The sequence below is a fragment of the Neltuma alba genome, unplaced genomic scaffold (assembly GCF_004799145.2).
Source record: "Neltuma alba isolate B1F8T4 unplaced genomic scaffold, ASM479914v2 tig00005830_pilon, whole genome shotgun sequence".
Taxonomy (NCBI): domain Eukaryota; kingdom Viridiplantae; phylum Streptophyta; class Magnoliopsida; order Fabales; family Fabaceae; genus Neltuma; species Neltuma alba.
The window spans coordinates 2037-70594 of NW_021634247.1; the positions used below are offsets into that span (position 1 = coordinate 2037).

Sequence of the window (68558 nt, forward strand, 5' to 3'; positions counted from 1 at the left end):
GGGTGGAATTAAAATTATGTAGAATGTGCAGGTCTCGCTACTGCCATAAAAGGAACAACTTCTGAGGTGCATGAATTGGAAACTTGGGACGGATCAGGGGGAAACATTGAGCGATGTTTAATTTGGGGCTCGCGAAGCGAAGAAAGCTAAGAAAAATAACTAGGCCGCGATTTGAGATTTTACTACACGTTGTACTTAATATAGAAACTTGTTTGATTTTTATCTGGTTCTAAATATAAGACTTTAATTCATTTTATCTCTTATATTTATATATTTTTTGTTTAAGACAATCCTTCTAACAATGATGATTCTAGCCAATACACTTTATTAGTAAGGATATTTTAGAAAAGACAATATCTATTTATTACAAATAATTAACTTAATTTATTTCTTTAATTTTTTTAAATTAGTTAACTTATTTTTATAATTAGAATCGGAAGTAGTAGTGTTTTACATTATTTTTTTGGTGGGAGGTTCAGCAACAGGGCAAAGTCGTTTTCTGCTTTCCAGTCACTCTGTCATTTGGACACGTAACTTTATTTGGTATTTGTTGTTTTCACCCACTTCCCAGTTCCCACCTTGTGTTTAAATTTTTGCTTGTTTTGGACGTGTTTGCGCCCATAACTGTACGCTATCAATAATTGTTTCTCCAATCTACATGCAATATCTGTATTTGTAGATATCATATTATATTGAATTTTAGTGCAATGAATAAAAATAATATTAATTTGGCGACAAAAATAAAAATAATATTAAATATTACTAAAATTTTATAATGAATTTAATATTTTTAGCTATTTCTATTCATACGTTGAATTAGTTAAAAATAATTGATAGAGTATATAAATTATTTATTTGTTCTAAGAAGAGTTTAATACATAAAGGTCGAAGAAAAGTGTTTAATATAATATATTACTCCAGTTTTAAATATAAGATCTAATTAACTAATTTGAGTAGATTAATAATATTAGTTAAGTTAGTTAACATGATTTTTTTTAAACATCCTAAGCACTTTTTTAATTTCTTTCTTTTCTTTTCTATTTGATTATTGTTAGAAGAATATCAATAAGTTAATTTTTAAAAAAATTATAAACATATAAAATAAGTATTATATATAGGATTAATATTAATTTTTTAATTAGTTTTTATATTAAGGCGTGGAGGAGTAACATCGGGGGAGGGTAAAGGGGGGTAAACTGGGAAAACAAAGCAATGATTGAACGGATGGGGAGGAAGCGGAGAAAGAAGATGCGTTGGGTTGAAGCGGAAGAGGGGGTAAAAGGATAAAAAAGGACAAAGAAAGAGAAATGGCTCGTGAACGAAGAATAAAGCTCCCCGAAGCCTTGTGTGTAGTGTGAGAAAGGGAGAGCGCGCATAATGCCATGATAACCTTAAATCTCTCGCCTTCCTTTTTGTTTGAACTCCGAAAAGTAATCATGATGACCTCCAGCCTGCGTCGCCTTCTCCGCCGCCATCACTGCTTCTCCCCGTCAACCAAAACGACATGGCTTTTGCCTTCCCGGGCAGCTTGGACATGTCACCTGCACATCAAGCAGCGCCCCCACCCATCGCCTCCTCCTCTCACCACCTTCCTCACTCCTCAACCCTAGCTAGCTCCCATCTTCTCTTCCATCCATGTCCTCCTGGGGAATCAAGCGTCCTGGTCCGATCATATAATACATTCTTCTTCTAGCTACTTTCTGTTTTCTTCCTTTTGTAAGCCAGCTTGTCCGTTACTGATGCTATATCTCCAATGAAATCTGGGTGTCTTAATTTCTTTCTTGTGTGATTCTGTCTCTGTCTACTAGCTATCAGAGAGAGCCTCCTTTGAGCCACTCGACTGTTGTGTTTTTTTCACCAGCTTGTCTGTATCTGAACTTTTAATATGGATATTTCTGTGCTGCTCATGTACACATCTCATCCAAGTTTTGTGCCTTTTTACATATGTATCGAAATATATAGTTGATTTGTGAGAATTCAGAAGCTAATATATATATATATATATATATATATGTGTGGCTAGTTCTACTTCTGCCTTAATTACTTACGCTGTTTTGCTTCGACTTGAAATGATTCTCCGGAAATTAATTACTTCTCAGGAGAGATAACAAGGAGTGAGTATGTATGGGTATCATCTATTTGTGTGTGTGTAGCCACAGCAAACTTTGCTTTTATTAATTCCCTTGGCTCTTCAATTCTACACACACTGGATCAATATGAATAATATCTCATTAGAAGGATATGTGTTTTGAAAACCCAGACCCCAGCGGAGTTCGAATTTCTTATTTTGATTATATGCACTGATCTCCTTTTTTTAACTGGGGCTTATTAGGCGCACATATATATTAGTTACTAAGATGAGCATCTAAACTGGTCCTGCATGCCAAATTATGACCATCAATTTACTATCACTCGTAATATTCTCTCTGGTTTTTTTTTTTTTGTTAAGCGTTGGAGCTGAATAATGAATGTGCAGAAATTAAAAATATTGTTGTCCAAATACATCCTCAGAGCGTTAGGACGATTAGGTGCAGCTTTTTCCGCATGGCGCGAAGACCAAAAGGTTGTCATCATCGATATATTGAAAGGACAGTTACGTGATTAACTTCCCCTCTTATATTTGTCAATGTTCAAATTTGGAACAGTTCTATGAAGCCCTAATACCGACTATTTACATAAATATGCAACCGGGGCATTCCCTTTCTTCATATTTTTCCAACAACCATTGATTTCGTAAATAGTGCACCTAATATTTTGAACTTATCATGAAACACAGCACCCTGTTTGACTGACATTAGTATAAAAGCTTGTTTGGCAATTCGGTGGCAGTGCATTTTGTTTGAGTAACATAAAATAGTTGAATATTATTTGTAGTCGTATCACGTTATATTATTAAATATTAATAATTACCGAAGCCCTTGTAAATAAACTTTGATTTTTGACTAAATGGTAAGTAATTAGTATGTCTTTTGGATAAAAAATAGAAAAAAGGGGGGGAAAAAAACTACAAAATCCCAAATCAGAAATTCTCACAAAAAATATGTTGTTATTTGTTAACTGTTGTCAGGACTTATTAAAATATTAGAATTGTTAAAGACAAAAGTCAATCTCAGTCCAATATTTTTGGCCATATGTTAGAATGGGCACAATGTACGCAAGGATCCTTAAGGTCTCTTTTAATATGAAGTATTAAAAATGAAAGGTAAGGATTAAGATTGAGATTAGAAAAAAAAAACCATCAAAAAGCATTTAATATGAGTAATTTCTTGTTATGCTGGATTAGGCATTGCATGCAAGTGGGATTGGGAAATACCACCTCCCTTTATAGTATTCTCGAATCCTACATATATGAGTTTGACTAATCCTAAATAATAAGTAATTTTTCATATTAAACACTATTTAACATATTTTTCTAATTGCAACTATAATATTTATTTTTTATTTTTAGTGCTTCGTACTAAACAGGACCTAAGTATTTTGATTTGAACGTATCAAATAAACCACAGCACTGGGGCAACCGGAGAGAAGGACACTAAAGACTTGGGCTTATGGCTTACCAATGGCATAACCATTTATTTTATGGCCCGTTGCCTCTTTCTCCCATTTGTAAGTCAGTCAGTTTAGTTTATGCGGCCTGGCCTGCCAATTTAAAGCTGGTTTATCAGGGAGTTCACGGACGTAATTTCGCAACAGACCTGTTCTCTAATTTATTGTCAAAAATTTGATGCCGAAACCTTTCGCAAAATTGAGAACACAGTTTCTGGCAGTTGAATTGCTGCAAAATGAACAGAATCTACCAAGTCGATCGAAGCACGGTTAAACTACAGGAAATGATTGGTGCCACAGAACTGTAAACTTCAAAATTTCCTTAAACTTGCTCTGTAAGCCTGGAAAACACTTACTGCCATATATATATATACTCGTCTAATCCTAAATATAAGACTCTTATAGTAATGTGTATAAAGGTCTTATATTTAGGACCAGAGGAGTATATTAAAACAAAACCGAAGGCAAAGAAGAATTCAATATATATTGAGTTCTATGAACGTAATTATTAGCATTCCAAACATATGTTGAATGCATTTTGAAAAGGAATTGTTATTCCCTGCCATCAAATTGTACAATAATGACTAAGCACCTATGGTAGACATCACATCCGATAAGCACATACAATACAAGTATGATCTTACTGCGTCCTCAGAAGATTTTAACAAACGGAGTACTAGAAGATGAGGTGCTTTGTGCCCTGCCTTGGGAACATTGCTGTCCATTAGTTCTCCAAGGCAGAGCAGCCAAGAATCGATCCTTCCAACTCCCATTTGAAGGAGCTTCAGGTGATGACAAAGAAGAAGAGGTTCCTCCTTTACATGCGTGGTCCGCAGGAAAGCGATGCCTGAGGCACACCTTCAGGTGGCAATTTTTACAAGTGCAGGTATTAGAAAACGTCAAAACCTCCTTGCATCTTCTTACAGAACAAGTGGGCTTCTTCTTCTTGCTGGGGTCACACATTCCAGATCTGTCATGCTTCTGCAATATAGCCTTCTCGTCGTCTTCATTATAACCAGTGGTCTCAATTGACATGGAACATGTTGGACAAACCACAACCTTCCTGCTCCGATGGTGTGATTTAGGGCAATTGTGGGACTTGTAAGATCTATGTTCCAAACAGAAAACCTGCGATTAAAAAAGGGAGGAAAATGTGAGGACGCCGAGAATTGAAGGGATGGAAATTAAGGGAGGGATTTTTCTTGGAGGGAAACCTGAGAGCAAGCGTCGCATGTGAAAGGGAGAAAATCGAGTTGATTGCAATCAACGTGATGGCAGTGTGATCCCAAATCCGGGAAGGCTTCGGTTCCACCTGCCATGGCAGGTTGATTGCTTCGAGGACGAATGAGTTATGAGAGGGGGGATGAAAGGAAGGCGTTCGTATCATTTATATGTTTGGGGAAGGGCTTGGGGCCTAAGGCATGTCCAGGCTGGCCAAGGCGCGTCAATGCAACCTTCAATCCTCCATGAATTTCTCTGTTTGGTTGAGACTTCAGAGATCAGTTTATCATTTTATCCATTCTCTTCCATCTTTTATATTTTTTCTAAATTTTTTGCCAACATATTTTTTCAGATTAAAACAATAAAACATGATAAATAAACATTTTTTAAATAATAAAGTGATTGATATATTTTTTAAAAATTTACAATAAAAAATTGATTAATTTTATGTTAATGCTTCCATTAACATGGGCCTTCTAGATTCCCCATACTTTTTATGTTTTCTTTTAAGTATCACTAGTTTTTTTGGGCTAATTATTAATTTCTTAATTAAAATATTAATTTAGATTAAGTTCCTTTAAATGCGGGCGTGCAAGTATGCAGGAGGCATAAAGTAAGGGATAGACGTTAAAAAAAATAGCAAGAGAAGAAAAGTGATCTGTCGATAAATTGAAAGAATATAAAAGTGAGAAAGACATAAATTTTTAAAAAAAAAAAAACTGGAGATAATGAATTATTTCTATTAAAGTAAATTACAATGACACATACCTGTGCATTAGAGGTAATTGATTGTTTGGATTTTGGGAGGCAAACAGAGATGCTTTTATTTTCGGGTCACAGGGAAGGCTGGGTCTTCAACCTCATTTGGGCAACCATAAGGAATCTTCTTTCCCGCCCTCACTTTAACCGGCTTCTTTGCCCTGTGAATTAAGGAGAAATGAAGGCCGCATCGTTGGGAAGTCCAAATGATTGATAAAAAGTTGCATATAATGATATAGGAGGTGTTTGAGAAGCTGTAAAAATACTTCTCAAAAGTATTTTTTTACAAGTCAAGATAAAATTACTTCTAAAACCATAATTTTATTTTCGTCCAAACACCCCCATAATCCAACTTGCTTGTTGCAGTTTAAAGAATCACAAATAGATATCAATAACAGAGGGTCCTATTAAATATTGTTCCCTCGACAAGCACAGGACAGCTGATGCTTTATTTTTGGGTTAAACTATTTTTAAAAGGAGCATCCAATGTCAGCGTCTCTTTTAAGCAGGGCAGTGTTGTCCTTATCGTTAAAATATATTTTTTTAAACTGTTTTATTTTTTATATTTAATTTGGATACCGCCCATTTGGGAACTTGAGATTATAAATTTACTTAAAGCAATGAGACGAGAAGACAACTGAAAAATGAATCGTGGGGCATCAAGACTCATAAAAGAAAAAGAAGCATCACCCTGACATGGGCGCTTGCCCTGGGGATTATCAAAAGGGTCTCAAGATTCCTAACCCGCCATCACAAAATTCCACTCTAACTCACCATTCTGACCTTCAACAAAACTCATCACGGATCATGCACCAATTAGTATTACACCTACATTGCTCTTACCGGCAAACAAGACAGGAAAAAGAAGCGATTAATTAACATCATGCGTAATGACTACACAGACCTTCGTTTGATTCATGCGTGAGCTTTGAAAACCAGCTCTTTACAAACACCAATTCTCAGACGCCCAAAGCGGTGAAGTTCAACCTACTCGCAATCGCACAGGCAGTATATTCTCAAACCAAAATTCGGATTACTAAATTTTCTCCATCGTCTTGTTCCCATCATTTAGGCGCAGTTACTCGTCTCAGTATGAAGATTTAATATATACGGTGGTTTGCATCAATCACGCAGAATCATTGACAGTCAACCCAAATCCCAACTTTTAGGATCCACACGAGCAGGGAAAAGAGGGCTTTATTGGACTTCATGACAGTTGGAGATGATCGAAAAGCATTTAAAGACCAACAGCTTAAACCGGCTCACACTAAGTAACTACGTATGTGGATGTATAATTGATCCTTCTAGAAATATCAACTTCACAGATAGATATATGAATGAGAACATAATTATCACCGTCTGACGCTCGCAACCAAGAATTAATTTCGAAACTAACAATATTACTCTCCCCGCATACCCATGGCTTCAACTCAAACATCAGTTCACTTGATCGCATCTTCGCCTGATCTCTCCTTTCCGTCCGGTCTTCACTCCCAAGAGACTCAGTTTCTGCATTGCCTGTCCAAACGCCTGAAGGAACTTGTTCTCGTCCGCTGCGAACTGTTCCACAAACGGCCGCGTTCTCGGGTCGTTGTACAGCCCGTGATCCGATTTCAAAACCCCCAGGCCCTTTGGGAGGTTCTGGAAGTACATATTATCGAACTTATTGGGGGTCATTATGTCATTGAACACAGATAACGTGGGATTCTTCTTGTAATCTGAGCATGCCTGCTGCAACCCCTGCGCGAATCGAGGGTTGTAGTTAGGATCGTAAAGGGAAGAGGTGCTGTAGTTGTAGATATCTCTGCTGATTTCGCTGCAATGGGAGAATCCAATGGTGTGGGCTCCGCTCAGGGCCACCATTTCTTGGACGGAGAATCCTCTGGAGGAGAAGATCTCGATGATCTGCGACATTGGCATGGTTGGTCTGGGGAGATTGCCCTCGATAGTGGAAGCCATGGAAACGCGGCCGTCCCTGCGACCAAGGTAGACATTGTAGTAGGGGCCGCCGAGCATGGTAACGAGGTCGCGAGTGGCGACGGCGAGGATGTCGGCGCAGGAGACAGTGTTGGGGCAAGCGAGCTCGAGAGCGGTCTTGGCGCGGACAATGACATCGAAGCCGTCGCCGGGGAGGGAGAGGTTGATGTCGGCGTCGCGCTCAGCCCTGTTGAAGGGAGTGGAGGAGATGAGGACGGAGGCGTCACAGCCGTTGGGGAGGCAGTCGTGAAGGAAGAGGCGGAGGGTGGCGCCGGCGGTGGTGGGGCTGGTGATCTGCTTGTTGGTAATGGTATCCTGGATGATGTGAGGGAACTGGGGGCAGGATTTGCTGTAATAGTCCAAGGAGAGTTTGGAGTGGGAGGGAAGAAGAAGTAAAGAGAGAGAAGCGAGGAATAAAAAGAGAATGGAGGCGGCCATAGGGGGAGGTAACAGGAGTGACAGAAGAGGAAGCTCCCAAGAAGTAATGGGGGAAGGAGGGTGGAGAGGAGGAAAATAATTAGCTGGGGCAGGGGAGGGGGAAACGCGCTCTCTGGCCTCTGCAAAGCATTCTCAATGCTCATTAGCTGGATATCGGCGCATTTTTCCAAAATCAATCAATGTCATCCATGTAAATAAACAATATGGCAGCTGGTCACCCCAAAAAAAAAAAAAAACAATAGGGCAACTCCAAAGAGTACCAAAGTTCGGCCCCTGCATATCTCTGCCCACATTTTAGGCTTTTACTCTGAACCAACGCCCCTTGACACCGCCTTTGCGGCAAAAAAAAAAAAAAAAAAGGTCGCTCAATGCTAGTACGCCCGGCATACTTTTTATATGACCTAAGAAATTGTAAATAAATATTTGGCCTGAAGAACTTTAAAATAAATTATCATATTCATGATTACATCTCAAGACCCATATATATGTGGTGTCAAAACTGAACTAAGTGCCGGGTTGCATTGATTTTAAAAGAAATATTTTCGTTGTAAAATATTTATAAGATGAGTTTTATCTTATGAGGCGCAAAAATACTTTTCTAATAGATCCCATTATTATAGTTTTTATAATAAGATGTAATTTTCCTTTTTCTTTTTTTCTTTTTTAAATCAATTTACATTGATTTATTTTTTCAGTGGTTTTATAGAAAATTCGTTCGAGTTATTGATCATGAAACTATGAGCCCATTTTTTACTGTATCCATGACAAGGTTGACGTTTCCATGTTGCCATTGAGCATTACATTAACGCCTGTGAGATTAATGTATAAGCTGCTTAGTTACTTTTATATTTCCATATATCAATTTCTATTTGAAAAATAAAAATACTGAAAAAATAAAAGTTGTTTGGATTTGCCCAAGAAGTTACTAAGAAAGTGTAAGGTTCGGGCTTCCGAAAGCTAAGTATCATTTTCCTACGGATTAAAAATGCCCTTCACTATTTTATAAGAAGTTCAATTTTTTGTCTTTTACCCTGGATTATCCAACATGAAAATTAAACAAGGAAAGTAAGATATGAAGTCATATTAAGAAATATACATGTTTAAGACATTAAAATTGTTTTGCATAAATTAGGGAATTTATGGATCCGTGATTTTGAAATTTTCAAATATTTTTTTTTTTCAAAAAATAGAGAGAGAGAATGAGGCAGAGGGGGCACAGGACAGCACATGGATTTACAATCACTGTACAGAAAAGAAAAGGGAATGAAGGATGAATTCGTAGGGGGGAGCACTGATCACGGGGGACGCGGTTTTCGGTGCTGGAGTTCCGCGGGCGGTGGGTCTCTCCTCTGTACCCATTCTTGCCCACTTCACACCAATATGATTCATGCCTAATGCCTAAATTAAATTACATCCTATTTTTAATTTAATTCACTTTTACTATATTTAATATCTCCCATTTGACGCGCCCTTTTTATTTTACATCTAATCGCACAACAAAAATAATTACATCTTAATTTTTTTTAATAAAACATGATTGAAAACTCTTTTTACCAGAAGTGTGACCAATGTAATAAGTGCAAGGTATGATCCGAGAAAATTTTGGACCTGTTTATTCATGGGAGATGGGATGTCGGAGTGGAAAAGCATAGCTTTTGTAAAAACCATGACAAAATGTACAAAATTTAAAAGAGGATGATAATTTTTTTCACACACACATATATAGGCGTACGATGAATGTGACGGAATTAAGAGGGTGACATGAATCATGATGAGAGTGGGTTCCATTATGGTTCTGCTGGGCTTATTATGTTTCAGTTATCACCAACGTTAGTGAATAGCAATAACTAAGGTACGTGTTTTTTTAATAATAATAATAATACATCTGTCAAAAAGCTATTGAAGAGAGTTGCTTCTGCCAAAATTAGAGGGGTTTTATTTTTGACAAACGTGATCCTAAATACATCCTACCCCTCTCTGCATGCATCAATAATTTCTTGAATAGCCAATCCTCAAATCATTCTCCTTCCAGCATCCTAACTGCCATTCTTCCTTTGATCACTTCATATCATATATCACATTCTATAATAATAACACTTTGTTATAGATAAACTTGAATATATTAAATTACAAGGTCCACATATAAAACGATTCTACATTTTTTTTTTGGGCCTTGGGCTTTCTGGATCCATGATTCACAGCAGACAACCCCCCCCCCCCCCCAAAAAATGAAGAGCATAGGGTTTTCTCCTGCCCTCGGACTGTCACTGATGTTCTTAGCTTCTATGCTGTCACAATTGCCATTAACCGTGGAGCCCATGAACACATCTTTTTGCACCGTCTTCGCATTCTCTACTATTAATCACTGACTCCTTGCTTTAACCTTCAACAAAGACGCCGCCCTCCTATACTTTCTTCTCTATATAGCATACCAAAATAATTTTGGTCGGGGTATGGAATTATTCAATCAAAGCAGACAATGACACACATCCACACACAGGAAGATCCCTCAGTCTAACATACCATAAATATCACCTTAAAACCACCGGAAGAAATAAGGAATACGACATAAGTTCAAAGTGGAATGAGGTGAGCGATCCCAGTTGATTTTGAAGCCGGTTACTCAAGGGAGAAATCGTATTCACCCTTCTCATACGCAGCATGTTTCTTCATGAAGTTGGCCAGTCGGGAGTCATATGAAGCTCCCTTGAATGTTTTGTAATCTTTCCACCAGCGCATATAGCTGCTATCCTCCAAGAAAATCTCCGGCGACACTGTATAATTCTTCAGCAACCCATACACATACTCCTCAAACTCCTCCAACCTCTTCATCGCCTCTTCCTTCTCTGCCACACTGGACCCTGCAGCCTTGCATTTTCGCAGCGAAATGAGAGCTTCTTCCACGTGTGCCCAGAAGCACGAATCCATCGTCAATATAGATTGCACATTCTTTCTATTTATCGACTCTGCTTTCTTATCTTCTTCCTTCCACTTCTGTAGCTGTTTGTAATGCTCTGATCTTCCTTTGTTTATGTAGTCTTCTCCTCCCTCCTTGTAGTACTTGGCTATGTCCAATGGTTCCACCATTCTCCTGTAATTAGTCCCAGCATAGAGCCATCGGGTACGAAAAACTCCAACTTCTTTCTGGGGCTTCTTCTCTACCTCTTCAACCATATCTTTCCAGTAATTGTTGAGGATCTTGACGAACATGAGAACGTCCTGGTCCCTTGGAAACCAATCGTTCTTGTAACTGTCATAGTACCCTGTTCTCCGATTCTTGGAAATTTTCTTGTACCACTCCAGTTGGGCCATATACGTTTTCATTTCATCCAGCCTCTTGTCAGGGATAAACCGTTTCCTCTTATTCAGAGTCAGCAGCAGCTCGTGCCTCTCCAAATCTTTCACCAGATCGTTCTGACACATCCAATTTGACAAAGAAACACCCGGTTAGATTCAAACTGGATTTTTTTTTTTGAATGATAATTGGAAAACACGTAACAATTACAAGAGTACAACCCAAACTAACATGCCTTACTCTCCTTGATCACCATCCGCCTCAGAAACAGTGGGAGGAGGGCAATCAAAGAGGCAAAATTGCCATCAAAAACTGGATTTTCTTTACATCATTCTTTCATTCAGTTTATCTCACTTTTTAATATTCAAGTCCAGTATTTTTTCTCAAGAAAGAAAAGAGATAAGATCTTCTAAAAGTGCACGATACATTATATTTCCAGTACAGATTCGGGTTGCGATACCTGCGACAAATGTGAGTTTGAAAATCCCAAAGCCTGCAACTGCGAAGCGAGGCTCGCCTGTAGTAAATTTTGAGCCATGTTGGGAACATCAGAGTCCTTGCAAATCGCCTTACTACTGAGCCTCTCCACAATATTTCCATATCCTGGGATTTGCGGTCCTTGATTCTGGGTACTCATTTCCTTCAGAAGCCTCGAAATAGAATCGGGGTTCTCAGAACAAGTAGAACCGCAATCAGAACACAAGAGGAATGTTCCGAAGGGCCTGTACGAATCGTTGGAAATGAAGGAGGAATCCAGTGGGTCACGGTGAGAGGCTACATGCAGAAAGCAAGAGTTCCAACTGCTGCTTCGTGATATGGCTTCTTGCAGGTGTTTGTCTCCGATAAGTGGAGAACCAAAGGTGATGCAGAGTGGACGCTTGTCCGATAAACCCATCTTCTCTATCAGCCACAGAGTGAAAAGAGAAGCAACTGATCCTCCAACACCAAGCCCAGTGACAATCACCGGTTTCTCGAGATCGATCTGCATTCAGCAAAAACCCAGACACCTAACTATCAATCTCAGTAGTCACTTTTGCTCGAGTTCGGCATCGTTTTATTTGTTTGACTAGTTCAGTTGTCTAGTATGAAAGTCAACGCGCTGAAAAAAAATCTTCATAACTCCTCAGGGATCCACGGGCTATTGACGAAATGAAGGAGAAGTACGTACCTCTGATTTTAGTTGACCAAGACTCGGTCGATGATCATTGAAGAGGGACATTGCGGGTTGATTAAGCGAGAAGTAGGGGTTTTTCTTGGAACAGAGAAATTCGAAGGGGTTATCCATCATGTCCGAAGAGCAAAGCAAATCAGGTCCGACACGGTTTTGGGCAGTCCCAAACGCTATAATCGTCGAATCTGATTCATTGCTACGCTTTTTCCAGAATAGATTCTCGTTTGGATGGGTTTCTGCGTTCAGGTCGGCGATAAGATTCCATGGAGCGGAGAGAAGACCAGAGCTGGCCACAAACGATGCAGTCTCAAATCCGCTGCTAAATCTGCAACCGAAAGACAAGAAAGAGTAAGAAGCAGAAGTGATTCTTGAGAATAAAAATGAATCAAAAAGCTCATATTCACATACAATTGAGTTGTGCCTTGCGTCATCCTCAATCTTCAGTAATGTTCAAGAGCAATTCGCAAGAGACGACTACTCAGCTGTCCGAGATGACGATATATAATCAGCTAACAACTGCACACGAAATTTCCTGGAAGACGCGCAGAAATGAAGTGCAAGATTCGGTGACTTTCCAAGTCAATACGCGCCTCAAAGTCGTCGAAGGCAATTTTTTTTTTTTTTAACCCAATTGAGATGGGGATAAACAAACAAAAAGCGAATACCAGGATCCTTGGGGCAGGCAGACATGGCAAACTCTCGAAAGACTCTTGTTCTCGTTGCCGGATTCGGTCCACTGTTTACAAGCAACGCCAGTTATGTCCTGTGATGTTTTATTTATAATTTGCCTGGGTGTTGTTCGTTAACGAAATAAATTCCATAATAGTTCGGTAGGCGTTGGTAATCCTCTAGAAAAGGAATATAAAGTCATTTTTGGAAAGAATTCAAGGCTGCAAAATTACGCGTGATTTCCCAATCTTCCGCTAATAACTTCTTTAAGGAGAGGCAACTGTTTCTTGTCATGTATTGTCATGAATTCTAAGTTTCAAATAACTAATTTATGAATAACAAATAATTAGTTAAAAATTATAAATAGGTTAGAAATATATTTTTATTTTTAAATATATTCTTGTAATAAATGAGAAAAAAATAAAAGAGGATATATAGAAAAAGTGATAAGAGAAAAATAATTAAAAGTAACATTAAAAAATACATTAAATATTAAGACAAATTCAAATTAAAACTTATAGAATAAATCACGTACTTTTATGAATTTGAAGGTTATAAATAGAATTACATGGAGTATAATTCACATGCTCCTACATGAGCATGTTACCATGTAAAAAGTTGGCCCAACAAAAAAAAAGTTACCATGTGAAAAGAATTAAGTTTCCTTCCACAACTGCAAGAAACCGAGAGTCAGATACATAAAAGTGAAAAAGTGTCTGTATAGTCAACAGTTATAGTGGATACAATTTTTTTTTTTTTTTACTTTCTTATATCTTCTACATATGTCTCGCTGAATTGACTTACTATAATAAATCAAGCTAGGTTTTTATGAAAAATGTAAAATTTTCATTTCCACCCTCCTCTCTGGCAAGGATAACTACATGAACTGGGCCTTCTTGACTACTTCACGCCAGGAAGCAGCATAAACTACTGAATCAAAGCTTTCCCCTTTCTACCAAAAGAAAAAGCCTTTCCCTTTCTTCACCCTTTTTCTTTTGGGCCACCATGCAACATTTCAGGCTCCAAAAAACTTCATGCCCCGAATGTTCCAACCCATTGATCCAGTGTTCTCGGACTATCATTTTTGTTCAATAATAGAAAAAGAAGCTTCATTATTTATATCAGCTGTAATTATTTCATTGAACACGCTGCATTATTAAGTTGCACAATTTTTTCCCAGAAAGGAAACTAGACTTCCAAAGGAATCTCACATGGATGTGGCAGAGCAGAGAAATGTTCCCGATGCTTCTCAAAGTCAACAACTCCACAAAAACGGAGAATTGTGGGAGATAAGGGAAGTTTCCAAGCAGAGTAATAAATTAAATTGGCCTCGAAAAATCTAGTGTTTCTGGACGATATCTGGGAACAATGGGGATATGGACAACACAGGGAGTGTTGACCTTAAATAATACAGTACAGCCGGTAAAGAACCTGGTGCTTTCTCAGTCTGAGTTATTGAAGGCGAAGAAAAACACTGGAAAAATCATTAATAATGAGGTACAACATAGCATATAGTTGAAAAGGGAAGAGCTCAGGAAATTATGGAATGTAAAATAAAACTAAGGGCACTTGGGTCTGTCGCCGTGGGTGAGCATATCAGTGTAACACTTGCCACAGACTTCACGGTTGCCGAAAGTACCAGGTGGGACACATTTGCAGCGTTCACAGCATGTCGTGCATGCTCTCATACAAACTCTTTTCCTCGAGTGCAGTTGGCATCTATACTCACAAAGCGGCACGCAGTCTGCCCATGAACCAGTTTCAATAATTATCATATCAATTTACGTACTTGCACACACTCACAACTAATAATATCAACCATTGCCCATGGCTTCATGCGTATGTTTGTGTGTGTGTGTTTTTCGGCTACTGGTATTTACCCTTGTTTGATTTGACTATCGGAGCTGCAGGTGGAGCTGGTGCGACCGGTGGTTTTACCGGTGATGGTGGAACTGGGGCCTTATCCGGCGCCGGAGGACTTGGATATGGGGTCTTTACGACTGGAGGAGGAGGAGTTACTGGCTTCACTGGTGGCGGAGGGGCATGCGCCACCACAGGTGGGGCATTTGGTGGTGGTGACAGGGGGGATTTCACGTAGTTCATCTGTAGATCAAATAACATCATGTTTTTCTATTATACATATATTATATACATCTCAATTATAAAGATATTGGTAGCTGATACACTCTTCCAGGGATCTGATTAGTTTTCCATTCTCCAATTTTCATCAGTTACACGCATAGAATCCACTCTCTCTCTGTTTGATTTAGCTAAAATTAAAGAGTGAGCACTCAAAGCTGTTTAAGATGTGTGGCGAAAATTTAGTCTTGGGAAAGCCAAAGCAAACCAACAAAAAGTGAATCATATACCTTTACCTTAACTTCGCCATCATGTGAATGAACCTGCAGAGAGAGAAAGGAGGGAAGATTGCCAAAGTTAGTGCACTTAAAGCAGTCCCACACCATCACTTGTTACAAAAATCTGTTTCTGGGAGAGTGAAGCATATACCTCTGTTGCGACCACAAGGAAAAGGGCCAGCAGAAGAATGGCAGATTTGGAAGCCATTGTTGTGCAGAAGAAGCCAAGAGTATAGGCAGTGAGTGTTGATCGAAGAGTCAAGTGCCAGTTACAGCAGCTTATATAGAGAGGGAGGATAAAGAGATATAATTTTCAAAGCATATTAAAATTTGGCTGCACAGAGTCAGCAAGCTATATTTTAGAGTGTGTCGCTGTCCCCAAAGCTGAGAGATAGGGTGTGAACCCACATGCTTGTGCTGAACTAGAATATACATGCATATATATCATCAAAGTGTGCGTCCGCCAGCAATGAATGGTGCTACACTCGAAGCATGTTCATATGAATGAACTTGAACTAATAATTAACACACGCTTCTCCACAGATGAGATCTCATCACTTCTCACCTAATCATCTCCATATATGACGAATTTTGCAGTCAGGTTACTGTATTAAAATGGACCGTTTTATTGCATACCCTCCTGTTCTTAATCATTCATGTCATCTCAGAGACTTGGAGATCGAGTAACACAAACACTGACTCGCAGCAAGTATTGCACATGGGGCAAATATGGGAAGCACGTGGGCCAAATACTGGCTGGCACCGAAGCTTTCCTTCCTAGTCAACTTGAAGGAGGAGGAAAACATGTCTGTAACACAGCTAATAATGTTGTTGTGGGCAAAGCTAAGGTTTTTGGTATCTGTGCGAGTTTGTAAGTTCATGATTAAAGCTGAAAAGCATAGGAAAGAGCAAAGTAGACAGAAGGACTGCACAACGCACAAGGCCTGGGCTGGTTCCAATGAGCTTCTCCGTCGATTCCAGACTTGAACCAGAAGATATGCCTTCGTCGCCACTGATTGAGTAGTTATTATATGATTGAGGTAGACGTTTAAATATTAATATCTTGATATGGTCCCTTTTTTATTGATCACCGAAATTAATCTTGTTCAAATTAAAGCATTTTATTCTGAAGTTTTTAAAATTTTGAAATAAATATAATGTATGACATTTATTTTCCCTCTTTTTCGAATTTATAAGATTTTAATGGAAAATATTATTTTTGCAGCCAATTCACATCGTAATCGGTGGAATTAGAATGTAGATGCCACGGTAACACGAATGTCCCTTCTCTATGTAGCAAAAAATTTGGTTAAATTGTGACTAATAATTTTTAACTATATTAGTTTAAGGTACTTTTACTATAATTTCTTAAAACTATTTTAAAAATTTCAAAGATTTCTGGCAGAAAATTATAATTATTGGAAAAGAAAATTCTTATTGTTAATCTAGAGAAGCCGTCGGTGATCCTCCCGATCTGACAGGGCCAAGCAGCGGGACTTTAATGACAACGCGACCTTTACCTGCGAAGTCTGCTTGTCATAAGTATTTATATGTAAATTAAGATAAAGTACTTTTTATATACTTATTTTGTATGGTATAAAATATTTAATTAATTTAGACAAAATTAGATAAATTCATTTTCTTTACCAGTACATAAATTCGTATGAATTTTTTTGGCCAAGTAAATTCATATGAATTGGCGTACTTTTTTTTATTTAAGAAAATTCTTTTTATTGGAGGTTTTACATATTTCTAGAAACATTAATTAATCATTATTTCAATAATCTTGATTACTCCAAGCATGTAGAAAGAGGCAGCACTACAAAAACTCTAATGAGGATGTGAATGTAATTATTTCTTAATTAATCGAAAAGGCGGATTTGTTCCCCTCGTTATTTTCCTTTTATACTTTTTTATGTAACAATAATTTTTTTATTGAGACATAATATATAAATAGAATAAAATGGATAGATTAAGAAAATCATTAAATTATCTCCGGTTAAAAAAAGAAAATTATTAAATTATAAACATAAAATAATAGTGAAGAATAATTAAATTGTGGGGAGGGGAGGGAGATGAATAATTGATAGATTTGGGGGGAAGAGCCTAGGATTCCAGAGGGTGGGCCAGGGCCAGCCCAGCAAGTCCCCATTCTATATAACTCGCCCTCACACAAAAAAAATGGCCTCTCTGAAATGTTTATTATTGCCTCACATCTTACCTACTCCGCCTCCTCTGCATCACTATTATTATTATTACTCCTCCTATCCTTAATATAAAACCTATTTAACTAATTTGATTAGATTAAGGAAGCTAGGTAAGTTAGTTAATCATAAGAAAAGTGACATATTTTTCCTAAAATACCATAATCATCTTTTTTAATATCCTCTCTCCCTCTTCTACTTGATTATGGTTGATGGAGTATCCATAGGGGTAATTTAGAGAAAAATGATAAATATGAAAAATGGGTCTTATATTTAGAACCAAAACCAACTCAAGAATTGGATCCTATATTAAGGAGCGGAGGAATATTATTTAGGATATTATTAGGTTGCCTATTCTATAATTGCAAAACGTGACCAACTTGGTCCCTTTTTTTTTGCCAGGGTGACAAACTTGGTCTCCGAGTTTGACTTTCCTTACAAAATCATAGTATCTCTAATCCTAATTATAAAACCTAATTAATTAATTTGAGGAGATTAAAAAAGTAAGTTGAGTTAATTATTTGTTTTGAATAGGTATTGTCTTTCCTAAAATATCTTTACTAATCAAGTGTATTGACTAGAACTATCATTGTTAGAAGGATTACTTTAGAAAAAAATGTATAAATATGAGACAAAGTGGATTGGGGTCTTATATTTAGGACCAAAATAAAAATCAAACAGAATCTTATATTAAAGATCGGAGATAGTACCTTATTAAGATGCATCTACCACTTGCCGTTCTATATTTTAAGAGAGACTAGTCTTTACCATGAACCAATAATATTTATGATATCTCAATAAAAGAAGAAAAACATTAGGTGAAGAAAAGATCTCAGGTCTGCGTGTATTGATAACAACAATTGTTGCGGGTCAATAAAGTTGGAGGAGACAACCCGGCCAGTCAGTTTACGGAATAAAGTGAGGGGCTGAGGTTTTAATTCATCAGACAAATAACCCAATTCTTTTTTTTAAAAGATAAAAAATAAAAGGGGCTGAGTGGCTAATCTTTTGAAGCTAATCTTTTGAAGACAGTGGTAAAGTGGACGATCGGGTGGAAATCACGTCAGAAAGATACCCAGATATAATTATAAGATATTATTTATAATCTATAAATAAACTTTTATAATTAGAATGGGAAGTAATAGGAATATCTAATCTAGCCATCAGCTGGCTTGTTTTCCAAGTCATTATGACCAAAATGATCAGAAAGCATTACTGCGGCTGATAAAGCCACAGGGGTCTTCCCGGATGCGGTGCTAAGAAGTTAAAGTCTACATATATATGACTCCCTTCGGTCTTATTTTTAAGTCTATACTAATTCATCCTTCGCACAGGACCTTTTATAAAACTTAATAAAGTATTCATAATATATTTTTAAAAATACTCTTATCTCTGTCACTCTTAGCTTCTCCATCTTCCCCGTCTCTCTCCCCCAGCTAACTCTACTAATAATTGAAGATTGTTCGAAAAGTTGTTAATTTTCTTTTACTACTTTTAACTAGATTTTTTAATCTCATACAAGTTTTACTTGGCAATAATGCGGCATACAGTATAAATCAAATCATATATGAAAACAAAGATAGATCTAATTCCATTATCATATGACTGATCGAAGTAAGGAGGCAATTGAAATGAAATCATTTAGCAGCTTCTATCATTACGAAGCAGAATCACATGACTGAGCTGCTCACTCAGCAAATCCATTTAATGACATAGCTATATAAAGTGGAGATTGTGATTGGCTTTAATCAAGGAATGAGCTCATGTTTTTATTCAGCAATTTTTGTGACGGCGCATATACCAAAAATTCAGACGGCTTCCTCATCACCATCCTCAAAAGCCACCCCCCTTAGACCATATTGTCTGTGTTTTCAAGGAGATTCTCTCCAAGGAGAAAGGTAGATAATATAAACGGCATTGTCTAGTAATGTTTTGTGTATTGACATCTCCTTCCTTGAAAAGATGTCATTTCGCTGTGTGTTAGTGGCCATGCTTCTTTTGATGTTTGATAACTCGATATGATAATATGATTGTAAGCCCTGTTTTAAAAATAAAATTTTAATTTATATCTGTCTATCCCCAGAAATAGGAGACAAGATGTTATAAATTGCAAGGTACTTTATTGGATATTCACATGATGAAATTCCAGAGCAATCTCAGTGATATGTGACCGTCATTGACGTTCCCATTAACAATGCGATGTCACAATTGCCGATGCTAGCCCGAAGCTTCCATATATAATACTTCTTGCCCCTTCTCTTTTGTATTTTCTACTATTACTTAAATCTGAGATGGTAATTTATTTTCAAACTGTCCTCAGAATGCCTCAATAAGGAAGCATGGCTACTCGTGGGAGAAATCATATTCACCCTTCTCATACATAGCATAATTCTTCATGAAGTTGGCGAGTTGGGAGCCATGTGAAGATCCCTTCAATCTGAAGTAGTCGTTCCACCAACGCATATAGCTACTCTCCTTCAAGAAAATCTCCGGCGACACTTTATAACTACGAAGCAGCCCATAAACATACTCCTCAAACTCCTCCAACCTCTTCATCGCCTCTTCCTTCTCTGCCACACTGGACCCTGCAGCCTTGCATTTTCGCAGAGAAATGAGAGCCTCTTCCACGTGCGCCCAGAAGCAAGAATCCACCGTCAATCTAGATTGCACATTCTTTCTATTTATCGGCTTTGCTTTCTTATCTTCTTCCTGCCACATCTGTAGCTGTTTGTAATGCTCTGATCTTCCTTTATTGACGTAGTCTCGTCCTCCCTTCTTGTAGTATTGAGCTATGTCCAATGGTTCCACCATTCTCCTGTAATTAGTCCCAGCATAGAGCCATCGGGTACGAGAAAATACACCTTCTTTCTGGGGCTGCTTCTCTCCCTCTTCTACCATATCTTTCCAGTAATTGTTGAGGATTTTGACGAGCATGACCACGTCCTGGTCACTTGGAAACCTATCGTTCTTGTAACTGTCATAGTATCCACTTTTACGATTCTCACAAGTTTTCTTGTACCATTCCAGTTGGGCCATATACGTTTTCATTTCATCCAACTTCTTGTGTGGGATAAACAGTTTCCTCTTATTCAGAGTGAACAGCAGCTCCTCCCTCTCCAAATCCTTCACCAGATTGTTCTGACACATCCAATTTGGGGGGCCAAAAAAAAAAAATTCCGGGTTAGAGTCAAACTGGATTTTCTTTACATCATTCTTTCATTCAGTCTGTCTCACTTCTTAATATTGAAGTCTAGTATATTTCCTCAAGAAAGAAAAGAGATACTACTTCCTGTATTTAATATAAGAACTTGATTTTTATTTTAGTCATAAATATAAGACTCTAACTCATTTTGTTTTTTATGTTTATCTATTTTTTCTCAATATAATTTTTATAATAATAGTAATTCTAATTACTAAATTTAATTAGTAAGAATATTTTATGAAAGACAATACATATTTATTATAAATAACTATTTAACTAATTTTTTTAATATAGTCAAATTAGTTGTTATACAGAAAAGAAGAACACAAGGTAGTAAGATCTTCTAGAAGTGCGTGGTGCATTATTTTTCCAGTATATATTCGGGTTGAGATACCTGCGACAAGTCTGACTTCAAAAATCCCAGCACCTGCACCTGCGAAGCGAGGCTCGCCCGTAGTAAATTTTGAGCGATGTTGGGAACATCAGAGTCCTTGCAAATTGCCTTACTACTGAGCCTCTCCACAATATTTCCATATCCTGGGATTTGCGGTCCTTGATTCTGGGTACTCATTTCCTTCAGAAGCCTCGAAATAGAATCGGGGTTCTCAGAACAAGTAGAACCGCAATCAGAACACAAGAGGAATGTTCCGAAGGGCCTGTACGAATCATTGGAAATGAAAGACGAAACCAGTGGGTCAAGGTGAGATGCTACATGCAGAAAGCAAGAGTTCCAAATGCCGCTACGCGATATGGCTTCTTGCAGGTGTTTGTCTCCGATAAGTGGAGAACCGAAGGTGACGCAGAGTGGAGGCTTGTACGATGAATCCATAGGCTTGTCCGATGAAACCATCTTCCCTATGAGCCACAGAGTGAAAAGAGAAGCAACTGATCCTCCAACACCATGCCCAGTGACAATCACCGGTTTCTGCAGATCGATCTGCATTCAGCAAAAACCCAGACACCCAACTATCAATCTCAGTAGTCACTTTTGCTCGAGTTCAGCATCGTTTTGTTTGTTTGACTAGTTCAGTTGTCTGGTATGAGAGTCAACATGCTAAAAAAATCTTAATGACTCCCCGGGGATCCACAGGTTATTGACGACATGAAGGAGGAGTACGTACCTCTGATTTTAGTTGACCAAGACTCTGTCGATGATCATTGAAGAGGGACATTGCGGCTTGATTAAGAGAGAAGCAGGGGATTTTCTTGTAACAGAGAAATTCAAAGGGGTTATCCATCATGTCCGAAGAGCGAAGCAAATCAGGTGGAACGCGGTTTTGATTAGTCTCAAACGCTATAATCGTCAAATCTGATTGAATGCTAAGCTTTTTCCAGAATAGATTCTCGTTTGGATGGGTTTCTGCGTTCAGGTCGGCGATAAGATTCCATGGAGCGGAGAGAAGACCAGAGCTGGCCACAAACGATGCAGTCTCAGGTCCGCTGCTAAATCTGCAACCGAAAGACAAGAAACAGTAAGAAGCAGAAGTGATTCTTCAGAATAAAAATGAATCAAAAAGCTCATATTCACATACAATTGAGTTGCGCCCTGCGTCATCCTCAATCTTCAGTAATGTTCAAGAGCAATTCGTAAGAGACGACTACTCAGCTCTCGGAGATGACGATATATAATCAGCTAACAATTGCACACGAAATTCCCTGGAAGACGGGCAGAAATGAAGTGCGACGTTCGGTAACTTTCTAAGTCAATACGCGCCTGAAGTCTTCTTCTCTTTTTCTTTTTCTTTTTTTTTCACCCGATTGAGTTGGAGATAAACAAACAAAAAGCGAATAACAAGATCCTTGGCGGGCAAGCAGACATGGCAAACTCCAAAAAGACTCTTGTTCTCGTTGCGGGATTCAGCCCATTGGTTACAAGGAACGCCAATTACGTCCTGTGATGTTTTATTTGTAATACGCCTGGGTGTTGTTCGACAACGAAATAAATTCCTTGATAGTTAGGTAGGTGTTGGTAATTCTCTAGAAAAGGAATATAAAGTCATTTTTTGAAAGAATTCAAGGCTGCAAAATTACAAGTGATTTCCCAATCTTCCGTTAATAACTTCTTTAAGGAGAGGCAATTGTTTCTATGTATAATTCGCATGCTCCTACATAAATAAAGGAGCATGTTACCATGTAAAAAGGTAGGCCAAAAAAAAAATCGTCACCATGTAAAAAGAATTCCTCAACTAGAAGAAACAGAGTCAGAGACTTAGAAGTGAAAAATTGTCTGTATTGTCAGCAGTTACAGCGTATACAAAAATTATTTCTTTACTTTGTTATATCTTCTAATATGTCTCGCTGAATTTGTATAGTTCGTTCACTTTCTACAACAAATCAAGCTCGGTTTTTATGAAAAATGTAAAATTTTCAGTTCCCCCCTCCTCCCTAGCAAGGATAACCACATGAACTGGGCCTTCTTGACTTCTTCATTCCCGGAAGCAGCATAAAGTACTGAGAATCAATAACTTTTCCCTTTCAGTAACAAAAAAGGAAATTCCCTTTCTTCACCCTTCTTCTTTTGGGCCACCATGCAACATTTCAGGCTCCAAAAAACTTCATGCCCCAAATGTTCCAACTCCATTGATCCAATGTTGTCGGACTATAGTTTTTGTTCAATAATTACAAAAAATGCTTCACTATTTATATCAGCTATAATTATTTCATTGAACACGCTGCATTATTAAGTTGCACAATTTTTTTCCCCGAAAGGAAACTAGACTTCCAAAGAAATCTCACATGGATGTGGCAGAGCAGAGAAATGTTCCCGATGCTTCTCAAAGTCAACAACTTCACAAAAACGGAGAATTGTCGGAGATAAGGGAAGTTTCCAAGCAGAGTAATAAATTAAATTGGCCTCAAAAAATCTAGTGTTTCTGGACGATATCTGGGAACAATGGGGATATGGACAACACAGGGAGTGTTGACCTTAAATAATACAGTACAGCCGGTAAAGAACCCAGTGCTTTCTCAGTAATTGAAGGCGAAGAAAAACACTGGAAAAATCATTAATAATGAGAACAGCATAGTATATAGTTGAAAAGGAAAGAGCTTAGGAAAATATGGAATGTAATATAAAACTACGGGCACTTGGGTCTGTCGCCGTGGGTGAGCATATCAGTGTAACACTTGCCACAGACGTCGCGGTTGCCGGAAGTACCAGGCGGAACACATTTGCAGCGTTCACAGCATGTGGTGCATGCCCTCATACAAACTCTTTTCCTCGAGTGCAATTGGCATCTATACTCACAAAGCGGCAAGCAATCTGCCCATGAACCAGTTTCAATAACTATCAGATCGATTTACGTACTTGCACACACTCACAACTAATAATATCAACGATTGCCCATGGCTTCTTACGTATGTTTGCGTGTGTGTGTGTGTTTTTCGTCTACTGGTATTTACCCTTGTTTGATTTCACTATCGGGGCTGCGGGTGGAGCTGGCGCGACCGGCGGCTTCACCGGTGATGGTGGAACTGGGGCCTTCTCCGGCGCCGGAGGACTTGGATATGGGGTCTTTACGACTGGAGGAGGAGGAGTTACTGGCTTCACTGGTTGCGGAGGGACATGCGCCCCCACAGGTGGGGCATCTGGTGGTGGTGACACGGGGGATTTCACGTAGTTCATCTGTAGATAAATAACATCATGTTTTTCTATTATACATATGTTATATACATCTCAATTATAAAGATATTGGTAGCTGATACACTCTTCCAGGGATCTGAATGGTTTTCCATTCTTCAACTTTCATCAGTCATACGCAGAGAATCCCCTTTCTCTGTGTTTGATTTTGCTAAAATTAAAGAGTGAACACTCAAAGCTGTTTAAGATGTGTGGCGAAAATTTAGTCTTGGGAAAGCCAAAGCAAACCGACGAACAAGTGAATCATATACCTTTATCTTAACTTCGCCATCATGTGAATGAACCTGCAGAGAGAGAAAGGAGGGAAGATTGCCAAAGTTAGTGCACTTAAACCAGTCCCACACAATCACTTGTTACAAAAATCTATTTCTGGGAGAGTGAAGCATATACCTCTGCTGCGACCACAAGGAAAAGGGCCAGCAGAAGAATGGCAGATTTGGAAGCCATTGTTGTGTAGAAGAAGCCAAGAGTGTAGGCAGTGAGTGTTGATCGAAGAGTCAAGTGCCAGTTACAGCAGCTTATATAGAGAGGGAGGATAAAGAGATATAATTTTCAAAGCATATTAAAATTTGGCTGCACAGAGTCAGCAAGCTATATTTTCGAGGGTGTGTCGCTGTCCCCAAAGCTGAGAGATAGGGTGTGAACCCACATGCTTGTGCTGAACTAGAACATACATATATATATATCATCAAAGTGTGCGTCCGCCAGCAATGAATGGTGCTACACTCGGAGCATGTTCATATGAATGAACTTGAATTGAACTAATAATTAACACGCTTCTCCCCAGATGAGATCTCATCACTTCTCACCTAATCATCTCCATATATGACGAATTTTGCAGTCAGGTTACTGTATTAAAATGGACCGTTTTATTGCATACCCTCCTGTTCTTAATCATTCATGTCATCTCACAGAGACTTGGAGATCGAGCAACACAAACACTGACTCGCAGCAAGTATTGCACATAGGGCGAATATGGGAAGCACGTGGGGCCAAATACTGGTTGGCACCGAAGCTTTCCTTTCAAGTCAACTTGATAGAGGAGGAAGACATGTCTTTGACACAGCTAATAATGTTGTTGTTGGCAAAGCTAAGGTTTTTGGTATCGGTGCGAATTTGTAAGTTCATGACTAAGCTGAGTTCATGACTAAGCTGAAAAGCATAGGAAAGAGCAAAGTAGACAGAAGGACTGCACAGCGCACAAGGGCTGGGCTGGTTCTCATGAGCTTCTCCGTCGATTCCAGACTTGTAGAACGAGATACGCCTTCGTCGCCGTTGATTGAGAGATATGCAGTTAGATGAGATGGACGCGGACGTTCAAACACTAATATAATGATAATAATAAAAAATATAGAGTATATACTAAGTTCAGGGAAAAAGTACTTCTCTATATATTTTATTGCTATTATATGCATTTAAATTTTTACTGTTGATAATTATCTTGATATGGTCCTTTTTTTTTAATTAATTGATCACCGAAATTTTGAAATAAATATAATGTGTGAAATTCATTTTTACCTTTTTTCAAATTTATAAGAATTTTAATGGAAAACATGCTAACTGATTTTGTTTTCCAATTCACATTGTAATTAGTAGAATATAGATGCCTCTGTAACACGAATGTCCCTTATCTTTGTAGCAAAAAATTCTTAAAATTACTTTAAGAAGTTAAAAGACTTCTGTCAAAAAATAAGTAAAGGAAAATTATAATTATTGGAAAAGAAAATTGTTATTGTTGCTCTAGAGAATCCATGCTTGACCCTCTAATCTGACGGGGCCGAGCAGCCAACTTTAATTAACTACAACGCGACCTTTGCTTGCGACATTGCGAATGTTTTGTTTTTTTGACATTTTAGTGTTCTGCTTATCATAAATATTTTTATGTAAATTAATATAAAATACTTTTCGTGTACCGTCAAACATTTAATTAATTTAAACAAAATTACATTTTCTCTACGAGTGCATAAACTCATGTGAATCTTTTTGGCCAAATAAATTCATATGAATTGACGTGCTCTTTTTTTATGATATTTTTTTGAAAAACACTGTTCTTTTTATTGGAGATTACTACTGGTATGTAGAAAGAGGCAGGACTAAAAAAACTATAATGAGGCTGTGAATGTAATTACCTCTTAATTAATCGAAGAGGGGGGTTTGTTCCCCTCGATGTTTGCCTTTGATACCTTTTCATGCAATTATATTTATTTCTTGAAAGACGAGTTAGTAACAGTATTTTTTAGTGAGACATAATATGTAAATAAAATGAACTGGATAGATTAAGAAAATTATTACAAGCACAAAATAATGTTGAAGAATAGTAATTAAATCGTGGGGTGGGGAGGGGACGGAGATGAATAATTGATGGATTTGGGGGAGAGCATAGGATTCCAGAGGGTGGGCCAGGGCCAGCCCAGCAAAGCCCCATTAAATTCTCCTCGTCCGCACACCAAAAAGATAACATTTCTGAAATATTTATTATTATTACATCCGATTCTTAATATAAGAGCTCATTTAATTTTTATTTTGATTATAATTATAAAAATATAATATAATTTATTTTTTATATTTATCTATTTTTTTACAGTAGTCTTTGTAATAATGATAATTTTAGCTGATACATTTAATTAATAATGATATTTTAGGAAAGACAACACTTATTTATTATAAATAAATAATTTTTTTAATCTACTCAAATTAGTCAACTAGCTCTTATATTAAAAAGTATAGGGTATCTCACATCTTACCTACTACGCGTCCTTTGCATCACTGTGATTTAGGACACTATTCATAAATTACCTGTTCTATAATTGCAAAACGTGACCAACTTGTTCTCTGAGTTTGACTTTCCTTACAAAATCATACCTCATTAAAATGGATCTGCCACTTGCCTTTCTATATTTTAAGGGATATTAGTTTTTACTATGAACCGATAATAGTTATATGATATCTCCAAAAACATTAAAAGAAGAAAAACATTAAGTTTAGATCAAAGATCACTTTTTACTGGAGGCAAAATTAGAAGAATTATAATGAGGTTCTAAAAAAACTAATTATAAAATGAGTTTTAGAAATTGTCATCTCCTATTTTAAAACTTGTTGTTATTATTGAGATTTTTTAATAATTTTTTTAGATTCATTGTAATTCCTCCTGTATTATTTGATAGGAATGATTGCTGCAGGTCAATGAAGTTGGAGGAGACAACCTGATCTGTGAGTTTACGGAATAAACTGAGGGCCTAAGGATTTAATTCATCAGATAAATGACCCAGTCCTTTTTTTGGAAAAGAAAAAATAAAGGCCTAAGCAGTTAATCGTTTGAACTTTGAAGTCAACGGTAAATAGTAAAGGGCATGATCGGGCAAAAAGTATAAACCATATCGGAAGGATGCCCAAATAATGTCTAACCCAGCTATCACCTGGCTTCTTTTTTCAATCATCATGACCAAAATTATTAGAAAGCAAGATTATGGTTGATTAAGCTACAGGGGCGTCCCTGGACATGTTGCTGAGAAGCTAGAAGTTTACCCCTCTTATCCTATTTATAAGGCACTTTCAGTATGTTTCACACAGATTAAGAAAAATCTTAAACTATATTAATTATCATTTAAATTTTAATGACTTTCCAATTTTATTCCTGTTTAATATGTATTATACTTCCTATTAACAAAGTCAATACAATAATAAATGAAGGGTAAAATTGTACATCCATACAAAAAATTTCTCTCAGTACCTTATAAATAGGACAAAAAAACCTTCTCTCTCTACCCTATAAATAGGACCAGAGGAGTAGATATGTTACTCTTTCCGGTCTTATTTTTAAGACTGTACTCATTCATTCAGAAGCTTTTACAAAAATTAATAAAATATTCATAATATATTTTTAAAAATGCTCTTATCTCTTTCACTCTTAGCCTTTCCATCTTCCCCATCCCTCTCCCCCAACTAACTCTACTAATAATTGAAGATTGTTTTGAAGAGTTGTTAATTTTTTTTTTATTAACTACTCATTAGGTCTTAAATATAAGATCAATTTTATAATGTAATTTATACTATAAGATAAGTTTATATGTAGGACTTGGGGAATAATTTTTTTAATTTTATAAAAGTTTTGCTTGGCAATCTAGCGCATACAGTATAAATCAGATTATATATGAAAATAAAGGTAGATCTAATTCCATTATCATACCACTGATCAAAGTAAGGACGCAATCGAAATGCAATCACCTCCGGCTTATATCACCTTATACAAAGCAAAATCACATGACTGATCTGCTCACTCAGCAAATACATTTAATGACATACATAAAGTGGAGATTGTAGTTGGCTTTAATCAACACATACCAAAGATTCAGAGAGCCTCCTCATCACTATCTTCAAAAGCCACCCACTTAGACCATATTGTCTGTGTTTTCAACAGGAGGAGTCAAAAAAGGTCATGATAATATTGAAACTTGAACATGTGGAAAGTATTCTCTCCAAGGAGAAAGGTAGATAATATAAAAGTCGTTGTCTAGTAATTTTTTGTATTGACACCTCCTTTCTTGAAAAGATGTCATTTCGCTGGGTGTTAATGGCCATGCCCATGCTTCTTTGGATAACTCCATATGATAATATTTATTCGGTTTTTAATATAAGATTCATTTTATAGTATAAATTGTACTATAAAATGAGTCTTATATTTAGAATCGGAAGAGTATAATTATAACCCCTGCTTAAAAATAAAATTTTAATTTACATCTGTATATCTCTAGAAATTAGAAAACAATGTTAAATCGCAAGGTACTCTACTGGATGCGCACATGAAAAACTACATTTTCTGAAATGGGGTTTCCAAGTCTGCATCAATGCTTACCCATTCCAGAGTAGTCCCAATGATATGTGACCGTCATTGACGTTCCCATTAACAAAGTGATGTCACAATTGCCGATGCTAGCCCGAAGCTTCCATATATAATACTTCTTGCCCCTTCTCTTTTGTATTTTCTGCTATTACTAGAATCTGAGATGGTAATTCATTTTGAAAATGTCCGCAGAATGCCTCGATACGGGAGCATGGCTACTCTCCGGAGAAATCATATTCACCCTTCTCATACATAGCATAATTCTTCATGAAGCTGGTTAGTTGGGAGCCATGTGAAGATCCCTTCAATCTGAAGTAGTCGTTCCACCAGCGCATATAGCTGCTCTCCTCCAAGAAAATCTCCGGCGACACTGTATAATTCTTCAGCAACCCATACACATACTCCTCAAACTCCTCCAATCTCTTCATCGCCTCTTGCTTCTCTGCCACACTGGACCCTGCAGCCTTGCATTTTCGCAGCGAAATGAGAGCTTCTTCTACGTGTGCCCAGAAGCAGGAATCCTTCGTCAACATAGATTGCACATTCTTTCTATTTATCGGCTCTGCTTTCTTATCTTCTTCATGCCCCTTTTGTTTTTCTATCCACCTCTTCTGATCTTCTTCCTGCCACTTCTGTAGCTGTTTGTAATGCTCAGATCTTCCTTTACATATGTAGTCTTGTCCTCCGTCCTTGTAGTACCGAGCTATGTCCAATGGTTCGACCATTCTCCTGTAATTAGTCCCAGCATAAAGCCACCGGGTACGAAAAGGTGCAGCTTCTTTCTGGGGACGAATCTCTACCTCTTCAACCATATCTTTCCAGTAATTGTTGAGGATTTTGACGAACGTGGCAATGTCCTGGTCCCTTGGAAACCAATCGTTCTTGTAACTGTCATAGTACCCTGTTCTCCGATTCTTAGAAGTTTTCTTGTACCACTCCAGTTGGGCCATATACGTTTTCATTTCATCCAGCCTCTTGTGAGGGATAAACTGTTTCCTCTTATTCAGAGTCAGCAGCAGCTCGTCCCTCTCCAGATCTTTCACCAGATTGTACTGACACATCCATTTAAGGGGGGAAAAAGACCAGTCAGATTCAAACTGCATTTTCTTTACATCATTCAGTCTGTCTCACTTTTTAATATTGAACTCTCTGTTTTTTTTTTGTTCTTCAAGAAAGAAAAGACAAAATCTTCTAAAACTGGTACATTATTTTTCCCGCATGGATTAGAAATTAGGGTCGAGATACCTGCGACAATTCTGAATCTGAAAATCCCAGCGCCGGCAACTGCAAAACGAGGCTCGCCTGTAGTAAATTGTGAGCAATATTGGGAACATCAGAGTCCTTGCAAACTGCCTTACTACTGAGCCTCTCCGCAATATTTCCATATGCTGGGATTTGCGATCCTTGATTTGGGGTACTCATTTCCTTCAGAAGCCTCGAAATAGAATCGGGGTTCTCAGAACAAGTAGAACCGCAATCAGAACACAAGAGGAATGTTCCGAAGGGCCTGTACGAATCGTTGGAAATGAAAGAGGAAACCAGTGGGTCACGGTGAGAGGCTACATGCAGAAAGCAAGAGTTCCAAATGCTGCTACGTGATATGGCTTGTTGCAGGTATTTGTCTCCGATCAGTGGAGAACCAAAGGTGATGCAGAGTGGAGGCTTGTCTGATAAACCCATCTTCTCTATCAGCCACAGAGTGAAAAGAGAAGCAAGTGATCCTCCAACACCATGCCCAGTGACAATCACACGTTTCCGGAGATCGATCTGCATTCAGCAAAAACCCAGACACCCAACTATCAATCTCAGTAGTCACTTTTGCTCGAGTTCAGCATCGTTTTGTTTGTTTGACTAGTTCAGTTGTCTGGTATGAGAGTCAACATGCTAAAAAAATCTTAATGACTCCCCGGGGATCCACAGGTTATTGACGACATGAAGGAGGAGTACGTACCTCTGATTTTAGTTGACCAAGACTCTGTCGATGATCATTGAAGAGGGACATTGCGGCTTCATTAAGCGAGAAGTAGGGGTTTTTCTTGGAACAGAGAAATTCGAAGGGGTTATCCATCATGTCCGAAGAGCAAAGCAAATCAGGTCGGACACGGTTTTGGGCAGTCCCAAACGCTATAATCGTCAAATCTGATTCATTGCTAAGCTTTTTCCAGAATAGATTCTCGTTTGGATGGGCTTCTGCGTTCAGGTCGGCGATAAGATTCCATGGAGCGGAGAGAAGACCAGAGCTGGCCACAAACGATGCAGTCTCAAATCCGCTGCTAAATCTGCAACCGAAAGACAAGAAACAGTGAGAAGCAGGAGTGATTCTTAAGAAGAAATGGGAATCCAAAAGTTCATATTCAGATACAATTGGGTTGTGCCTTGCGTCATCCTCAATCTTCAGTAATGTTGAAGAGCAATTCGTAAGAGACGGCTACTCAGCTCTCCAAGATGATGATATATAATCAGCAAGCAGCTGCACAAGCTGGGAGAAATGAAGTGCAACTGTGCAAGACTCGACGATTTGCTCCTCAAAGTCGTCGAACTCCTTCAATGTCATATCCCCAGTCCGACGGTTACCTACCAGTCCCAAGAGCCAACTACCAAGGCTCCGAAGCCCGAACCACGTGACGTCGTTTTCCGCTGGGCAAATGGTTATGGAAAGGTTTTACTAGGGGAATGAGTTTGGCACTCAACGTTCAAATATATTTTTCAATTTTTTTAAAATATTTATTTTAGTAGGTATATAATTTAAAATAAGATAATATCTTAAGTAAAAAAAAAAAAAGATAATATCTTAAGTTAATTATAAATCTTTTAAAAATATTTTTATTAAAAATATTAAATTTAAACTGTATAAATCAGATCTAAATAGTTCAAAATGTTTATCAATAAATTGGGTCCGAGGGATTATTGCATCTTAAAACCTCACGAAAAAGAAGAAAGCTATAAGAAGAAAATGACAGGGTTTTAGTAGTTGATCCCACTTGTACATGTTATTGGATATCACTCAAATTCTCATTCACAGTCATCCGCAAGGACAATTTTTAGTTTTACATATAAGTCATTTTTCTGGCATTTAATGACGATTTTCTAATTTTATTTTTATTAAAAAGAGAAAAAGGTGATAATAATTTGGGATCACTGAGTTGTATATAGGTGAATTTGTTTGCTTTCGGCATTGTCATCGGAGCAGAACTCGGATGTAACGGAGCATATGAGTTGAGCTCTGATAAGGAGAGAACGAGGGAGGTGGACCAAGAAATTAGTAAACTGGAGGGTGGTGGGCGTAACAATCAAACTCAGAAATATATGTATATATAATGACAGAACAATATCAAAGCAAATGCTATACTGTTCTCATCACAATATGGACAAAATCTTACTCAGAAAGAAAACATTTGCAGAAAGGGAAATGTCAGAAGAACAGAAGAAGAATTCCAGAGGGAGGGAAGGAGCCACATAGAGAGAAGAGAGATTCCATAGTCATTCCACATCTTCCGTAACCAATTTTACCCTTATTATACTGACTCCTCCGCCTCCAAAGCTCACACTTTCCATGCTTCCCACTTGTTCCTATCTTGGGCCTCCCATTAGGGCCCCTAACTGGGCCCAAATCCTTTATGACCGTTACAGTGGGGTATGAAGTATGATTTAGGAGCCTGCTTCAACATGAGGCAGTTGGGATATATCATGTGGATTGGTTCATTCGAGTACAGTGGTCTAAAATTGAGGGACCATGCTCCGCGTAATGGACTGTTGTGTTCTGGACATGTAGTGTAAGCAAATCAGTTTTACCTACCAGAAGCTGAATGAAGTTTGTTAGAGGGACAACTACTTACAGCCGATGTGCAGTTCACCACATCACTAAGTTCTTCTTTTCTGCGAATAGTCCTTTACTATTAACCCTTTGCATGATTCCAGTTTGGCATTAAATGGGTAGAGAAGAATCTCTACGCACTTCAATTTATCTACAAACGTTTACTCTGATACTGTAATGTCAAACGATCGACTTGTCTGTACTAAAATAATCAATGCTTTGACTTTTGGATAATGATTCGATTTGATCGCAGGAACAAACTTGATATTTGTATTGACATCAAATTTACACATAAATTGAAGTCGGCTTGTTGAGCAAAGTACATAATTAAGCTTGTAATCAGCATCGTATAACATTCAAACTCAATGAGTTTATAATGAACATCAAGACGTGGTTTAGTCAACCGTAATTTTTTCTCAAGACAGTGACATTTGAAACTGAAGGAAGGCGAGAAGAGTCAAAACAGAATCGAAGTGTAGGGAGGAGACTAGCCCATAACGATCAAGTGCTAAGGCGTACGTACGGTGCAAGTTGATAAATTTTGTGGAAAGAGAGTTAAGTCAGTGTGTTGTTAGGTTCTTCCATTCAAATATTGAAAAACCAAATTCGCTGGAGACAGCATTATTGATATAAGGATGAATTATTCTTAATTCACAAAATTACATACTACCTCTGGTCCTTAATATAAGATTTCGTTTGACTTTTATTTTCATCCTAAATATAAGACCCTAATCCACTTTCTCTCTTATATTTATGTATTTTTTTTAAGATAGTCTTTCTAACAATGGTATTTCTTATCAATTAATAAGGATATTTTAGGAAAAACAACACTTATTTATGACAAATAACTAACTTAACTTCTTTCATTAATTTTTTCAAATTAGTCAACTAGCTCATACTCCTCCGGTCCTAATTATAAGACCCAATTGACTTATTTGAGGAGATTAAGGAAGTAAGTTAAGTTGGTTATTTATAATAAATAAGTGTTGTCATTCCTAAAATATCCTTGCTAATTAAGTATATTGGCTAAAACTATCATTATTAAAGGATTATCTTGAAAAAAATACATAAATATAAGAGACAAAATGGATTGGGTCTTATAATTAGGACCAAATAAAAAGTCAAATTGGGTCTTATAATAAGGACCGGAGGAGTATAATTAAGACCGGAGCTAGTATAATATTATCATTCTTCTATAGCGTGAAATGTCTGCGTGGGGTGTTAAGTCCTAATTCTAATGGAACTATATTACACGAGAATTTTGTAAGAAAACCGAATCATCTGATGTGAAGTTATAAAAATCATGTTGATTTTAGTTTGAACATGATCAAAGGATGTTTAGATGGCAGGGGGTGTATTGAAATGAAAGGAGCTTCTAGTAATTTTGAGCAATTGGCGCATATAATGCAGCTTTCGTACCAGTGTTGATTTTAGTTTCATAAAGTGATCTATCTGGAGAATTCTGATGTATTTGTGTAGGCCGTTTGGGTAGGCAGATTGTCCCGGCTCACAATTATGAAGTTTCCTTAAATTGAACTGCAGATCTGCAGGTGTGATGTGATCATGACGACGCCAAGTGTTCGATAAATTGCCCCAGTGTTGACCCTCACCCCTCTGCAGCCAATAACGCAGAATCCAAAGTCTTTCTCTGGCATTTGAAAAAGAAGAATTATGTTCTTCATAACCATAACTCAATCCAACTAGCCTTCTGAACTAAAAATCCTATTTGTAATCTCCTTGGTATTTTATTTGATGAGTTTATGCCTACTGCTCTGTTATTCAGTTCAGACGACAGGCAATAATTTTGCAGTTGCTGTTGAGATGCACTGCTCAGGTGGGTAGGTGATGTAGTGTTCATTCATGAGATGAGTTGGTTGGAAAGAAAAAGAAGCTGCATTGGACTCACCTTAACCATCCAGACAGAGCGCGATTGGATGCTTCTTTTGACTCGACACTTCATTGAACTGTGCGTCCAATAAACTTGGATTCTGCTTCGGAACATCGTTGGCAGTGGCGTCCATTACACAATTGAATAAGGTCAATGCACTCAATTGGGGACCCCCTTTTCAGGAAGAAAGTTAAAAACGGAGGGAGAGTGTTCCCCGTGGGCCATGTCTCTATATTCGCACTTTGTCTGTACATATGGTGGTTGGGGAAGGATGATTGGTCCGTGACCTGCACGTGCTTTTCTCTTTCTCCATCATTATGGATTGAAGTTTCGTCGGTCACTACGATATCTAAACAAGATCTAAAAAGTAACAACATCATGATAAACGCATCTCGTTCTTTTGTGACGAGATACCACAATTTACGTTTTCAAACGGAGAAGAGGGGACGTGCAAGTGGCCAAAAAAAAAAGGCACTCCAAACAACGCATTTGAAGCAGCGGCTTCGTCAACTTTGCCACCCTCTTGAGTCTTGTCGAAAGGGCTTTAAAAGGCTTCGTGGACTGCTTTTTGGTCTTTCGCTCCTCCCTTGGTGATGGATGGGTAAGTCATAAAGCGCACGATGGTATGAAACCATTTTTATGCAGCTGTATGGACTTTAAACCCCTTCACCATCCTACTTCATAGGACTTGGCCCCCGACAATTCAGGGCATTTAGATGGGTCCACCACCTAATGAACCTCACATGCATTGTTCAACTTCGCTTTGCCATGTGTCAACCTCCCACGGTTGAGTTTAGAAAGAGATAAAGTGCTTGTTGATCTTGCTTCTTTTACCCTTCGAGAATGTGAATTATTTTAAGTCAACAAGCAGTGTGCTTTAATTTTTGTTACAGAAACAGAAATTATTTGGGTTCTCACGGTTTTCTCTCTAAACCCCTCTTCTCTGGCCGTCTGTTGGTGTCGGAGAAGACCATGAAATCTTGGGCCACGCTTTTTCTGGACAGGATTAATGGCTATAGCAAATGGGAGAGATGCCTCAACAGAGGAAGTAAGGTGCCTTTTGTTTTGACGTCTCTGTTCGTAGCCTCCATTTTCGGTGTCTTCCTTCTCTATTCCCCAAATCCTTTGTCTGCCATGTCCATTCGAGGAGGCTCTGACACAGTTGAGAAAAACTTTCAGAAGCAACAAGAGCTTGTCAGTACAAATTCTACGTCCAAACCACAGAAAGGTAAGTTTCACATTAATCGTCCCCTTCGTCCTCTTGCCTCTCGGCTCTCGGCTCTCGGCTGAGTGAACACAATTTGGAATTTGGGTTTTGCAGAGCAGAAATGGTGTGACCTGTTTAAGGGTCGGTGGGTTGCAGCCTCAAGAGGACCGCATTACACGAGTTCTAGCTGTACGACCATCCCAGATACGAAAAACTGTCTGAAGCAGGGCAGAAAAGATAGCGATTTTCTTAACTGGAAGTGGAAGCCAGAGGAATGCGAACTTCCGAGATTTGATCCTAAAACCTTCCTAGACATGGTTCGAGGGAAGAAAATGGCGTTCATTGGCGACTCTGTGTCAAGGAACCACATGGAGTCCCTCCTCTGCCTTCTGTCCCAGGTCAGTGTTGCAAGTACTGCTGACACATGAATTCCCATTGTATTTTACGCTAAGCCACTTAAATTCCAAAGCAGAATTGTCTTAGGGGATGGGCAGAGTTCTTGTTATTCCGCTGAATACGTAATTATCCAAAACCATGTATTATTACGCATTGAACCCTCCCAAGTATTTTTGCTTGCACTAAAAAGGTATGCGATTCCCAGCACGTAAGCACTGGACCTTGGCACAGCCCAGCTGGGTGTGGGTATACAGACAAAGCGAAAATATCTCAGGGGCTCCAAGTAAACCAGAACGTAGAAAAGCATTGACACGGCTTGTATAATTTTACAGGAAGAAATCCCAAAGGGTATATACAAGGACTCGGAAGATCGGTTCCGAAAATGGTTTTTCCCAGAGCACAACTTCACTCTTATGTCCCTGTGGAGCAGATTTCTGATAGTAGGAGAGGAAAGAATGGTAAACGGCAAAGGGTCCGGCATTTTTGACATGAAGTTAGATAAAGTAGACGATGATTGGGCCATACAATTTCCCGACCTGGACTACGCAATAATCTCAGACGGGCATTGGTTCTTCAGGTTGCTGTACCTTCACGAAGCAAACAAACCGATAGGATGTGTATACTGCCATGAACCAAATATCACGCACTACGACGTCGACTTCCCCATAAGAATGGCCTTTCGTTCTGCATTCAGATACATGAGTAACCACAAAAGAAGAGTGGCTCTGTTAGTGAGAACATTTGCGCCATCCCACTTTGAGAATGGAGCATGGAATGGCGGAGGATACTGCAACAGGACGAGTCCAATGAGGGAGGAAGAAGTTGACTTGGAGAGCGTGGAGTGGAAAGTGAGGAATGTGCAGATACAAGAGGTGGAAAGAGCGAGAAAAGAAGGGCATAGAATTGCAGAGTTGGATGTGACGAGGGCGATGCTGATGAGAGCAGATGGGCATCCAGGGGAGTACTGGGGAAACAAGTGGATGAAAGGTTACAGTGATTGCACACATTGGTGTATGCCTGGTCCCATTGATGTTTGGAATGAGTTCTTGCTCGCACTTCTCACCAGGGAACCTTGGTTCTGACCTCTCATCACTATGGAGTTTAGTATCACATTCTCCTGGGGCGCTACTTTTGCTCTTGCTCAATCCTCAACTTGAGGCATCCGGCTATATATATACATATTCCATTTGTATATCAAGCTTCATGAGATCTCACACTTAGGAGGATCATAACATATTTTTCACCTTTCCATACTGAGAATCAAACTTCTCATCGAGATACTTCCATTATATAGTAGAATATAATAGTATTCTTATAGTGGTATATTCTATTCTAATTTCTTATTCTCATTATATTAACATAGATTGGCTTTCTTTCTCTCCAATAATGGGTTCATGTATTCGATTTTCAACCTCTGAATCCAAATCTTTACTCTTCCCTGAAGGCGGGCGGGTGTTGATTTGTAATATTTGTAGGGAATGGGCAAAAATGACTAGGATCTATGTTCGAAATATACTCCATCTTAACATCTTTGTTTTGTTCCAAAATACATTGATATTCTTCATCTCAATCTAACACTAACGATTCATTCACAATAGCATAGCTTTTTATCGGTGTAACTAAAAAGCATATGCAATACCCATTTGAATTTCGTGCTTATTTGAGCTTTTAACCTAGAAAAGCTCAGTTGCTTCTCCAATCTATCTACAGTAATTTGTTTTTTTTTTTGAATTTATGTGCCCAGAAAATAAAAGCTTTTTGAAGTTTTTTGGGGCCTTTTAGCCTTAATCAAAAAATGACGTTGTTTTTTCTTTTTGTTAGCGGGCGTGTACGTGTTCTGCGACGGTGAGTCGAATCATGATTTACCGTATACACGATTCCAACATCATTATACGTTGCAGTCAGTGCTACATGTAGAGGTGTAAATAGGTCAGACGGCCTGTCAGGGGCCTATAGCCTGGCCTACATTTGGCCTGGCCTCGCCTTGCCTGTTTTCCAAAAAAGACAGGCTCAGGCCTGTTTGAAGGCCTGTTTAGTTAAATAGACCAGGCTTAGGCTTTTTAAAAAGCCTGTTAAGCCTGTTAGGCCAGCTTGGGCCTGTCAGGAATTTATAATCATAATATATGAAAAAATTAATTAATGTTATTATTGTTAATGTGCTCTTTTAATTTATTTTTTAATTTTAATATATAGTTAATAGCTTGATCTTTTCTTAGATTTTGAAGTTTAGATGACAAGTGAAGATAAAAATATAATTTAAAATAATAATATCAATAAATAATGTGATTTTTAAATCTTAAAAATATAAAGAAAATAGGAAAGAAAAATTTTGTTCCAAGAATGATAAATTAACTAACTTACGTATTATGTTAATTTAAGTATGATACCCTCTTTATTCATTATAAAATTAGTATTTTTTCCTCTTTATTTATTTGTCTTAATTTTAATTTTTTGTGTGTACTTAAACGTAGTCTTATTCCAAATTTTAACATATAATTACAATTAGTTTTCAATAATATTCTTATAAATTATAATTAAGATTTAAAATAGTACTTATGATACTAAAATTTAAATAAAAGACAAGACTAAAAATTAAATTATTATGTACGTTTTTTTTTATCTTAGCTTTTTTCTAAAAATAAATTATTATAATTTGAATTTTTTAAAAATACAAGCATTTTAACAGGTTTCAAGCCAGGCCAGGCCTTTATACAGGCCAGGCTCAGGCTGAAAAGTAAGCCTGTAACAGGCCACAGGCCAGGCTCAGGCCAATAGGCTTCAAAACAGACCTGGCCTGTTAAGAGCAAAGCCTGGCCTGACCTGTTTCCACCCCTAGCTACATGCAATAGCTCCCCCACTACTCCCTACCCAAAAAAACGAAAAAAGAAAATCATTAAGTGAATAGACCCAATAAGTTACATGCGCATGATTACATCAGGAAAGATCATAATCTTCCGAGCGATCACTAAGAAGTAAGAATAAGGTTTCTCCACTTCAGTTGGAGCCTCATCAAAGAACTGTAAAATGACTCCTCCACTAGAACCTATCTCTACATGGGTAAATTGGTTCCTCGCCTGGACCCCACAGCCTTAAAAAGACGGTCAACATCACCAGTGAACACAGCATTATGCATGAAAACTTGGGTAATTAAGTCCAGCACGCTTTTACGCAAATGAGAGTTAAATTGTTCAACTGTCCAGCAGAGTCTCCCACAACAAACAGAGTAAAACTAGGTGGTTTTGCATTCCACTCCACAAGTCCCAAAAGGTCGAGTCAACCAAAGGAGAACGACAAAGATCTGAATTTGTTCTGCTATATTGTGACAAACAAGTTCAAGAAATTAAATAATAGACTTTTGCCTAAGAGAGTACGGTTGCAATGGCCTCAATCAATATAATAACATTATCAGGGTGTGAGAAACCCGATCGGCCACCATGGTAGAACAGAGAATCTAAACAGATATAACTGTCATATTTCAAAAGTTCAGATTCTTGAGCAGAAGGGCTGTTCAATAATTCTGTAAGATGAGTCGGACAATGGAATTGCCAGCTGACGCATATGGGCGAAGAACAGAAAAGAATAGCAAATAAACTGTTTATCAGTGTCTGATAGAAGGCAGAACAGAATGGACTATGAGTGACAAATAAAGAAATAAATGTAGAAAAGATTCCAATGGAACAGCAGGATGCATATAACACTTGACAATGCCAGGAGAACATAGATAAGAAAGAACCGCATCAGTTTAAACCAGGATCTTCAAAGTTACCCAAAAAAAAAAAGAAGTAGTGATATTAAGTGACTGTCAAAACGGCAAGAAAGCAGCAATAAACGCAACACAACAGATTAATAATAAGAACACCATGATTGTCGGCTTTAGTTGACCCTAGGACCTAATAGGAACATAGACATGTTTCACAGACACCCGCTATAACATTTAGGGCCAAGAAGAAATTTTATCACGAAGATCCATACACAAAGGACAAGACATTTTCTCCACATTGATGTAAGAAAACACAAAGAAAACAAAGAGAAAACGTCAGCACAACCCCAACTTCCAGCCCTACTGTATGTATAACAAGGAGCCATTAAAATAAGCCCCATGTGCTGATACAAAGAGAAGCAAGATAAACAATAATGTTAGTAAAGACAGGTTTTCCCAAAGATTAGATCCTCCAGCTCACCAATCAGCAAGATGAAGAGCAGAGCCCCACAAAACCGCTCTGTTTACTCTCTTCTAAGGCCGCTGAAGCTAAACATACAAAATTGCTCCCTATGGCCTCAAGCATTGATCAAATTATCCGAAAGTTTCCATAACTTTATCCAAATATAAGGGGCAGCCGGCAATTCCAAACTTTTATCACAAATAATGCACACGTCCAGAGAAAGATCAAAAGAGCACAAAGACGTTTGGATAAACTGACCACCTTTATTTGCTAAAGGATAAAAGGAAGCTGATCATATTAACTAATCGCCAACTATCGTACAATGTAAATTCCAAATTGACACAAGAAATTATTTATGAGTTTCAGCCATCCCGGCATTGGTTATAACAACAGAGTTTTATGAAGAATGAAGCCCTCCAATACATTCTTAAAACAAAAGGACGATAGAATCTCAAACTAGGAGAGAAAAAATGAGGCTTACAATAGACGTTAATAATAGCATTTCTCTCATGTCTAGGAAACAAAAATAAATGCTAGACCATACTACAAACTTAAGTGTCTACTGTGTTGCCCAGCACATATGAGAAGAGCTCACGAACAGGCGAGAACTCCACCAGTCCGATATCCGTAGCATAACCAGTGACTGGCAATTTTAAGTCTCGCAAGACACAGAATGCCTCGGCCATCCTAGATTTTGGCACTTCTTGCGCAACCGAACAATAAGGAATCCAACAATCCTGGCGATATTCTTCGCTTATCTCGACGCCTTCTTTCTTCAATGCATCACACAGCTGCGACTGGAACTGAAGTAGCGAGATTGAGGGCGTGGGAGCAAGAAAAAGGACATTGATGTCATTCGGCAGGCTCCCAATGGAAGAGAAAGATAGAGGCAGAGATTCAAGCTTGGCTGCGAAATTTTTAACGATGGATTCAACCTTTATAGGATCAATGATTTGGCTTGAGAAAAGAGTGATGTGGGGGCGCGATTCAATTTCTATGAGTTGGGTACTGATTTGTCGGCGAGCCAGTACATTCCAGGCCTTCAAGACCTGGTTTTCAAGCGCAGGGTCGAAGTAAAGCTCAATTGCATGGCCTTGCGACATTGCCTTAAAATTGAGGTAGAATAAAGAGCTTCAGGAAGACAGGAACTCAAAAGCAGCGAAACCCGAGTTCCAAGACTGAGATCTCAGAACACCAGGAGGAAAAGAAGTGGCTAAATCGGGCCTGCCCACAGAAGCAAAAGAAGGGAAAAGCCAGATTCGGCCGTGATGGATGAACAAAAGAAAGTGGGCGGGTGAAATTGAAAGCGGGGGAGGCAAAGTGGACGGGCAAAAAGCTGGAAGAAATACGGGCAATGGATAATTGGAGAGAGACAGAAGGAAGAAGTGGGGAGTAGAAAGAAACGAAAGCGGAAAAGGTTATGAAGATTGGAATGAGAAATCTAAGTGAAACGAACAATTACACGTGAAAGGGTGGGTTAAAGTTTGTATCAAGAAAGAGACAGAGGGAATAAAGGAAAGGAAAAAAATCAGAAAAAGCTCATGGAAGCAAACACTGTTTCTGTGAGGAAGCCCAACAGAGAGCAGAGTTTAGGCAGCAGGCAGCGCTGGCAAGTGGGCTTCAAGAGGAAGAAGATATTGGTTACGTCAGGTCGAGGCACCCCAATCCCATTTCTCAGCAGAAAACTCCAAGAAGTCCTCAAAAATCACATTCACAATCAAATCATAATACCCTAAACGCGCAAGTCTCCTCCTTTCTCCCCCCAGCCCCTTTTCAGAAACGGCATTTGCTCGGGAGCCTCACACAACAATGCAAGAGTTTGCCCCGCATCGAATTCCAAAGGTTAGGTGAATACCTATGCTGTTCGATGCGGTCGTGCCGTCGTCACTACTTCTGATCTTTGTTGTTCACTCATAGCTCCATTATGCGTTTTCATCTCGGCCTTTTTTGGCTAAAAAAAAAAAACATTTATAACTTAAATATTGGGGACAATCATAATTAAATCTGCTTGAAATATCAAAATTTAAATTAAGATATGTACTTTTAATAAATTTTTAATTAGGTCAAGAGGTTTTATTAGGGATTTTTTAATATTATTAAAAGACTAGAATACTTTTTTATAATTTAAAACAATATTATTTCAAAAGATAAAGTATACATTTATTCCTTTAATTTTATAAAGTTTTAATTTGGTTCCTCAACTTTAAAAAGTATATATTTGGTTATTTAACCCTAAAGTCATTAGATTTTAATGATGATTTTTTATAACAATCATGGATTTTTTGAAAATTAACTTAATATGTTAGCATTTGAGAATGTTTTATTAACATTTAATATCTTAATGTTATCATTTTCTTAAAAAAATTTAGGGCTAAAGAATTAAAAGTATACTTTTTAAAGTTAAAAAACCAAATTGAAATTATACACAAAATTAAAAGACTAAATGTACGCTTTAGCCCATTTTGAAAACAAAAAATTAAACTATGAAAATTTGACATTATATAGTATTTATTTATAAAAAAATTTTTACATAAGAAAAATTGGAAATACTAAGATTAAAAAATTGACAATGCATAATATAATATTTTATACTAACTCCAATATTTTGATAAGAACTTTATGGTAACATGGACTTATTTTTTTGTAATGGGGACAGTGACCTTTTAATTACCTGATTCTAACACTATTATAGTTTTAAAAAAAGGGAAAAGTAATTTGGAGGTCATTTTATTTTTATTCGGTTTTGAATTGGGTTCTTAAACTTTTTTTTTTTATTGTATCCTTTAATTTTTAATTGTTAGATTTATCAGTCCTTGCCGTTAAATAAAAACAAACACTGTTAAGACTTTTCGTTAAATCACGGTATGCCTCATTCCACCATACCCAAACTCTCAGACCAAGCTTTCTTCCATCATTCGCTCAGTCCTCGATCAGCACTCAACATATCCTTTCCCGCCATTCAATCCTGTGATATAACAAGCCGTAGAATTTGATTGCATTTCCCCCTCCTTAACTCGAAACCACTTACAGTACTGATGCATTTACGTTGGGGATGTGCAAAGTGTCACTATGAATTTTTGACGTTTTGGGAATGTCTGACGCCATACCCATGCTATATGTGTTTATTTTTCCCAAAACCTCTACATCAGGTGCTTGCCATTTTCATTTTCGGGTTTGGGAATAACGTGATTCATTGTGAGGCTCACTGATTATAAAGACCCATTTACCCCAATTTCAAAGTGAGAAGGAATAGTAAGGTTAGGAGAATGACGAGGAAGGAGAAGACATTGGGGACTGAGCGAAGGAGGGAGGAAAGCTTAGTCTAAGTGCTCGTTAACGGCGGAAGAGGTAGACCCTAAACATGTTTCAGTGCTTTCTGACGAAAAATTTTAACAGCGTTTGCTTTTATTTAACAGCAAGAATTAAAGGACTTAACAGTTAAAAATTAAAGGATTCAATAAAAAGAAAAGAAAATCTAAGGACCCAATTCAAAACTGACTAAAAGCATAAGGACCTTCAAATTACTTTTCCCTTAAAAAAATTTCTTATAGTTAAAAAATCAAAACCTTAATGTATTAGTAGATTTTAGCATCAAATTTGTCATTTCTTTCTTAAATGTTTTGCTCTATTTGCCATATAAATGTCCTCATCATGTTATATCTTATAATCACATTATTAGAATTCATACTAATAATTAATATGAATCTGTATAAGAAATCTAAATAATTTTTCCATTAGTCTTTTAGTCTTTTAACAATATATGAAATAAAAACACGTGAAACTAATAGATCATCTGACGGCATCTCAATAAGAAAGAAGCTAAATCATAAATTGATTGGAGCAATTACCAATTTTGCTAACTTAAAGGGGTGTTTTAGTCTCTTAACAACGTTAAAAAATTCCTAATAAAGCCTCTTGGTCTAATTAGGGATTTATTAAAATTGCAGGCTTTAATTTGAATTTTGATATTTTAACATGATTTAATTGAGACTCTCCCTAAATATTACGAGCATATCGAATATATTTTTGTTTCAATATAGCTAAGTTTGTAACCTTCAACGTAGCTAAGTTTGTAACCAATTCTTATTATTACTTCTTTCCACTTATTCTCAGTATATCAAAATAAAAACTCCTATAACTAGTGCGCGGACAAATATTTACTATAAAATCACACGCACAACGAGTCTATTTTCTAGAAACGACTTTCTGATAAATAGCCGTTATATCGCATTGGGGGTTTAATTCGTTAGGTTGCGTGAAAATAAAGAATTTAGGAGATATTTATGAGTTCATGTCCTATCGTACCTCTACAAAAGCCAGCCCACAGTCCTGCATAATGCCAAGAAATTCATAAATATATTTCTTGTCTTTAAAATGAGATTTAATTTATAATATTTGAATGAATATATACACACGCACGCACGCACATGTTCCTGGGCGAAAAAAGAGAGTATATGCATGTCAAATTTTTTTCTCAAAACATGTGGCCACAGGTTATGATTTCATTCTCCATAACAGGAAAAGCAAACTTTTCTTATTATTAGGAAAGAGCAGCACATTTTGAAGACATCAGGCGATAGCGACGAAAAAGATAAGGGATAGCAAATTTTGACCAATGCTGCCATACAATTTAAAGTTGGAGACATTAGCCGCAAGACTACTATTCCACCAGCAGCACATAATCTGAGAGGTTTGTAGTTTGAAGCAACCAATTACTTCAATATTTTCCCGATTAATTGGAGACAACTATGCTCTCATGTTAAATCAAAACTCGACACTCCGGTTAAATTGAATCAATCAGATTGGTGGATGAAAAGCAGCATCTGGTCACACAAGTCCAAATTTTAGTGGATCAGTTGCTGCGTCTCTGTTCGATACGTGTCTCCTATTTCTGGCAACAAACTACACTAAATTCCAATAATTAATCGTTGCTTTGCCATTTACTGATCCTGTGCTTAGATTAGATATCACCACATAGCCATAGCTTTCTTTCGATCGCTATACCCCAAATATGCGATTTATATTTCAACGGGGACTAAACACAAAGTCTAAAATAGACAGCAAGATATTATTGAAATTCATTCAGCAGTCCAAGCACAAGCAGGCATTTGGTACACGCGGCCCAGCCCAAAGTGATCAAACCCAAAGATCCGGCAACAGGCAAGGAAGGGGACTGGATCCGAATTAAAAAGACCCAAACAAAGCGTAAGGAAGCCTAGTGGGGAACGCGGAGGTAGAGAGGGATGGGATTGTGAGCGTTAGGAGGGGAGTCCCAGACAGAGAATGCGCTTGAAGAGTTCATCCACCTGTGGGTCATTTCTGGGTAGTGACGGTCTATGACGTCCTTCAGGCTCTCCGTCGTGTTCACCCATTCCAGCCCCTTCTTCGTGTACGTCTCCTCGTTGAAGTCGCTGGTGAAGAACCTGTCCGCCTCCAACCTCCTGGTGGCCATGAGCAGGAATATGACGAAGGCTGTCTCGCTGATGGCGAAACCCTTGATCTTCTTCTCCGCCATGAGACCTACCAGCGTGTCCAGCTCCTCCACATCGTCGCCGTACACCTCTCGCAGTGCCTGTATTGTTTCCTTGTCGTCCGTCAGGTCCTCCCATTTCGTGATTGGCAGCAACAGTATCCCCCTCCGGAACTGGTTGTACCTCGCCACATTCCTCTCTCTGTCTCTGTATACTGCACACACACATACACACAGAGAGTACGTGTAGGTATATTATTAACTCTCTTAAGATATGATGCTGTAAGCTTGATAAGCAGAGGCGGGGCGCTTACTTTCAAGAGCCGGCAGGTCGACGTGATCGGACCTCTCAGTGCCATCCACGTTCTGTGGGACCAGGTCTCTCAGCCAAAGTGGATAGTTCCAAAGCTCAAGAGCACCGCAAGCTTGGTGGCCCATGGATACAAGTTGCCTTTGAGCTCCAATCTCTCCTAAGGCCTTCTCTCCGGGCAGTCCGATCAAATTCGGCATTGGAATCCTGTAAATCAGCAGCGAGCGTGCCAAGGAAAGGTAATGTTATATATAATTGGATATATGTCAAAGAAAAAGAATTGATAGAGAGACAAGACGAGCGAATATATATGGGGCCGCACTCTTTAATGAAGGGGGGAGACTTGTTGGGTCCAGGAGTGGCGGAGATGTCTCTGAGCTTGAGGGAATCGGGCAGGAGGGGGTGCATCCTGTAGACGCTTACAAATTCTTCGGTGAGAGAGTACGGAACCCCATGATTATCTGGCTTCTTCATGCCCACGATTCCCCCGAGAGTCGCTCCTCCCACATGCCCAAACGTGTCCTTGAATTTCTTTCCCAATAATCCGTACCTGACCATCACCACCATTCGTTCATTACTTATGTTGATCAGATCACAGCAACAAATTAAACAATTATTAATATTCATTGATCATCATCATCATGACATATATACACACACACACACATACCAGTTGGCTCGCATTCCCGCGAGCAGAGTGTCAGTTTTGAGGAGTTCGACGGTCCAGTCAATGGTGTGAATCTTGGCGACGACAGCTGCAGTCACCAGCCTAGCATGGCGATAAAGATCCTCATCTTCCAAATCTGGGTATTCTCTCTGGATTATATGGATATATGTATTTATGATCGTCAGTGTTGCGTCATTGTTTGAACTTCATTATTTTTAGAGAAAATAAAGCATCCCTACACGCACACATATAGATGCGGGAGCCTCGCTTATATATATGTGCTGCGTGTACATATGAATAAAAGGAATGTTGAAGTTGGAGGTAAGGTTACCTTGAGAGCATCGCAGACGGCATTGTGCTCTTGAATGAAGAGGGACTGCAAGGTGGAGACGCCGGCCCAACTATTACGGACGTCACCGGCGATGGCGACTCCATCATCGGAGTGGAGAAGGGTGCCGTCTCTGGATATCTTTAGCTTCCCGTCTTTGTATGTCCTCACTCTCCCTAACACCTTTGCGTTGCTGCCATATATGGCGCTTCCGTCCCTTCACACACACACACACATATTCATCACTTCCATCTCTCGCTTACTCATGATTTGTGTATCTACATCCACCTTTCATTTCTCCTATTTTCTAAATTTACCACACTGAATACGCGCATAAATACCTAATTATTATTTTTGTAATACTCCTCCGGTCCTTAATATAAGACCCATTTAACTAATTTGATTAGATTAAGGAAGTTAGATAAGTTAGTTAATTATAAGAAAAGTGACACATTTTTCCCAAAATACCATAATCATCTTTCTTAATACCCCTCTCTCCCTCTTCTACTTGATTATGGGTGAGAGAGTATCTATAAGGGTAATTTAGAGAAAATTGATAAATATGAGAAATGGGTGTTATATTTAGGACCAAAACCAACTTAAGAATTGGGTCCTATATTAAGGACCGGAGGAGTAATATTTTATCATTTCCTCGTTTAGGTATAAAGAGACGTTAATTACTTCAATATAAATCAAATTACAAAGCTTGATGCGAGCCAGTTATTATACTTTCATCCCGTAGTCACATTATTATGCTGTGATATTCTTTAATATTTCATGCCAGTTTTTTAACAATAGAATAATTATAACTAGCTAGTCAGTAGTCACTAGATTACTTAGGCATCACATGGCACCAAAAGACCTTAATTACCAAAAAACTGAAAAATTGATTAACTTTGTCGTTCTTTAAGTGCATGAGAAAGAGATTAGAAAAAGAATTTTAATCCACAAATCAAGTTTTATTTTTTATGAGTATTAAAAAAAGAAATTAATCACTCTTAAAAAATCAGAATACAGTACCTTACAAGAGAGTAAATAACAGGGTACCATAATGTTGAAAGAGAAGTAACCCGCCACATGCACATTGGGGAAACAAATGTCTTTAAATGATAGAAGAAATTAAACTTGACAAACCCGCACGACCTTGGACCTTGACTCATAGTATGGTGACATTTGTATGGTAGTAGTGTATCCGGTATTAATGTAGACAACATCGGATGTGGACCCGCGATGTGCGGGTATGGTATCTTTCTCAAATTCCCCGGCAGAGGGGCTAGGGATTTTAATGTACTTTTCTCTAATGTTTTGATGTCTTTTATTAATATTCTAACTTTTAAAATTTTTTTAAAAAAAACTGACTAAGACATTACCCCCAAAAAAAAAAAAACCTAGAAGAGAGGCAAACTAGAGTCCAGATAGAGTAGGTGGGTTACTTTTATTATGGCCATGGAAGTAGGTGGCTAAAATCCTTCAACTGAAACTGTTACCTGTCTCTTATATTAATATTACAACAACTTTTAGGTCAGCAGAAAGAGGGGGTTCACATTCACTAATGCAAAGAAGCGACACAATTTCTTGTCATAATTAATTATGCTAAGTATTAAAAGGCCGACAATGCATACAAGATCAGTGCATGAGCAGGGCAGTCACACACACACACACACACAAACATATAATATTAACATTCATGTGATATATACGTATTCTTATTTTATGAACGCAGGTAAGACTAGGGATACGGAGCAGGTGTGAGGGTGATAGATGAACATTCTTTAACATTCTTACCACCAAGGTGTACGAATGTTTACTGCACCGGTTTTGATGTCGTAAAAATCTGTGGGGATTTCCTTCGTCTTGTAAAATCTGAAAGACTTGAGTGGGCATTGGCTTGCAACTTCCCTTGGTGCGCTCAGTTCCACCTATCATCATTTTTCACAAAACACCACCTCTCTTAATTCTTCTCCAACAATTATATATATATAGAGAGAGAGAGAGGGCCGGGGGTTTTAATGTCTAGACAAATTAACATTCTCAATCAGCTTCGCCCCTTAGATTTAGCTATAGACATGTATAAATAGTGATTAAATACCTGGCCGGTCTCCTCCAAGTGATCGATCCAGTCATGTATCATGAATTGAATCCAGGAAGCTGCGATCATATTAAACTGCTTCCCAGTGTCCTTGACAGTTCTGCGCGCCAGAAGTTTTGTGGCCACCACCATGGGGTCCGGCTTCAAAAGCTGCAGTAAATACACACTGTTATTTCTCCGTTGACTCATATAGAATCCAAAACAACCAAAGTAACTACGTGCGGTTAAAATCTCAAAAGCCCTAATCAATTTATACGGGAATGGGTGTCTGTGATTCGTTTCCAGTTCACCAGATATTTTTATTATAACGGTGGCTCAGATATAAAGGTTGCATATTAGCGATGATACATGATGGAAGTGGTGAAGAAGACCTTGTTTTTCTGATCAACAGGAAGAATGTTCCTGCCAAAGAAAGATCCTTGGCTTCCAGCACCATCGTTGAAGGGGTCGTTGAACTTGCCATCAGCAGTTCTGTAGGGGAAATCCACGGGATTGAACCTCACCCCCACCGGAGTCCTCCCGACGTTGATCAGATTGTACTGTTGGTGAAGATGCCTCCTTATTGCCAGGTAGAACAGCCCCAGGAACACTGGCAGGCGTGGCCATATCCCCATCTTGTCCACGGAGTGCACAATCTGCATACACATGTTCAAACACAATATAATTAATCACATAAGTTACGGCAGTAGTGCATATTATCAACAAGAACATGAGCAGGAGAGATATAAATTTAATGATATGGTGGCTCTCGTACGAGGAACAGAAAGGTATCGATGATGGTCATCCTGGAAACGGCTTCATGGAAGTCTTTGTGGATGAACTGGTTAACGACTCTGGAGCAGAGAGTTCTCACGAGATCCATTATTGACCACATTATGCTCTCGGTGTTTATTTTCTTCAAATTTCTGGGTTTGAGGAGCCAACCATATTCCGGGTCCTTATATAGACCTTCCCATGCCCCCAGTTCCACGTCCTTTTGGTCCACTTTGATCTTATCTCAATTAAAACGTGGAATTAACTTTCAGATCATTTTTGTCATCTTAGACCAAATACTTCTTTGCCCTGTTTTCGACAAAACACGTGAGGCAGCCTTTATGTTCTAAATATAATATCTTTATACACACTAGTATAAGGGTCTTATATTTATGACCGGAAGAGTATTATTTTTGGCTTATCGATTGTTTAAGACCCTTGTACTAGTGTTGGCACGACCATTTTGTCTGGTATTGTGCTTGAATAATTCAGTACAATAGTATAAAATATCACTAATGGCCAACAAAATATCATTAATGACCTGTGATTTATTTATATATATATTTTGCCAACGACCTGTGATTTATTTTATATAACCATTATTGTGGCGTTTATTTTTTTATCTGTGGAAACTCACAAATTCAGTTCACTTCTCTAAATTTGAAAAATTATTTTTGCACTGTTCAAGGTATAATATTGACTAGAAGTGGTCCTCGTCACGGAATTATAATTGTTTGAATAAATTTAACTAAAAATTAATGAAGTAAAGACAAAAATGAGAGAATGATTTGATCATTCATTTATTTATTATAAATGTGGCGCCCCAATATAATATATAATTCATTACATGGGAAGAACGGTTCGTTTATCTTTGGAGGTGTCAAGCGGGTTTGTTAATGTAAGTTAATATTGTAATGTGATTCATTGAAATTACTTTGGGAGTAGATACTCTGTGGTTTCTTCTCTCTTAACTGTGGGAGTAATTATTGCTTGTTACATACCAATTGGGTTTCAAAATAAAAAAGATTATCTGCTGATCAATAAGTTTTATACAAGATAATAATTTTAAGGTGTGGCTGGAAGGGGATAAGAATTTATATTGAAAGATATTATACACACACACACACACATGTATTTATCTATATGAGTACACCTAAACCTTCTGCCTTTTCTGAGACGCCGAGTTGGGAAGGGACCGATTAATGGTTCACTACGGGACACCCACGCATACATCAATCTTAGTGTCTCTTTCCCTTACTATTCTTTTTTGACGGCCTTGAATATATTATCTCTGACTATTCTAATTTCTTGTTCGGAATGATGTAAAATCTAAGAATAGTCCAACATCTATAATAATCGCCCAATATATATGGCGTGTTCCAAGTTCAACGCAGAGAAAGAAAGAGTTCAGAGAGCCTCCAAAATATAATAAAGCAAGGTAATTCTCCGCTGCTTAATATAGTCTAATTTTTTGTGTTAATTTTGGTTTTAAATATAATACCTATTTATTATATTTGTTAACTTTTTCTAAATTATCTCTATGAATACTCCCTCAACCATAATCAAATAAAAGAAGGAGGGAAGACGTTAAGGAGGATGGTTATGATGTTTTAAGAAAAATATCTCATATTTCTTATAATTAACTAACTTACTTAACTTCTTTAACCTAATCAAATTAGTTAAATAGGTCTTATATTAAGCATCGGATGAGTACTGTATTATTATGTTCCTTTTTTTTTGGTTGGTCAAAGTAATACTCCTCCAATCCTAAATATAAGACCTTTATATACACTAGTATAAGGAATATACTATTATGTTCAAATCTGGCCGCCTTTTGAAGAAAAATATCTTAGGCGCGCGCTGTGCAAACTACAAAATCGAGCCAGTCAGGAAGAAAAGTATATTCCTTCCTAGCTGGCAAAATCATTTCAGATTCGTATTGTCATGATTGCCCACAGAATGATATTTGACATTCTAAATTTTGAAATTTCTCAATGTATTTGAAATATGATAATGGCATCTCTGATTAACTCGTGCATGTAATGTATACGATTTTTTGTACACGGCTGATCAACGATCGATTTCTTGAATATTAAATCAAATGACGACGTCTCACGTATGCTCTTTTAATTAGATAATTATATGTTCACTGCGTACGCGAAAAGAGGCAGTGTTTATTCTCAAAACTATAAAGACAATGGCACCCATTTTAACAAAGTTGGCTCGTTTAATGGAGATTTGACTCAGTAGCTCGTAAGGTTTTTTTAGCCAACCATGAGTAGTAGTAAGTTTAAATTAGTACTCCTGTCAATGTGATGATTTATTAATGAGTTCAAGGTCATGATTTATTAATGAGTTTAAGATCAAACTCACTCAATTTTTTTAAATTGGAAAATAAAAAGGGCAATAGTTTTTAAATTGTTACGTGTAAGTTGAGATTTTGGCACTGAGACGATCGAGAAATTAGAGATGCGCACCCATGGTTCACAACTTTAACTGAAAATTCATTATCTATAAATTAATTATTTGAAACTTATAATGAAAACAAGAGGGAGTATATCATTGTTCACAACTTTTTTCCATTTTCAATACACACTTCTATTTCTAACAACTTAGGCCCAGTTAGAACGATTCATAAGTAGCTTTTCAATTGTAATTGTGAGAAAAATGTTATCTCGACTTATATAAAATATGTTTATAAGTGTTTTTAAATGTGATTCCAAATAAATCCTTAGATGTCCCTTTTCCCCCGCTTGCTCAATTTTCAACATTGTTTTGGTCTCAAAATAACGCTCATTTCCTTCTCACGCGATGCACGTATATCAATTACTTTGTCTTGAGTTTTCCTTTTTCTAGACCTCGTCTAATTTGTACTTGCAATGATAATTTTGTAAAAAACATTTACCAATTTTTTGCGAGGGAAAAACATTTACTAATTAAAATCTTAATAACCGTGTCAATCAAAATTCGTGAATTCTTAGGGCAATTATCAACGGCGCATGAGCTAAAGATTTGATGAGATTTTCCCATAAAATTGTGCCTGAGAACCCAATATATTACAGTTTACAATTCAAAATTAAAGGGATTCGACAATTATCCTTCCAAATGAAGATTTTCAACATTATTATCAGGAAGGTCTTATTTGTGTTATATCTCTGTCATGCTGTCATATACGCAGAGAACCAGGATCCGGTGAGATTTGCAAATAGAAAATGATACAAAGTGAATAACTTTAATCATTTGGAAGAGAGAAAAGAAAAGATTTTGAAAGAAATGGAATATCTTTGTTCTAAGTACTCTGGCCAAAATATTATCAATTCTATTCAATTCCAATATACAAAATGTTGAGGGACGTTTGGATATTTTGTATTATCAATGCAGTTCCAATTTATATCCAAAATATTTTAAAATTATAATAACAAATGACCCAAGGTTCTTAATAAGTAAATATGAAAAATTCTGAATTATCTTTCTCTAAAATTAAAATGTTCTATGATAAGAGTTTTCACTAATTTAAAAGTATGACACGCTGGCCAAAAATGGAAATCACTACTTCCGGTCTTTAATATAAGAATTTATCTTACTTTTATTTTGGTTCTAAATATAAGATCCTAATTCACTTTGTCTCTCATATTTATCTTTTTTTTTAAAATAATCCTTATAATAATAGTAGTTCTAGATAATACACTTGATTAGTAAGAATATTTTAGGAAAGATAACATTTATTTATTACAAGTAGCTAATTTAACTAATTTTATTAATCTACTCAAACTAGTTAATAAGCTCTTATATTAAAGACAGGAAGTAGTGTTAGACGATGAATAGTAGATAAATGTCACGTCCTTGCATCTGTGTATTTTTTTTCATAAAAAAGAAAAATTAAGTTAGTTGGTTTTAGAGCTGATTTAGAAATATGGTACTTTTGAGTTCAAAAAGCGTATTTATAGAAATACTTACTCACCGCAACAGATTTAGATTTTCTCTCATTAACACTATGAGTCCAATATATACATATATTGGCTAGTTATATCAATATACTACCTCCAATTCTTAATATAAAAGTTAGTTGATTAGTTTGAGTATATTAAAAAAAATAGTTAAATTAATTATTTATAACAAATAAGTATTTTTTTTTAAATATTTTTGCTAATTACATATATTAGTTAGAACTATTATTTGATAGAAACACTTAACATATGCAATTATTATAAGAACTATTTTGAAAAAAAATAGATAAATGTGAAGGATAAAATAGATTATAGTCTTATATTTAGAATAAAATTAAATGTTAAACTAGCTCTTCTATTAAAGATTGTAAATAATATTAGTTAGTGAAGGGTTTTTCCAATATTTTTAAATTTTTTGGTAACATTTTTTTTTAATTTAACTCTGAAATTTTGGAAATTTTGTAACTGCCCTTGAAATTTGAAATGTCTTGACCACAAATTGTAAATTAATTAGCACATTGATTCCACGTTCCTTCTCCCACCCAAACTAGGGAAGACATATCTATTTATAAAATGAACAAAATGTAAACTCTATTAAAATTTGTGAAAATACGGCCCGCTGTATTCCAAAGATATTTGTTGAGCTCTTTCTTTCCGGGATTTGCATGTTTTTTTATGGAAATATAATGAGTATAATCTAACCTGAATAAAATAATGACGAATTCAAGCGTACTATTAAAGGTCAAATTAAAAGGGCGGTATTTATTGATGTCATTAATGGTTCCATTAGTATCCTAGATTTTTTTTTTGATGAGGTTAATATCCTAGATTTTAATCAATCCTTCGTCTGCCAATGATACGATGGTGTTAACTAAATTTCCTCCCCAATTTTTAATCCATCCTAATAGCAGTGCTCTTAAAAAACTTTAAATTTGTTAACTTTTATTTAAAATTTAATAACTTTTTAACTTTATTCTTGTTTAATATACATTATACATCAAAGAAACAAAGTTAATACTCCTCCGGTCCTTATTATAAGACCCAATTTGACTTTTTATTTGGTCCTAATTATAAGACCCAATCCACTTTCTCTCTTATATTTATACATTTTTTTCCAAGATAATCCTTCTAATAATGATAGTTTTAGCCAATATACTTAATTAGTAAGGATATTTTAAGAATGACAACATTATTTATTATAAATAACCAACTTAACTTACTTCCTTAATCTCCTCAAATAAGTCAATTGGGTCTTATAATTAGGAGAGTAACATTCATGTAAAAAATTTCTCTTAGTGTCCTATAAATATGACCAAAAAAAGTCTCCTCTCTTGTCATATAAATTAGACTAGAAAATATTTCTTAGTTTGAACCAAAAACCAGCTTGACGGCTTCTTTAAACCAACTACATTTTTTATAAAAAAAATAACTTTACTTTTTTGTTGTCAGAATAACATTACTCATCGTATATAGGCGGAAAATGAATTATTGAAAATGATACGTGATTATTAAAATTAAGAAAACCCATTAAGATAGTGTTTTGTGTGAATAATATTTACTTGTTATTTGGAATTGGGGTAGGTGGGATTGTGAAAAATAATTCCAATCTCAACCATACTTCTCATTATCAATCATTCATACCAAGCGGGACCTAAAATTTCACATCATCATATAAATAAATGGTTAGACCATTTGCCCTCCACATTTCAAGTGAGACTGACACTCCTTATTATCAATCGAGTAGAATTTGATTTAATTCTCTCCATTTCTGTTCCCCCTCTAATGATGAAGAGAAGCCAAGTTCGCATAGGTTTCGTGTTTTATAAAAAATATTCCAAAGAAAGGAGAAATAAAAAAAAAAAGTATAAAGATGGAGGAGTAATTTGCATATAACGTAAAGCCAACCCAGTGTTTGAAAAAGCACGATGATGAGCTTCTAGTCTCTATTCCTTTGTTCATAAAACAATTAAAAAATAAAACTAGTAGTCTGCCTGAAGAATCCCTCAAATTAAACTTAGGTCCCGTGTGAGATATACACGCATATATAATCATCATATTTTTTTAAATAATTAAAAAAAAGCATCACTCGTCACGGGCGGAGAATTGCAGGCACGATCAGGTCCGATCTCTTGTTTAGACAAAATAATAAAAACCTGAATCTGATTTGGTCGTGTTTCATGTATAGAAGTTATTGATATTATTTTGACCATTGATATTGATATTGATATTGAAGCAGAAGTGGCACGACATGCAGGTCGGAAGTGGGATCTTATAAGGCTGCGTAATAGACACGGCAGGATTTTTTTTTCCTGGTTAATCATAACTTAATCATGGACAACAAATCAAAATTGAAAGATTCTGAATTTGTTACTGCACTTCCCATTTTTATTCTTTTTTTTTTAAATAAAAAATATGCATACGTGATCAAGATCATGTGGGATTAGGTCGAAAAGGATGTGTTATGCGTGTGTTACACAATTTACAAGTGTTATTCAAAACAGAACAGCATCGGTTGAATTAAATAGTACAATTAAACCAAGCTGGCAGGAAAAAAAATACCGAACATTATTATGCAGGCAATAAATAAGATTTTTTTTTTTGAGCTGAAATATTAGTCCATTTTATTAAAAATCAGAAAAAAGGAATCCAAACTCTAGTAATCAGCAAAATAACCTCAGCCGATTCCTTTCTTCTCGCCAGCATCAGTGCTAGGATTTTGAAGATCCTGTCTTAAAACTTCCAAAAGAGAGAATGGTGGCTTGTCAAGCCATCCTTGTGGTACCATATCCCTCGTTATCATAGCTGCAATGAGATCCGCAGCACTAGGCAATAAATAAGATTTGATTCAATTTTTTGTAACGTGGAAACAACATTAGTTGGATTCAATCTTTGATCTGCTTCCATTCAAACTAAACCGATTGCCCCTTGTCGTATTTTTCTAATATAACTACCCGACTCCAAGTTCACTAGTTCTTTCTAATCAATTTAGCCTAGCTTTCCAATATAAATTTCATGTGACATAATATGCTCAATTAACACAGGAAGAGCTTATATGGTGGGTTGGCCTTGTATGCTCAAAGTTCTTGTTGCTGGAGCTAAACAAATGTGAATTTCAATATCTAATTTAATTATCATTATTATCAGAATTTGAATATAGTCCATTTTTTTGACAGATTTAAATCAATATCTTTTTGCTTGAAGACGTTACTGTTAAGACTTTCATGTAATTAACATGTGAGCATAAGACTTCGTTGATTTTATGAGTGCAAGCTTTTATTTGAAAAAAAAGAATCTAACTGACTTGGTTCGGAGCCGTGGCTCGTGTATGGAAAGAGGAAAAGAAAGAAGGAAACGGACGCTTTCCCCCTGAGGCTGGAGGTGCAGACAGTAATGAGTCATTCAAACTTCAAAGTTTCTTGGAGAGGGCGAGGGTAAATTTGCCTAAAATATTGGAAGTAATTTATAAATTAAAAAACTGATGAAATATAAATATAATATCATCATTATCGTGTGGATCATTACCCCTCACCTAGCTCATTTCCCATCCATACGGCATTAATATTAGGACCAGTCTGGTTTCACGTGGAAAATGAATTTTTTGTGCAATAAGGAAAATTTATGGCTGAAATAGAGATATATCTAGTCTAAGGTTCCTTAAAAATGGCTGGCAAAAAAAAAAAAAAGTCCCTTAAAACTGGCATTTATGTTGAAGGAGAAGGACGCATAAAAGATGACTTGTATATCTCACAGAGAGGGAGAACAAAGCAGAGGCCTTCTTGGCAAAAAAATAAAAAATAAAAAGCCCAATATTAGCATTTCAATTGAAATTGAAAAATATTGAGGGAGAACCAGAGAGACGGTTCTGCAAAGCTTAGGGGATAGCCACTTTTCATACCCATAATTAGTAGGAGAATCCATTAAAAAATTTTGAAATTATTAAATGTCAAATAAAAAAATTTAATAAAAATGTTTTATTATTTGCAAGTTTAACATTGTTAAAACCTATTAAAATGTTGAATAATTTGAGATTTAGTAATTTCAAAAAAAATTTTAGTATTCTTCTTGGTCGGTATGTTATCTCATTAACAAAAGCATGACTTATCAAAAAGTTGAATGCGGGAAATTTAAAATTTAGGAAATAATCTATATATAAATCACAGGCTACCAAAGTCATTTGCCAAAAAAAAAGAGAGAAAAGAATCTTTTTTATTTTACGGTCACAGCAAAACGAAGAATTTACTCTCACATCATATCCATTCTTTTAATAAATTAACATATTTATCAATGTTAGAAGTTATTAGTATGATTTTTAGAATTCAGAATAATTATACTTACAGTTTGAAAATTACAACTGTTTAATTATATCGAGTAAAATTTCTAAAAAGATTATGCAATTTATTAAATTTGATTCTTTTTTTTTTTGTTGCTAAAGCATAGGTATCCTCCTATTTGAGGTGCTATCAGATACTAAATATTGACACTTTTCTTAATAGAAATTCAAACCTTAATTTACTATATTGTGATGAACTAACGCTTTTTAGTGGATGACGCGGGTAGAAAAAAAAGGTAAAACTTTAAGACCAATGATATTTTTCTTCTGTGGGATACCCAGTAATGTCTTGGGTTTGACAATAAAGGCCCGATATACAAATCAACCCTAAAGCCCAAATTCCCCCTGGCCCATGTGCAGCCCATGTTAAGACCCAATGACCCAATCCTTGCGACATACGCTAATTCTGCGTCTGAGGCTGCCCCCTGATTGGAGAAGAAGAGCATGGATTTGTCGCATTATTAAAATGTTCGTGCGAGTCTCCTGTTCAAACCAAAACGCCGAACTTTGCTTTCTGAGCTGTGGGAGAGAGAACGAACACACAGCTTCCGCGAAGCTGGTCGCCTACTTCCCATCAAGGGAAATGGGCGAAAACAAGAGAAAACGTGGACGAAAGCCCAAAATCGCAGACGATGAAATCGCGGCGGAAGAGGAATGCAACAGCAAAGCAACCACCTCAATCACGGCCGGAACGTCTGATCCCGGTAACACTGACAACTCACGTCGTCGCCCTGGCCGCCCCAGAAAGACCAACCGCAAGGAAAATTCCCAACTCAATACTGGGGCTTTACCGGAACGGAGAAGTTCAAGACTCGCCCAGCAGAACGGAGATTCTGAACCCCCGGGTTTGGTTGTAGAATCGCCATTAACGCCTAAGTGGGATAACGTGGTCAAGGTGGTGCCTTCCATGGATGCCGTGGTGAAGGTTTTCTGTGTGCACACCGAGCCAAATTTCTCGCTGCCGTGGCAGAGGAAAAGGCAGTACAGTTCCAGTAGTAGTGGGTTTGTTATTGCGGGAAGGAGGGTATTAACTAACGCGCATTCCGTGGAGCATCACACGCAGGTCAAGCTCAAGAAACGTGGTTCTGATACGAAATACTTAGCAACAGTGCTGGCAATCGGAACTGAGTGCGATATTGGTATTAAAACTTGTCGTCTTAATTAATTTACTTTATTTGGTTCAGCTAAAAATTTTTGAGATCAAATCTTGGGTGTTTGTCTTTAATCATGAAATCGCACCTCAATAAACTTGATCATTGATAGCGTGACTCTACTGTCTATGAAACTCTGGCGCGCACTCTATCTAGACAGATTGGTTGGTAAACGGGTCGGTTAACTGTTGAGTGTGTCCTTCCTGCTGGAATAATTTACAAACTAGATGTTGCTTCGTCCTTTGATACATACAACGATATGTATGTATGCATGTGTATGTATATGTATATGTATATGTATATTTATTAATTTCGATGTCTAAATGGGGAATGCTAGGGTTCCAAATCCTCAAAGTGGGTTTTCCACATCCTAAGGACCGTTTGCTAGGCTGAAGCCTGTTTGCGGCTTGTTAGAGGCTTTTATAATATCACTGCTTGCATGAATACCAGATTCTGGCGAGCCACGACAATTGCACCGATCAAAGCAGCTAAAAGAATTATTGGAATGAGTTCAAATGGAAGAAAAAAATCTGTTGATAAATGAATTCCAATTTGTTGACTATTATTTATCAAATCTTGCTCTATAATCTGATTTGATCTTGTAGTCCAAATAATCCTGTACCATGATGCATATGGAATAGTAGTTATTAGTGAAACAAAAATACTTGTACAAACCACCAAAGTAACTCTATACCCAACGGTCAAAAGATGAAAATCTTGGTAATATTCTGAATCATTTATGCACATCACAGATAGTCGGAATGCAATGAAACGGAATTGAAAGGTTTACAGTAGTAATGAAAGAATGAAAGACAATCGAATTACCGGCAGTCATTTCTTCCTGTGATAGGTTGATTGGGTGGGTTTGGAATATCATAGAATTTCCGCATATCACTTTCCATTCCATTTACTTCCAGTCTACCTTTAGAGCATGGCCAATAAAAGCCTATCTTTAGAGGCAAAGGAGTATGCAGTCTTAGTGAACATCTTGCAGAAGATAATGCACTCTTAAAGATAGCTTGATTAGTTGGGTGAGCCTTCACTTTACTTAGGAGTTGTATGTCTCATGAGTCATATCCAGCCAACATGGGACTCATGCTCCAAGATCATGCTACTCCATACATTCAAGTGTGTGAAAAGTCTCAACTATATTTCATTTATTTATCTTCTTCTAATAGCTTACTATATGCGTGTCTGAACAAATCATTTATCATGCTAATTTCCTTTGGATTTGGATGACAATTCAGCTATGTTGACGGTGAGTGATGATGAATTCTGGGATGGAGTTTCACCTGTGGAGTTTGGAAATTTACCTGCACTGCAGGATGCTGTGACTGTTGTGGGCTATCCAATTGGAGGTGACACAATCTCTGTAACTAGTGGTGTTGTGTCACGAATTGAGATACTCTCTTATGTTCATGGTTCAACTGAACTTCTGGGACTGCAGGTTTGGATTTTCTGAGTGTTTTGGTTTAAGTCTCCACGCCTCAAGTTATTTGTTTATAGATGATATTAATGAACTTTCTTGTGCCCTTCCGTCTTCACAGATAGATGCAGCAATAAACTCTGGAAACTCTGGTGGGCCTGCTTTCAATGATAAGGGAAAATGTGTTGGAATTGCCTTTCAGTCTCTTAAAAATGAAGATGTGGAGAACATAGGATATGTAATACCTACACCAGTTATCCTACATTTTATTCATGATTATGAAAGGAATGGAGCATATACAGGTAGGGATGGAGCATATACTGACACCTGTCATTTCTTTGTTTGAGTCAGCCTCTCTTCCTGCTGAAAACATTATAACATAATGAACTTAAATGGGGAAGATAACTTGAATTTTGTTTTGACAATATATTTTTGGTGTCCCTCCGTTGGTGCCTGGCTGTTGTTTCCAATTATGTTTTCTAGTTATTGTATGTTTGATGGGATGGTTTCAGTACTAATCTGACTCTATATTCGGTATCATGCTTGTCAGGATTTCCAATTCTTGGAGTTGAGTGGCAGAAGATGGAAAATCCTGATCTACGAATGTCAATGGGGATGGAGCCAGATCAGAAAGGTGTGCGCATAAGAAGAGTAGAACCCACAGCTGCAGGATCCCATGTCTTGAAGCCGTCTGATGTTATTCTTAGCTTTGATGGTGTCAATATTGCCAATGATGGAACAGGTAATGACCCATTTTTTACTTTATACTAACCCGTATGCTACTCGTCCACGCTAACTCTTGTATAATTTGATGCGTAATAAACTTCAACTCAGGTTAGTTTATACATGGGTTTAAAGGAAAGAGTGATTCATTCAACTGGGTTTGAGTTGGGGAAGGAGTCATGAAAATTCCTATATCACTTGGTTGGACAAAGAGAACGGGTTTTGATCCTATAAGGGGGAAGGCAAAGGGGATGGATGAGTATAATAAAATGGGCCAGCTCTCTGTTGAACAAAATTCAAAGTCCAAAGCCTATTATTTTAGCAACCAGGGCTGTTCAGTTTTAGCGGTTATGCTAGTTTTTGATTGGTTTCTTGCTAGGCTAGTTTTGGCTATGTTTGATCGGACTAGGCACTGGTTCACTAGTTTTTCGGTAGTCTGATCCAGTTAACATTATGTTTTACATGGACGACTAACCAGGGATACAGAATAGATGCCAAGCAGCATGCATGGGACTTGTAAGTGGTTCCATGCAAGACTTAGTTTGCCACGAGTGAGATATGTGCATAAAGATGAGCTAAACAATCATAAGCCTGTGGGTATTTTTTTTTAATATGTATCTATATGTTTGTTCATATTTTAAAAAGCAGTTCATTTTCAATTTATTAATAATCAGATCCTTTAAATGTGAATTCCCATTTGATAACCAGTTCGGTTTGAAAGTATTACCCATGATTTCTATTAGTTATTACTGACCTCGGGTCATTTTTTAACCTTTGATGAGAATTCAGTTCCTAGTATGTGAAAAATTTGAACCAACCTTCGCTTTATTGAATTAGTGGGTATCCTATGCATTTTCGCAATGCTCGAGCTAAGCTATACTATTTGTGATTTGTGAACGGTGTGGCTTCCTATGCTTTTGTATTTTAATTGAAACCAAATATTGGTGATCGTTGCTGCAAATTTGGAGTCATTTCAAATATTTATCAACAGAAGGGAAGCCACTGACACCATTAAAATTTCATACTGCTATGTGATGTTAACATGGCTTGATTTTGACCAAATCATATATCAACACTTTGTAAACATCTAGCAGGAATTTCTGTTATGAATATCACTAATTGTTGTTATTACGTTGTTCTAGTTCAATTATGCAACCATTTTTTTTTTTTGGGGAAATGATCCTGTTTATCTCGTTTTACAGTTGTCAGAGCTAACATCTAGTTTTGGTATATATTTTTAGTTCCTTTCAGGCATGGGGAGCGCATTGGTTTCAGTTACCTTGTTTCTCAAAAATTCACTGGGGACACTGCTCTTGTAAAGGTTCTCCGTGATTCAAAGATGCTTGAATTTAACGTTAGACTATCAACACATAAGCGGCTTATACCTGCACACATCAAGGGCAGACCTCCTTCTTACTACATCATCGCTGGATTTGTTTTTACTTCTGTTTCTGTGCCGTATTTACGTTCTGAGGTAGTGGCCATCCGCTAGCTTTTTAGCCCCTCTTTTGTTTATTTGTGTGTGTGTGTGTGTGTGTGTGTGTTGGGGGGGGGGGCATGTACAAATTTAGATCTAGGGAATATTGTGATTGTTTTTCCATGTAATTTATGTATGCATGCAGCAATGTGAGCACGCAGAGTGTTTTTGGCTATATTCTATTTGAGAATTTGATTCCCATGATATTTTAGTTTCTTGTTACAAGTAATACATAGCTTAAAGTATTTTCTATTTAAATTCATTTTGTTACTAGCGTTAATTTTTGTCTTTTCACCTTTTAGTATGGAAAGGATTACGAATTTGATGCTCCAGTTAAGCTTCTGGACAAGCATCTACATGCAATGGCGCAATCTGTTGATGAACAGTTGGTGGTCGTTTCTCAGGTTTCTTGCCCTCTTTCTCCAGTAGATGCATATGTGTCTGTTATATTTAGTACCTAATCTGCTTATGCTTGAAATTGAAATATGGTGCTAGGTTCTTGTGGCTGACATTAATATTGGATACGAGGATATTGTTAACACTCAGGTAGGTGAACATGATGTAAACCATTATCCAATGAGTTAATTTGTGGCATAACTTGGATGCCCTTGAAAAATTGTTCCATTGATGTAATCAGGTCCTTTCTTTCAATGATAAGCCTGTGAAGAATTTGAAGAGTTTGGCCATTATGGTTGAGAGCTGTGATGATGAATATCTGAAGTTCGATTTGGAATATCAACAGGTAAATGTGATTCTTGCATTCTCTGGTTTATATTTGTTAAAATTAAAAAATTTTGAAGTTACCAAACACATTGTGTCTACTAAAGAATTGTTCTCAACGCCTGAGCATATGTTTTGTTATTATTTTTTTGTTTTTTCGGGGTATAAGGTCGCGTAAGTTCTTGTAAAGAATTGGTTCTGATTAGAGGTTACTACTATGAATTGTTAATATTGGGACAGCTTTAATGTTTTCACTTTTCTCTAATATTCCAAATCGCGTTCGTGCCTTGCAAGACGTTTCAGAAGAAGGGGGAAATTGATTGTGTTATTACCAGTTTAATAAAATGGATATGCTTATGATGATATTTATATTAGCAATAGATGAGCTGGCAGCTGCAACTGTAACTTCTTCAATATACCTCTGTTTGCAGATAGTGGTGCTAAAGACCAGCACGGCCAAGGCAACGACTTCTGATATTCTGACAACACATTGCATACCATCTGCAATGTCTGATGATCTGAAGACTTGATCAAAAATTTTGTTGGGGGCCTTTGGATATTATTGCTTGCTGGCTGTGGCCGGAGTGAGCTCATCTTTTTCGCTGGTCAAACGGAGAGATATAAACATGGATATGCGTCCCCCCCCCCCCCAAAAAAAAAAAAAAAAAAGCACGCGCGCACACAGACACATTCATTGGATGGGGAGGGCATCATAATGCTTTTTGATGCATGAAGCCTTGGTCCCATTGGGAGTTGAGGTGTTATGTATTTGTATGCTGGACCTTTGAAACACAAGATAATTATCTTGAAGCAGAAAGGATTGGGGAGCCTAGTAATGCCATTCTTGTACGATGTGATGTCGTATTCACAACTTTCACTAGTCATAACCAATATATTTTTTGTTAGGCAAGGAGAAGCATGTACTATTTTTATAGAGAATATTACTGTTACTATAAAATGTTAATATCAAAGCTGGTTCGTTTGAAATAAAACCTAGTGATTTGAATTACCTTAATGGACTGTTGGGTATTTTCCATTGGAGCACTAGTGTGGATGGGCCGTTTGAAAACTAGCATTCAGGTTTTTTAATGAATGCTATAGAATTATTTTGTGTTAATTAAAATTAGTTTCTTTTGGTAAAATTTCAAAATTACTCTGTAGAAAAGTAAAAATAATTTGTAAATAAAAAGAAATTCTCATAATAAAATTTAGGGGGGAGTATATATTTATTTTTGTAATGGCCTATTCCGCTCCTTGTCACAAACCAAGGGTTTCCATGCATGATTATCAAAAGAACAAAATAAAAATCGATGGGAATCCAATCATCTTCAAATAGCTTGGAAGTAACCAAGAAGGAACCAAGCCCGTGCATGTACTGACATTCCAATTCGATTCGGTACGTTTTTCTTCTTCGTCTTCGCCAGGTATCCAAAAGTCTTTATTTCGTCGCTCTTCACAGCATTTCGTCACCTTTCGTGTAGGCTGTGCTATTACTTTATGTGTCCCATTCAACTGACACACGGTGAGATAATCTATCCAAAAGTTCCATCTCCTTTACAGTCGAGATGACTTGTTACCATAGAAAGAAAAATGCCAGCTTGCTCGTGAACAACAGTCGCAGAAAGGTTGCTCCTTCCTCTGTGGAAACTTGAAACAGGTAATTCTAGCTCATTTCTGACGGAAAGCCGTTTGTCAAGAAGCATTTTGTGTGTCCTAAGTTTTCCCAATAAGCAGAGACCATTGTGAGACCACCTTTCCGTCAACGTCAAAGACGACTTGCAAAACATTATTTAAAGGACACAATCTCATTCATCCTCTGGAGGGTGAGGAATATACAAGTTAGACGTACGAAACAACACAATGGGCCCCCTGCGGGCTACATTATACTATGCTGTTCTTTGACTGCATATGTCTTCTTAATTTAAGATGTTAAGAGCTATGAACAACTATATTACAATTGTATTCCCCTTCTATACATTTGCATGCATTTTCTTTTCAGTTCTTTCAGTTTCGTAGCCTTGCAGGAGTGGAACATTCTCTGCGGTAGGTGGTTCCACTCTGTCAACATTTTCATCCACCTCTTCTGTTGATTTTCCCCACATTACTGTATAAAACCCGATCGATATTATCGTGGCTCCAATCAGACTGCAGGAAAAGCAGACAGACTTGAGCAAAACCAACAGTTCAATGAATCATATAATTGCATAGTTCCTTCTCTGCTACCATAATGTGTCAGTTTCTTAAGGATGAACCGATTGTCAATACTTATTTGGTTATCTCATTTGTGCACGAACGTGTGCTTGTTATGTTAAGGCAGGGGGAAATGCAGAAAATGGATGCACTCATAATATCGTACCTTCCTAGATGGAGAGTGTCACCCAGGAAGATAACCCCCATGGCAACAGCAATGGCAATTGAGAGTGGCTTAAACATTGCTACATAGAGTGGCCCCTTTATGCGCAGTGCCCAGGTGTGAATTGTATTGTTCACGAATGACCCGAAAATTCCCTACAAATGTGAAAGACAGCGTCCAAAATTCACCTTGGTGTAAGAATTGTTTAATAAGTTATCAGTTGTTTTGGGAATCTTACGGAACAAAGAATGGAGGCCAAAGCTGTACTGGGTCCTATCTTCCAAGCATCTGGATTTGGCTCTGTAAATATACCTACAACTGCTGCCATTATGCTTACACATAAGTTGTAAAAAAACACCACGGTTAACTCATCCGGGTAAACCCTCATGATTTGCACCTGCAGAATGAACATTTGGAATTAAAACTACCTTCAAATGTAGCATTTTGAAGATTTCAGAAATAGAAAGAAGAAATGTATACCTGGACAATGTACCAAAGCGTAACTAGTATATACTCAGCTGTGAGCAGAAGGCCACCAATGGCCCAACTTCGATCCACTGATTTCAGAATGTTAAGAGGTTGATGGAGTGAAAAGGAAGGTGCATGAGTGATGATGATGGGTGGTCCTTTGTACAGAGTAATCACAAATGCCCCTGAAATCGATACTATAGTGCCCAATACCTTAGCTTGGCAGCTCGTACTTTTTATTGCAATCGTTTCCATCCTTAATTTTGGTAATAATGAATAGAACAAGAACGAACAGTCAGCAAACCTAGTATCTTGTGTCTGATCTATTTAATTTTACTATCATTGGTTATTCTTAAACTTACAGTTTATAAATGTACAATAGGAACAGCTTTTTTTCACAGTAACGAAACAGATAGTGAGCATCTAATCATATATCGCAAGTTGTTTTTCTTATATACTCATCAATGTTTGAAATTAATGGTGAGGATCAAACTGGAATTTTCGTCCTCACATTCTGTGCCTCCTCCGTGACAGATGGGGAAGATATTTAAATACTGAAATTTGATGAAGAAAGGGAAAGAAAGAAACCTGAAAATAATGGCAAGCAAGAAAGTGAAAGCTGGGACCAGATTACTTATGGCCGACGAAAGTGTGGGAGAGCTGTAACTGATGCCCGTGTACCCCATGATCTGAGATGAACACCTATAATTCAAGCTCATTAAACAAGAAAAATTTTTGAAAAAAAATGATTAAAGGACTTGAATAAACTCAGACGAAAAGGCCTGAAAACCGCATGCATGTACCCGATGAACCCAAGAAGGAGAATTCTGGAGAATATGGAGAAACTGAGTGGAGGAAGCACCCTTGACCTGCAACAAAAAAACGAAAAACAGAAGATCAGTAGAATAAACCATGAATCATAATCGCTTGATTCGATGGGTGCTTGCAAACAATTCATGACCTTCTGGAAAAAAAGGATACTGGGAGGAGAACAATCGCTGCAACAGCATAAGCATAGACGACAAAGACATGATAACTCATGCCTTTCAATGTTGCAGCTTTGAACAGAGTATTCAGTCCCACGTTGTTGCATTCCATGGTCACCAGCGCCGCAAAAGGCAGTAAATCCTTGTAACAGTGCCTTTTCGCCATCCCTCTTGTTCTCCCTTTCTCAGTCTCTCCCCACACGCACGCACACTCGCTCACACTGAGACACACATGAAGAGTAAAGTTCAGAGAGATGGGTGGTGTCTTTGTAGGAGCAGGGGATGAAGGATCTGTTGACAACTTGACAACAAAGAAGGAAGGGACGCAAGTGATGAAAATTTAACAATTTTGTCGCATCATTCTTGATAGGATGCATTATTGGTTTCTTTATAATATTTGTTTATTTGTGGGTGGCGTAGATCAGAGTAGGAAATTAGAGAAAAAAGACATACCTCTCGGAGAAAAGGAAATGTGATGTGAAAAGAATCTGTTGATACTAGTGCATGAATACAAAAAATATCATTTGAGAAAAACTCGGTTTGGTTTTTCAAGTTGAGGTGAGATCAGATCAC

At 37.3% G+C, this 68558-nt stretch overlaps 11 protein-coding genes across 14 annotated transcripts; 2 read left to right on the forward strand and 9 right to left on the reverse strand.

The window, feature by feature from the left end:
• Positions 1-4048: 4048 nt before the first annotated feature.
• LOC114748835 (zinc finger AN1 domain-containing stress-associated protein 12-like) lies at positions 4049-4870 on the reverse strand. The gene is made up of 2 exons (XM_028937289.1): positions 4761-4870; positions 4049-4674 (listed from the first exon to the last, which is right to left on the reverse strand). The coding sequence occupies exons 1-2, from the start codon at positions 4863-4865 to the stop codon at positions 4198-4200; spliced, it is 582 nt and encodes a 193-aa protein (XP_028793122.1). The 5' UTR covers positions 4866-4870; the 3' UTR covers positions 4049-4197.
• A 1835-nt stretch (positions 4871-6705) lies between these two features.
• LOC114748845 (peroxidase 31) lies at positions 6706-8042 on the reverse strand. Its single transcript, XM_028937302.1, has one exon. The coding sequence runs from the start codon at positions 7939-7941 to the stop codon at positions 6964-6966; it is 978 nt and encodes a 325-aa protein (XP_028793135.1). The 5' UTR covers positions 7942-8042; the 3' UTR covers positions 6706-6963.
• Positions 8043-10276: 2234 nt separating this feature from the next.
• On the reverse strand, positions 10277-13130 carry LOC114748840 (senescence-associated carboxylesterase 101-like). Its single transcript, XM_028937295.1, has 5 exons — positions 13073-13130; positions 12816-12939; positions 12405-12732; positions 11697-12218; positions 10277-11355 (listed from the first exon to the last, which is right to left on the reverse strand). The coding sequence occupies exons 2-5, from the start codon at positions 12836-12838 to the stop codon at positions 10561-10563; spliced, it is 1668 nt and encodes a 555-aa protein (XP_028793128.1). The 5' UTR covers positions 12839-12939; positions 13073-13130; the 3' UTR covers positions 10277-10560.
• A 1386-nt stretch (positions 13131-14516) lies between these two features.
• On the reverse strand, positions 14517-25165 carry LOC114748843 (gibberellin-regulated protein 14-like). Of its 4 annotated transcripts, XM_028937300.1 has the most exons (5): positions 25154-25165; positions 24870-25052; positions 24731-24763; positions 14957-15179; positions 14517-14820 (listed from the first exon to the last, which is right to left on the reverse strand). In XM_028937300.1, exons 2-5 carry the CDS (start codon positions 24924-24926, stop codon positions 14636-14638), a joined length of 498 nt encoding a protein of 165 aa, XP_028793133.1. In that variant the 5' UTR covers positions 24927-25052; positions 25154-25165; the 3' UTR covers positions 14517-14635. The 4 variants fall into 4 exon arrangements, with proteins under 4 accessions (XP_028793133.1, XP_028793132.1, XP_028793134.1 ...); XM_028937299.1 differs by lacking the exon at positions 25154-25165 and having other exon boundaries at positions 24870-25116; XM_028937301.1 differs by lacking the exons at positions 24731-24763; positions 24870-25052; positions 25154-25165 and adding exons at positions 15452-15478; positions 15585-15681.
• LOC114748839 (senescence-associated carboxylesterase 101-like) lies at positions 19925-22555 on the reverse strand. The gene is made up of 4 exons (XM_028937294.1): positions 22372-22555; positions 21961-22288; positions 21234-21776; positions 19925-20775 (listed from the first exon to the last, which is right to left on the reverse strand). Exons 1-4 carry the CDS (start codon positions 22392-22394, stop codon positions 19981-19983), a joined length of 1689 nt encoding a protein of 562 aa, XP_028793127.1. The 5' UTR covers positions 22395-22555; the 3' UTR covers positions 19925-19980.
• A 4369-nt stretch (positions 25166-29534) lies between the features above and the next one.
• Positions 29535-31861, reverse strand: LOC114748836 (senescence-associated carboxylesterase 101-like). Its single transcript, XM_028937290.1, has 4 exons — positions 31682-31861; positions 31271-31598; positions 30565-31086; positions 29535-30368 (listed from the first exon to the last, which is right to left on the reverse strand). Exons 1-4 carry the CDS (start codon positions 31702-31704, stop codon positions 29535-29537), a joined length of 1707 nt encoding a protein of 568 aa, XP_028793123.1. The 5' UTR covers positions 31705-31861.
• A 4051-nt stretch (positions 31862-35912) lies between these two features.
• Positions 35913-38035, forward strand: LOC114748841 (protein ALTERED XYLOGLUCAN 4-like). Its single transcript, XM_028937296.1, has 3 exons — positions 35913-36249; positions 36343-36626; positions 36957-38035. The coding sequence occupies exons 1-3, from the start codon at positions 35994-35996 to the stop codon at positions 37704-37706; spliced, it is 1290 nt and encodes a 429-aa protein (XP_028793129.1). The 5' UTR covers positions 35913-35993; the 3' UTR covers positions 37707-38035.
• A 3033-nt stretch (positions 38036-41068) lies between these two features.
• On the reverse strand, positions 41069-42615 carry LOC114748842 (uncharacterized). Its single transcript, XM_028937297.1, has one exon. It carries the CDS (start codon positions 41888-41890, stop codon positions 41339-41341), a length of 552 nt encoding a protein of 183 aa, XP_028793130.1. The 5' UTR covers positions 41891-42615; the 3' UTR covers positions 41069-41338.
• A 2931-nt stretch (positions 42616-45546) lies between these two features.
• LOC114748837 (alpha-dioxygenase 1-like) lies at positions 45547-50575 on the reverse strand. Its single transcript, XM_028937292.1, has 9 exons — positions 50406-50575; positions 50023-50286; positions 49652-49801; positions 49348-49481; positions 47566-47779; positions 47238-47383; positions 46890-47117; positions 46572-46774; positions 45547-46472 (listed from the first exon to the last, which is right to left on the reverse strand). The coding sequence occupies exons 1-9, from the start codon at positions 50523-50525 to the stop codon at positions 46003-46005; spliced, it is 1929 nt and encodes a 642-aa protein (XP_028793125.1). The 5' UTR covers positions 50526-50575; the 3' UTR covers positions 45547-46002.
• An 8565-nt stretch (positions 50576-59140) lies between these two features.
• Positions 59141-64838, forward strand: LOC114748838 (protease Do-like 9). Its single transcript, XM_028937293.1, has 9 exons — positions 59141-59820; positions 61080-61279; positions 61380-61560; positions 61809-62000; positions 63223-63455; positions 63761-63862; positions 63954-64004; positions 64096-64200; positions 64610-64838. Exons 1-9 carry the CDS (start codon positions 59148-59150, stop codon positions 64706-64708), a joined length of 1836 nt encoding a protein of 611 aa, XP_028793126.1. The 5' UTR covers positions 59141-59147; the 3' UTR covers positions 64709-64838.
• An 868-nt stretch (positions 64839-65706) lies between these two features.
• On the reverse strand, positions 65707-68512 carry LOC114748834 (WAT1-related protein At3g28050-like). The gene is made up of 7 exons (XM_028937288.1): positions 67961-68512; positions 67803-67868; positions 67588-67701; positions 67012-67255; positions 66770-66928; positions 66535-66686; positions 65707-66323 (listed from the first exon to the last, which is right to left on the reverse strand). The coding sequence occupies exons 1-7, from the start codon at positions 68149-68151 to the stop codon at positions 66149-66151; spliced, it is 1101 nt and encodes a 366-aa protein (XP_028793121.1). The 5' UTR covers positions 68152-68512; the 3' UTR covers positions 65707-66148.
• Between the last annotated feature and the right edge of the window lie 46 nt (positions 68513-68558).

Coding starts and splice junctions, on each gene's coding strand:
- LOC114748845 (XM_028937302.1), bottom strand. CDS start 7,941: ATGGCCGCCTCCATTCTCTTTTTATTCCTCGCTTCTCTCTCTTTACTT.
- LOC114748842 (XM_028937297.1), bottom strand. CDS start 41,890: ATGTCGCAAGGCCATGCAATTGAGCTTTACTTCGACCCTGCGCTTGAA.
- LOC114748843 (XM_028937300.1), bottom strand. CDS start 24,926: ATGGCTTCCAAATCTGCCATTCTTCTGCTGGCCCTTTTCCTTGTGGTC. Junction 15,180..24,730: donor ATGGCGAAGTTAAGATAAAG/GTATATGATTCA, acceptor TTTGATCTACAG/ATGAACTACGTGAAATCCCC. Junction 14,821..14,956: donor GATAGTCAAATCAAACAAGG/GTAAATACCAGT, acceptor GTTCATGGGCAG/ACTGCGTGCCGCTTTGTGAG.
- LOC114748839 (XM_028937294.1), bottom strand. CDS start 22,394: ATGACGCAGGGCGCAACTCAATT. Junction 22,289..22,371: donor ACGCAGGGCGCAACTCAATT/GTATGTGAATAT, acceptor TTTCGGTTGCAG/ATTTAGCAGCGGACCTGAGA. Junction 21,777..21,960: donor TTGGTCAACTAAAATCAGAG/GTACGTACTCCT, acceptor TGCTGAATGCAG/ATCGATCTGCAGAAACCGGT.
- LOC114748837 (XM_028937292.1), bottom strand. CDS start 50,525: ATGTGGTCAATAATGGATCTCGTGAGAACTCTCTGCTCCAGAGTCGTT. Junction 47,780..49,347: donor AACATTCGTACACCTTGGTG/GTAAGAATGTTA, acceptor GTGTGTGTGAAG/GGACGGAAGCGCCATATATG. Junction 47,118..47,237: donor GCGGGAATGCGAGCCAACTG/GTATGTGTGTGT, acceptor GGTGATGGTCAG/GTACGGATTATTGGGAAAGA.
- LOC114748836 (XM_028937290.1), bottom strand. CDS start 31,704: ATGACGCAAGGCACAACCCAATT. Junction 31,087..31,270: donor TTGGTCAACTAAAATCAGAG/GTACGTACTCCT, acceptor TGCTGAATGCAG/ATCGATCTCCGGAAACGTGT. Junction 30,369..30,564: donor CAGATTCAGAATTGTCGCAG/GTATCTCGACCC, acceptor ATGTGTCAGTAC/AATCTGGTGAAAGATCTGGA.
- LOC114748841 (XM_028937296.1), top strand. CDS start 35,994: ATGAAATCTTGGGCCACGCTTTTTCTGGACAGGATTAATGGCTATAGC. Junction 36,250..36,342: donor TACGTCCAAACCACAGAAAG/GTAAGTTTCACA, acceptor TGGGTTTTGCAG/AGCAGAAATGGTGTGACCTG. Junction 36,627..36,956: donor TCCTCTGCCTTCTGTCCCAG/GTCAGTGTTGCA, acceptor ATAATTTTACAG/GAAGAAATCCCAAAGGGTAT.
- LOC114748835 (XM_028937289.1), bottom strand. CDS start 4,865: ATGGCAGGTGGAACCGAAGCCTTCCCGGATTTGGGATCACACTGCCAT. Junction 4,675..4,760: donor CATGCGACGCTTGCTCTCAG/GTTTCCCTCCAA, acceptor TTTTAATCGCAG/GTTTTCTGTTTGGAACATAG.
- LOC114748838 (XM_028937293.1), top strand. CDS start 59,148: ATGTTCGTGCGAGTCTCCTGTTCAAACCAAAACGCCGAACTTTGCTTT. Junction 61,280..61,379: donor CTGAACTTCTGGGACTGCAG/GTTTGGATTTTC, acceptor CCGTCTTCACAG/ATAGATGCAGCAATAAACTC. Junction 63,863..63,953: donor AGTTGGTGGTCGTTTCTCAG/GTTTCTTGCCCT, acceptor ATATGGTGCTAG/GTTCTTGTGGCTGACATTAA.
- LOC114748834 (XM_028937288.1), bottom strand. CDS start 68,151: ATGGCGAAAAGGCACTGTTACAAGGATTTACTGCCTTTTGCGGCGCTG. Junction 67,256..67,587: donor TTGCTTGCCATTATTTTCAG/GTTTCTTTCTTT, acceptor ACCAAAATTAAG/GATGGAAACGATTGCAATAA. Junction 66,324..66,534: donor GACACTCTCCATCTAGGAAG/GTACGATATTAT, acceptor CTTTTCCTGCAG/TCTGATTGGAGCCACGATAA.
- LOC114748840 (XM_028937295.1), bottom strand. CDS start 12,838: ATGACGCAAGGCACAACTCAATT. Junction 12,733..12,815: donor ACGCAAGGCACAACTCAATT/GTATGTGAATAT, acceptor TTTCGGTTGCAG/ATTTAGCAGCGGATTTGAGA. Junction 12,219..12,404: donor TTGGTCAACTAAAATCAGAG/GTACGTACTTCT, acceptor TGCTGAATGCAG/ATCGATCTCGAGAAACCGGT.